Source organism: Lycorma delicatula, chromosome 6 (genome assembly GCF_047948215.1).
Source record: "Lycorma delicatula isolate Av1 chromosome 6, ASM4794821v1, whole genome shotgun sequence".
Lineage (NCBI taxonomy): Eukaryota > Metazoa > Arthropoda > Insecta > Hemiptera > Fulgoridae > Lycorma > Lycorma delicatula.
The window spans coordinates 131,451,143-131,519,776 of record NC_134460.1 but is presented as its reverse complement, the minus strand read 5'-3'; the positions used below and the strand labels follow the sequence as shown (position 1 = coordinate 131,519,776).

Genomic DNA, 68,634 nt, shown 5'->3' with positions numbered 1-68,634 from the left:
ATTCTAAATTAATAACAGAATCATTTTGTTAAAAACAGTTTTATATATATTACAAAAATTTTTGTTTTTGGAGCGGAAGAAATTATATCTGCGAGACTTTTACTGTATGGTTTACAATTTCATTGTAATTTTTTTTTTATCACTGCGTTTTGTTAGATTATTCTTTTATTTTTTTATGAATTACAGATTATCTTACGGATTTATGATTTATTATTAACATTTATTACCTTTCTAGCACAAACAAATATACATTTTTTGAATTTATCGGCCATTTCTTTTTGTTAATAGTCACATCATTCACTTCATACCATATTTTTCCTTTTATAATAAAATGTATAATGGACCTTCACAAATTGAAGATCCATGATGTAATATTGCACTTATTACTTTGTAAGTGTAACCCTCAATTTTTATCATACGTGGACAACACACTTCTTATAATATCATTAAATTAACTTTTTTTATTTCTCCATCAATTAGTTCAAATAGTTCTATTTGTAGAATAAAAATTTTACCAATCGAACTTATTTCCGTTTTATGTAACAAACCTTTGTTGCTACTTTTGCAACACTTATTGTTCATGTTTTTTTTGTTTTGTTACCAGCTGCTATCATTTCTTGTAAACTAATACTTTTATTTTTTTATAATCAAGTGCTGGGAATTAAAAAAATTGTTTCTTCTTTAGTACTTTCATTTACATAAGAGCATTTACTATTAAAACAAGCTGTAGTATATTTCTTTTAAATTTTATTTTTTTTAAGTACATTATAAAGTTTTTGTACGCTAACTAGTACTACTAAATACTATAACCTAGCAGTATGATTTGTAAACCACATTTACAAATCTGAGGAATAACTGACATATTCGAGTCCCACATTTCATGAAATGGAAGAAAAAAATGTTGTCTCAAAATCTGAGGTATTTTTTGAAAGAATTCTTTGATACAAATCTAATTGAACTGAAATATAATATTTTCATGCTGTTAAATTTTAACTGTAATTTTTCTAATTACAGTTTCTTCTCAATATTGCACCTGCATTATTACTATTATAGCTGTTATTTCATTTTATTCACTGAAATCATTTTTCTTGTAAGTAAATTATGAAAGTAACTAATATAAAATTTGATAAGTCGCAGTATATAATTTTCTCTTTGCTGTTTTCTTTGATTTACAGTAACAATGAAACATTGTTTTTAAACAGAATATCGCAATTAACTTCATTTTCCAAACTCAAATTAATAAAACATATGGCAAAATATTATGCCAAAATCACTCATGGTCACAGGTGCAAAAAGTTATTGTAACAGTTACTTATACTTTGTATTGTCTGTTTTAAGGGATCTAAGACTTTTACAGGTTTTTATTTTTAATTTCTGGTATTCTTTGAAGGAAAATAAGTTAACTTATAGTCTTTAAAAGGATTAAAAGAAATAATAATTTTGTTAAGCATGGCCTGTTGGTAAGTATATAATTACAGTTAGTATAAAAAAAAAAAAACGCTTAACAACAATTGAATTTGAAGTGTTCAAGCACTTTTGATATTAAATTCCATCTTCAGGAATTCTCATATTCGTAATAGTAATTAAAACTTCACATGTAAGTTATAAAAAAATTGTGATATTTGCTTAAAACATAACAGTTGGTCATAATATGTTATAAAATTATGTTAACGTAAATGTCCTGTCAATTTGGTGGTCTGAACTGTTGTGAACAACCACTGAGACCACCAAATTGATAATTATATAAATCACAAAATTAATTAAAAAGAAGTCCAAAATCATAACTTCACTTCAGAAGTTATTTTCTTTAGAATAATTTAAGAAAAATAATAAGAATCCAGTTTATGAATAAATAAGAATTAATATCTGCGATTAACAAATTACATTAAATTAAATGAAAGAGTTAATTACAATATAAACAAATTGTAATAAGTAATCATATAAATAGAGTTTATTTAGTCAGTGAGCTTTCTTGAAAATACATAAGTTTCTTAGCCATTCTCATGTTAATGACTTCCTTTTTCTAATTTGTAAAAAACAATAATAATATAATACTTGATTGAGCAAAACAATATTTAACACTGATTAAAATTATTAACAACAGCAATGATCTAACACATTAGAATCATGTACAATAAAAGATAAATAAACTGTCTTATTAAAATTGTTATTTTCCAAATGAAATCAAAAGGTTGTGCAGTTACAAGAGTCAGTGAAGTACAATAGAAAACAATCTTGGAAGTTGCTAAAATGTATATGAAATGTTATCAACCAACACATTCATGTTCATTAATGTCTGTGTCATACATAATTTTATAATTCTGAAGTAGTATTTAAATTACAAGTCGATTTGGTAATAACAATAGTTGGTATTGATAGCACAAGAATATGTTACACATGAAAAATAATAACATAACCTTTATCTAAGCCACCTTGCATGACTGTACTTGAATGAAGAAAAGGCTGTATAAGTCAATCTTGAATTTCAAATTCATAATGTACAATTAACTGAGTGTTTCACTAATTTTACTGATGACATAATTGCTTAATATAATAAATAATGAATAATTTGAACTTGCCTTAATCACACACAAATATTTGTAAAAAATGATCTTGTGAAATTGAAGTACACATAAATACATACAGTTTATCCTTGGCGTAGTCTACAATGGCAAATCAAAAATACAGAGGTAAAACTTTGTTTAGAAGTTGAATAATACAGAGCGTCTCAGATATGTAGCAACGAGTTTGGAGAGATTCTGCATCGATAAAATTGGCTGGTTTGTAGCAACTGAACCACTTTCAACAGAGACGTAATCTACTGAATTTGAAAATTAACTTAGCAAAGAAACGAGGCAAAACGAAACATAGAAAACGGTGAAATCACAAAACACTGACGAGTAGAACAAGAAGAATATTGCAACAGAGAACTACCAACGTTTATGAAGGCATGAAGACGATGAGAGTATTAACACATTATATGAGAGAGAAAAGATACGAGAAGGAAGACGCAGTCAACCATACATAGTGAAATTCTGAACCAAACTGCCTGAAGAAAATGGCGTGATGAAAAGAGGGGGAAACAAACTAGGCAGTGGACAGGAGAGAGTGTATGTAAAAGACAAGAGATGTGTGCATGTATTAGTAAGGGAACGAAACAGCAATAAATAATGCGAGATATGAACACGCTGACACTAAAGATGACACAGCAGCCAGCCAAACAGGCGCTGAGAGAGTCGAGAACGAACACAATAAACCAAAACAAATTATTATAAAAAATACACATAAGACAAGCCTATACGAGAGAACAATACATTTACCAAGCCTGTAACAACTACAAGATCCAACCCTAACTTTGAATTCATTGGAATAAACGCAACTTTACGCAATGGTGTAAACATAGATGATGAAATTGTTGGAAAGATAGAAGATTTATAGCCCACATAACAGAAATTCAATCAATTACCTAAATATGCCATTATTAATTTCAACAAAAAATGTTGAATAAAACTGATTAATCACAGTTTAAAACTTGAGAAAGACTACCAATTTTGTTCAACTTTTCTCTGTAGTATTTAGTTTTTCTAATGTAAAAGAGTCTACTATGAATTACCAAATTATTAATAAATTTACCAGTGCTTTATTGGATAAAAGAAAGAAGGTCACAATAGCGCCAATCAACAGAAGCCATCAATAAAAAGTCTATCCAATTATTCAAAAGCTACCTTAAAAAAACATTTAGTTATTTATTAATAATAGTAGTTCTTTAAAAAAAAATATCCAACATCAAGCCATAAACTTTTTTAATTTCCAATACAATGGAAATTTGACATTTTTATTCATCTCTTGAAACCCAGAAAATCTAATAAGAATTTTTAGTTCATTGTCACTTACTCCTTTGTTTAAAGTTTTCAAAAGATCAACAGAAGCCATCAATAAAAAGTCTATCCAATTATTCAAAAGCTACCTTAAAAAAACATTTAGTTATTTATTAATAATAGTAGTTCTTTAAAAAAAAATATCCAACATCAAGCCATAAACTTTTTTAATTTCCAATACAATGGAAATTTGACATTTTTATTCATCTCTTGAAACCCAGAAAATCAAATAAGATTTTTTTTAGTTCATTGTCACTTACTCCTTTGTTTAAAGTTTTCAAAAGATTGTTCCTGACATCAATCCAGCTGCTTCAAATGTTTTCATGTTCTAGAATTCAATTCTTTCATCCAGAAAGTATTTTTCTATCTTGTTGAATAACTGGAAAATGAGAGCAAATCTCTATACATGACATTCATCCTTCCAGGAGAAATTTGTGTACCAGTATATACCTGGACCTTGTTTTAACATAATTCATTCTTAAGTACTTAGGCCTCCTCTATGAATCATGAGACCTTGTCGTTGGTGAGGGGGCTTGAGTGCTCAGGGATACAAAGTAGCTGGACCGAAGGTGCAACCATATCGGAGAGGTACCTGTTGAGAGCCAGACTAAGGAATGATTCTTGAAAGAGGGCAGCAGCTCTATCAGTAGTGGTTAGGGGCGTGAGTCAGAATGACTTAAACAGCCATGTCAACACCACTCAGTCCTCTGAGTACTGCGCAGCTGAAAGCAATGGAAAACTACAGCTGCTTTTTTTCCAAGAAAATGTGGCTCTCTGCATTTTCTTGGTAAAATATTCCGGAGGTAAACTAGTCCCCCGTTCGGTTCTCCGGGTGGGGACTACTAAGGAAGGGGTCACCAGAAAATTAAAAAATAACATTCTACGAGTCGGAGCATGGAATGTTAGAAGTTTAAAAAAGGTTGGTAGGCTAGAAAATTTAAAAAGGGAAATGGTTGGATAAATGTGGATGTAGTAGGAATTAGTGAGGTTCGGTGGGAAGAGGAAGGCGACTTTTGGTCAGGTGATTTTAGAATAATTAACTCAGCTTCAAATAATGGGCAGGCAGGAGTAGGTTTCAAAATGAACAAGAAGATAGGGAAAAGAGTAGAGTATTTCAAAACGCACAGCGATAGAATCATTGTAATAAGGATAAAATCAAAACCTAAACCGACAACGATTGTTAACGTCTATATGGGCGTTAACGTCATGGGAGCTACAAGCTCCCATGATGATGATGAGGTAGTGTGTGTATACGAAGAGATTGATGAAGCAATCAAACACATAAAAGGAGATGAAAATTTAATAATAGTTGGAGATTAGAATGCAAGCATTGGAAAAGGCAAGGAAGGAAATATAGTGGGTGAATACGGGTTGGGCAAAAGGAATGAAAGAGGGGACCGACTTATAGAGTTTTGCACGAAGTATAATTTAGTAATTGCCAACACCCAATTTAAAATTCATAATAGAAGAATATACACTTGGAAAAAGTCAGGCGATACTGCAAGGTATCAGATAGATTATATCATGGTTAAGCAAAAATTTAGAATCAACTCGTTGACTGCAAAACATACCCTGGAGCAGACATTGATAGCGACCATAATTTGGTGATAATGAAATGTAGATTGGGGTTTAAAAACCGGAAGAAAAGGTGTCAGATGAATCGGTGGAATTTAGAGAAGCTTGAGGAAGAGGAGTAAAGAAGATTTTTGAGGAGGACATCGCAAGAGGTCTGAGTAAAAAAGATAAGGTAGAAAATGTAGAAGAAGAATGGGAGAATGTTAAAAAGGAAATTCTTAAATCAGCAGAAGTGAACTTAGATGGAACAAAGAGAACTGGTAGAAAACCTTGGGTTTCAGACGATATATTGCAGCTGATGGATGAACGTAGAAAATATAAGAATGCTAGTGATGAAGAAAGTAAAAGGAACTATTGGCAATTAAGAAATGCTATAAACAGGAAGTGCAAACTGGCGAAAGAAGAGTGGATTAAAGAAAAGTGTTCAGAAGTGGAAAGAGAATTGAACATTGGTAAAATAGACGGAGCATACAGGAAAGTTAAGGAAAATTTTGGGGTACATAAATTAAAATCTAATAATGTGTTAAACAGAGATGGTACACCAATATGTAATACGAAAGGTAAAGTCGTTAGAAGGGTGGAATATATTGAAGAGTTATACGGAGGAAATGAATTAGAAAATGGTGTTATAGAGGAAGAAGAGAAAGTTGAGGAGGATGAAATGGGAGAAACAATACTGAGATCTGAATTTAAGAGACCATTAAAAGATTTAAATGGCAGAAAGGCTCCTGGAATAGACGGAACACCTGTAGAATTAGTGCGCAGTGCAGGTGAGGAAGCGATTGATAGATTATACAAACTGGTGTGTAATATTTATGAAAAAGGGGAATTTCCATCAGACTTCAAAAAAAGCGTTATAGTTATGATACCAAAAAAAGCAGGGGCAGATAAATGCCCCTGTTCTGTAAGAATACAGAACACTTGGTTTAACTAGTCATGCATCAAAAATCTTAACTAGAATTCTATACAGAAGAATTGAGAGGAGAGTGGAAGAAGTGTTAGGAGAAGACCAATTTGGTTTCAGGAAAAGTATAGGGACAAGGGAAGCAATTTTAGGCCTCAGATTAATAGTAGAAGGAAGATTAAAGAAAAACAAACCAACATACTTGGCGTTTATAGACCTAGAAAAGGCATTCGACAACGTAGACTGGAATAAAATGTTCAGCATTTAAAAAAAATTAGGGTTCAAATACAGAGATAGAAGAACAATTGCTAAAGTTAAAAGAAGAGACAGACTTATAGGCCACATACTAAGGCATCCTGGAATAGTCGCTTTAATATTGGAAGGACAGGTAGAAGGAAAAAATTGTGTACGCAGGCCACGTTTGGTATATGTAAAACAAATTGTTAGGGATGTAGGATGTAGAGGGTATACTGAAATGAAATGACTAGCACTAGATAGGGAATCTTGGAGAGCTGCATCAAACCAGTCAAATGACTGAAGACAAAAAAAAAAGTACTTAGGTTTTATCTTATTTTTAACTCCAATTGGAATAAAGAACTCAATATCAAACATTTGTGTCAACAATACTGCCATACCTTTATTTAACTTAACGCCAAGAAAAAGAGCTTTAATAAAAGATGGCAGTGTAAATGTTCACAAATGTTATGATGGTAAGCTAGATTCATAAAATATCTGGAAGCGCCATTGAAATGAAAGGTAGAACAGTTGTGATGACCAGTGCTGACATGAACCCAATCAATTTATTGAAGAAAAAAACATGAACAATAGTGAAAGCAACTATGGATTAGAAAATGAATACTGGGCGTTATGATGTTAAAAATAAATATGAAAAAGCATAAAAAATATCAACACATCAAAATGAATCAGTTTGTACAAGAGAATGTTCCAAATCTGTTAAAAAATCTTACTGAAAAGCAGAGATCCTGAATCGGAAAACATAAAATATATGATTTGGAACTATAACCAAATAATAAAACTCATGAATCTAATTTTAAGTAGACTACAAAGAAAAAAAAGGATGACAACCACATATTTTTTTCTAAATAGTTACTACTAAGGTATAACATAAAATTGTTTTTAATGTTTATTTTAATAATATTATTTAAATATGTATGGAAATTATTAAATATATGTATATAATACATTATTAAAACCTTGGGAGATCCTTGTGATGCTTAATTTACTTGCAAAATTAGATTGATGTTTTTAGTATTTATCCTGTTAAATGTTTTCTGAAATTTTACATAAAAATTATGTTGTCAATAGTTTATCTGTAGTGAGATATTTTGTTGATCTGTTTTTTTGTAACAGTAACCAACCTGGTTGTTCTTCTGCCAAAAATATTCACCAGTGATTCAAGTGGTTTTCACATGATCAAAAATACTGAAATTCCAGTTTGACAATACTATTCTCAGTCTATTTCGATAACGCTTTTAGTACATACACAAATATATTAATGACAATATTTTATATTCATTTGTTTTAACTACACTGACTTCTAAAAATTATCATTTTACAACAAAAATTCAACTATGAATTAACATTTTTTGAATATATGTTTTTGTAAACTTTATTTGAGACATTAATTCTGTGAATAGTTTTAAAAAATAAGAAGACTAGAAAAGGAGCATATTTAAGTCCAGTTAGGTTACATATGAAACGCAAACACTGGATTAATGAATGCATTAAACAATGGGAACACTACTCACATGTGTATTCACTGAGACTATTTTTATTATTTAGTAAGGTACTGTAGGACATTACAAAAGTAAAATGACAACTTTTTTTTTAACGCAAGATGCTAATATGTGTGTCTTGATTGAAGAGAAGATATCAATTGTGCTGCAGTATCACACCACTGGTAGAAACCTTGAAGATTTCAAATTTTCACCAGTTGTTGGGCCAACATAATGTCAATTACACTGTTCTTAGCAGAGCAAGAATACGTAGTTCTTATTCTCAGTAAAAATAAGAATAGTTAGTCTTATGGGTAATTCATGAGACCTATTAAGTAATCATGTATATTTTACAAGATTACAAGAACATGCCAAAAAACTGTCCAAAATAATTGTTTAAATTTGATGTATTTGCTTGATATAATATTATCTGAAATATTTATTGCAGCATTTTTTACTTTTCAGAAAAAGTAGTGTGATAAAGAAAAATCTAAATTTTAATTACAATTTACAAGCCTTTATTGGAAGAAAAATTGTATTTATCACTGTACATACTTTGTACAGTAGGAATCAGATGGATTGATAATATTGTCCCCATATTCTATAGCATAGGGGGACATAGAGTTAGAGATGAACTGTTGATAATCTATATTCCAGAAGACATGCCTATACCATTTTTTAGCTCATTAATACATTATATATATATTACAAATATAACATGTAAATAATGTTAACTGGATATGAAAGAAATGTATTTTTCTGTACAAGTTAATGATAATTTTTTATAATTAAATTATATAAAATTAATATTGTTCTCATTGGATCATGTTACTGAATGAATACTCCACAAAAACTGAACATAAATAACATTATTATTAACTATGAAGAGATAAATTAGTTAAGAATAAGATACTGCAAAATATTTCAAAACATATCACTTACAATCTATAACTTCAGCTTGAATCCTAACTTAGTAAATCATAAATCCATATCCAACCAAACCCTGCAATACTGAAAACATACAGCATCTGAAGAGATCAACAAATAGTTCATGGTATTTAAAATCAAAGTATGAATTTTTTACAGCTACTAAACATATGTATCTGTCATAACATAATTTGTAACTGTACTAATGTTTTAAAAATTCAATGTATAATTAATGTTTCACGCATAGTAATGTATTCCAGTACTTAATAGTTTTTTCTTTTGAGGGTGAAAATATTATAGTTATATTCAGACATAACACACTATTTTTGTTATATGGTGGCTTTTTCTTGATTAAGTTTTTGTTTTATGAAAATTGCAATATCTGGTGCATATAAATCCATGACGTGAAGAATTTTCTGTAAAAAAAAAAAATACGCAAAAAATAATAAAATAATCAAGCAGAGTGAGTATAAATACACAATAGTAAGCAATTACATTCTAATTCAAATTTAAAAAGAACTTTTTATGTTTAAGATTTTAATCCCTAATATTATGCAGTGGTTGGCACCACACCTTCAGTTCAGATGCACTTTTTAAGTTAAATTTCTTTGCGGACAGGCCTTTTATAAATCATTCATTAAAAAAAGGCAAAAAAAAAATGAGTGGATTACAATATTTTTCTTGATTACATATAATTTCTTAAATTTTAAAATCAAGAAAAATATATAAATACATATATAATTTTTTGAATATTCAAATAATTCATCAACATAGTAACCACTGTGATAACAAAATATTATATGAAATATATTTATAATATATTATATATATATATATAATATTTAAAACATATTTTTCCCTTTGTTCTAATGTCACCATTGCCAACTGTTAGATTGTATTTTTATTATGTTTTTAATTAAATCATCATCTTCAATTGTAATCTGGTAGTTCCTCATTCTATAGTTTTGTTTATATTTATAAATGTAGTATTTCTTAGTACATTTTTTTATCATTGTTACAAATCTCCAATTATTTTTGTAATCTATTCTATTCTTTACATTCTAATAGATAGCTGCATTAGATACTTTTTTTTATACCGTGTAGTGCTCTGTAAATATTTTATTAACTGATCTATTTGTTTTACCCTTATAAATATTATAATAGTAAATTCAACAAATATTATTATATTTGTTGCATTTAATTTTGTATATTACTCTGAATTCCTCAATTAGTTTTATTATTCTTATATTTGAAATATTTTGTAATGATTATGTGCTTTTTTATATTTATTTTTATCATATAAGTTAATAATTTTTTCTATTATGAGGGTGAATCAGATATAACAGTAATTTTTTTATAAATTTATTGATTAATAATATACACAATCCATACCTTCATCGTTTCTCTTTATAGTCTGCTGCATGATCTACATGTTTTTGCCAATGACTTGGAAACTTGAATAAAAAGTTTGAGAATGAGTCGTCAACCAATTCTTTCAAGGGCGCAAACAAAAAATAATCACAGGGGGACAAATCTGAACTGTAGGGAGGGTTTCCCAGTGCATCTTTTTTAATTTATCCCTGGTCAAAATTACAGTGTACAGTCTGACATTGTCATGAAGAAGGATACATCTCTGATGGGCATACCCTGTCTTTTGTTGACTGTAGCAGCTGGCAATAGTAAGCTGCATTCACTGTTCATTGTGGAGAAAATCAATGACTAAAATTCGTCTTCAGAAAAAAAAAATTATTGCAAGAACTTTTCCGGCTGACAAACGGATTTTGGCCTTCATTGGGCAGCCCTCACCCTTTCTTTGCCACTCCTTACTTGTCATTTTTGACTGCAGAGTGTAATGATTCACCCATATCTCATCACATGTGACAATGCGCCTCAAAAAATTGTCCCCTTCTTTCCAAAATTGATTCAGAAGTCTCTCACAGATTTCCAACCTGACTTGTTTTTGATTTTCAGTCAACAATCTCAGAACCCATCAAGCATTAATTTTTCTAAAGCCAAGATGATCAGTGATAATGGATCGAGCACTTCCATAGCTGATACCATACTTCTGATGCAATTTCTTCAACAGTGAATCGACGATCATCTTTGATAAGCTCTCGAATGGCATGGATACTGTCTGCTATGAGACTTGACCTTGGGCGTCAATCATAACTTTTGTTTTCTACACTTTCTTGCCTTCCCTTAAATTGTCTGGCCTACAGATACACTTGGTTCTGGGACAGTGCAGCATTCCCAATCTGTACCTTTAAACAAGTTAACATTTCTGCGGGTTTAATGCCTTCATTAGTTAAAAATTTTATGATTATACATTGTGTAACAGACAATGACAGAACGTTTTACTCACTCATGACTGTACTGATGACAGAACAGAGCATAGAAGCTAACCAAGCTGGTTCCCCCTCTCTAACACACTGAACATTCACCCCGCACTCCGCTATCCAGCTCAGAACTGCTTACTGTATAGAATAGCAAAATTTAAATTTGATTCACCCTCATATTTATTTGTGCAATTGTATTATAGGTATAATTATATTAGTATTCTTTATTCTGTTTTTTATTATTTCATCATCGAAAGCATTAAATATTGTTGTTTTATTTCATATATTTCTTTCTTTTAGTTTTTACTGTTTTTTCTACACAGCAATTAATTGCTCTAAATATCATGTTTTTATACATGTTAACTTTTTTGACCATGGGTGGTTAGAATTTAAATGTATTCTAATACTATTTTTTGTGGGTTTCTACAAACTGATGTTTCTATTATAATGTTTATGCTTATTTCGATTTCAATATCTAAAAAATGTACTTTTCTGTTACTCTCTATTTTGTATGCAAATTCTTATCATAATTGTTAAGTTTATTTAAAATGATCAACTGTACTATCACTATTATAAGAATATTTGTCTTCAAAATTACTTTGAATATGAGAATAATTGTTATTTATAAACAGAAGGCTTACCAATGGGAACCTACATTTTTTGGGAACCAAAAAAAAAAACAAGGATGGTATGGTGGGAGTCTACGAAAACAATGGCCAGGTGTTTTCAAAAATTCATCCAAGTGATATTTATACAAGATTTTGAAAATAAAATAGTTCATGGCATATTAAATACACACCAAATATTATTGTGAATTAGATATGTAGGTGATATTTTAGTCATACATAACCCAACTATAAATAACGAACATTGTGATGTGAAAAGTTGGTAATGCAGAGGAGATACATCCCTAATGAAAAGTCAACAAATACATCACCATTAAAAGAAAATCTAGGGGATTGAAAAAAACAGTCAAGTTTATAAAATTATAAACTTGAATGTATTATTAATTTACATAACAATATCTCCAAGTAGTTTTCTTCTACTAACAAAATATATAATAAAACTTATATACCTCAGGTGTTATTATGTCTGTTAAGGACAGGTTTAAATCAGTCTGCAAGAGGTGAGAAATAAAATGTAAAAACATAATATGTTGAGTAACTGAAAATCCTGTGTCACATTTTATTATTTCATTAAGTTTCTTCATCTTAGATATATTAAATGAAATAAATATTACACCAGCTCCACGATTTGAAAAAGCCTGTAAAAAATTTAAAAATGATTAATAAGTGTTATTAAACTAAATCTTCTGATTTATAATAAAACAATGTTCTGTGTAAACTTGATACTTATATCTTCTTGAAAATATTACATTAAAAGTACAGTGTTTTTTCTTTGTCTTCTGAAAAGATCTAGAACATTCAAACAGACTTACTAATCTAACTTATTCATAGATGATATATCTATCTTCATCATAGTAGCAAACAACTGAAAGGATGTGAGAAAGTGCAAAGTGGTGAATAAGATTCATCAAGATACCATTGCAATACTATACACACACATTTTACTGAATTTATCTGCCAATATGTTAACAGAAATAAGTCGTTTCTGATAAATCATCACAGAATTGCTAAGTTCTAAAGGGTTTCCACTCATCTTCATTCATGAAATTAATATTCTTTGTAGTTAATTTTTCAACATTTGTGAAAAAAAATATTGTGTTATGACTCGCCACATGGCTTTTTACAGCTGACCATACCCATCTTGATCGGATTCAAATCAGGATGATAGGGTAGAAGTCTAAGAACACAATGCCCATGTTTTTTCAAACGTTCATCCAAGTGATATTTTTGTACTTTAGTTTTATGTAACGTTACTAATTCATATAACTGTGGTTCCAGCATTTCTGAACTCTACGGAATATAGGTTTTCTCCAGCCAATCAATCATATCTTTTCTTCTGGAGTTAGAATTTGGTGCTTTATCAAATACCTGTATTGTGATTGCGTTATAAACTACTACTGACATTGGTGGAAGATTTGGAATCAATTTTTCACAAGCCCATTTCACGAAATTGTCTGTATTCATGTTGTCATGGTAGTCACCACTTTTCAAATTGGCTTTCCAAGTTAGTAATGTGTTTGGAATAAAACTGATTTTTCCTCCAGCATGAATTACTATTAAACAGTTATCTTTATTAATCGGCCCATGAAGTCCTCAACAATATCATCAGACCATGAATTTATCGAACAATGCAAACTTAAAATGTACGTTTCATGCTAATAAACAATTGTATCATTGCTTTGCCTGTACTTAGCCATTGCCTGCAAATATTCAATTCTTGTCCACCTGATATCAGATTTCTAAATTAAAACTTTTATTATTTTCAGTTTTACACCATTTGAAACCTAACTCTTTCAAAATAATAGCTAAAGTTGATTCACTGCCTTTAAAATCAATAGATGACTGAAGTTCTTGCCATATTTTTTTTAAAGTAGATAATTCATTCATCTTCTCTCAACGAAATTCATTAACTATTCTTTTAACGATACCTAAATCAAAACTGTCCAGTCCCCTGACAGGTTTCGAACATCATTTATACTTTTTTGGTGTGCTGAAAGAGCATGACTGGGATGTGGATTTATGTCTTTTTTTTTCTCTTCTGAGTTTTTGAATCTGTGTTCTTGATATCCCACAAGCAACAGCAGTTCTTTCTTTGCATTTTTGAATGCCAATTATATGTCTGTCGTCAGTTAATTTACCTACTTTTAGAGCTTCTTTTTTTATAAAATCATAAACATCATTAATAATTTCATGTGCTTGATTTCTAAGTTTTTTCTTAACTACAGGTTTAAATTTTGCCATAACAAACCGCACTAATAACACACAAACCAAAATAAAACAAAAAATAATATATTACAAAAAATTTGCGAAAAACAATGAGTAATTATAAAATAATATGACCACAAAAAACACTATTGAATACCTTCACTAAACATGATATAAACTGAACTAAAGTTTATTTCTTTATACACACATTGTGTACTATGAATGATGGATCTAAATAATATCATGATGAAAGACATCATTTCTAACTGCATGTACACATTTTTATAGACCTGTACATAACACCAATCAAAGCATTAGTCATTGGTTTAGGAATTATTGTTTACAAGATTGAGTCATTAAGCATTTCTAAAACTTAAAAACATTGTAGAAGAGTTATAAAAAAAAAACAACATGGAATGCTATCTGGAGGGATTATGTTTTTGCATGACAATGCCTGATTACACGGTAAAACAGAGTGAGGCAAATGAAAAAAGGTAAACAGGATGTAATTTATTATTATTAAATACTTCTTCAGTGAAAGGTGTTTTATTATTATTTTAGATTCTTCTCTTGTGAACAAGGCATCAGGGTGTTCTAGTATTGCCAGTCTGAAAGCAATGCAATTGGTAGGATTGCCTTTCAAAGCAAAGCATTTTACCTAGGATCCAAATAATTTATGTTGATGGTTAAGATGGTATTATCATTACATTATTAAATACAACTAATAATTCATATTTTATGATCCTGTAATATACCTCATTATACCACAGACAGTTCATGATATCATAACAATAAGCATCAATTAGTTTCAAATCTTTTTCAAAGGTTTTCAGTCCATCATCAGCTACCAACTTATAAATAACCTCTGGATACCTAAAATAAGAAAACAAATTAAACAAAAAAAATGTTTAAATTAACATTTGGTTAATAATTATAAATTAATACTATCAACAATGACAGTAGACTTGCCATAGTACTTTGGTTTAATGATAATTGACTAACTGAAAGTTTCCTAAATTTATTAAATTTTTATTTATCTAACAGCGCAAAGCTTTTAGAAAGATTTTATCTTTCTCTTGTAGATTAGATAAGGGGTTTCAAAATCTAAACTTGCGGGAATGAAACATTTAGGATGATTTGAAATAGACAGCACATATGGCATTATGAATATTACTTTCCCTTAAAGTGTTTTCAAAAATTACAGATAGAAATTACACTCACTGTATCTTATTCTTTTTAATCTTCTTAGGATATATTATCAGTTCAGGTAGTTTTAGTTAGTGCCACATCTTTTTTTTTTTAGATTACAGAAAATAGCTGCATATGCGATAAATAATAAGAGTTTGAACATAGTGGAAGCAGTGCTTAAAAAGCAGTTCATAGTGTCAATTAAAAAAAAAAAAACCGAACATGCTTAATGTTTAAATTAACAATCCGTATTGTAAACTGTGATGCATTATTTTGACCCATTACTGTTAAAGTATTTCTTTTATTTTTATTTTTTTACAAGATGTTCTACTTCATACTCGACTACCAGGTGTGTAAATATGAAACCGGAATTTGCCCATAGATGGCCCTAGCTGTCAATGTAGTTACCATCAAACCGCATCATTGGTAGCTGACAAATATTTTCAACTCACAATACAAGTTTCATACAACAGCATAGTTTTTATCAGCGTTGAACATGTTGAGTTTTGTACCTACCATGATTTGCAGACAGCATGATTTTGTTAGCACTGATTTGCAGACAGCACTGAAAACTGCTGCATAATCGTATCGAAAGCTTGTTGAAGCTTATGGTGAGCGTACTCTTGGTAAATCACAGTGCTTTGAGTAGTTTAAATAATTCAAAAATGGTGATTTTGATGTGAGAAACGAAGAACATGGAAGACCACCGAAAAAGTATGAAGACAGCGAATTGCAAGCACTGTTGGGTAAGCATGACGCTCAAACACAACAACTCGTGGATAAATTAAATGTAACACGAGAAGCTATTTCCATATGTTTGAAAGCCATAGGAAAGATCCAGACGGAAAAATGGGTTCCACATGAACTGAATGAAAGACAGCAAGAAAACCTAATAAACCGCTTGCAAAGTACTGTTTGCCAGGTACAAAAGAAAGTCAATTCTCCATTGAATTGTGACAGATGATGAAAAGTGGATATATTTTGAGAATCCTAAGCGTAAAAGATCATGGGTAACTTCAGGCAAACCATTGACATCAATTTCAAGGCCAAATCGCTATGGAAGGAAAACAATGCTCTGTGTTTGCTGGGATCAAAAGGGTGTGCTATTATGAACTGCTAAAGCCTGGCAAAACCTTTAATACTGAACACTATCGACAAAAAGTGATAGATCTGAATCAAGCATTGCGTGAAAAACAACCAGAATATAAAAAAAGGCAACTAAATTGATTTTGCTTCATGATAATACACCATCACAAACTGCAAAGCCGGTCAAGGAAATGATTGAGGTTTCATTTGGGAAATACTTTTTTATTGTTGCATGCGGCTTAATCACCAGATTTGGCTCTGTCCGACTACTATTTATTTGCATTGATGGGACATGCACTTGCTGAGCAGTGCTTCACTTCTTACGAAAATGGCTCAGTGACTGGTTTGCCTCAAAAGAGCAACAGTCTTTTTGGCGTGACATTCATAAATTGTCAGAGAGATAGGAAAAATGTATAGCTAGCAATGGACAATATTTCAAATAAAATATTTTTTTATCATTTTCATACAATAAATGTGTATTTTCTATATAAAAATTCGGGTTTCATATTTACGTATATTCTCCATCTAATGTAAAATATATAACCTGTTACAAAACTTCATTTAAAAAAGCTGGTCTTGACTTTGTTGACCTTATATAATATTTTTGAAATGGCTACTTTTGTTAAACAAAATTTAAATTCACTCTAAAATAATTTTCCCTTGTATCAGTATAATATTTGTACTATTGATCTGCTTTACATCATCATCGTAGGACAATAGTCCTAGAGAAATGTCTATTTTATTTGGGAATTAAAATTTTCATTTCCTTCCTGGAAAATTAAAATAGGGAATATTAAAAAAAATTTTAAAGAACGGATAAATATTAAATTGTTTTCCCAGATACTGCTGATAAATGTTTTGTTTCATAACCAAATTTATAAATTTAAAAAATGCAGGGAAACAGTGATTGTACATTGATGTATATTTTTTATTGATATACATTGTAAAGTTTAACTTATATAAATTTAACTCTGTGGTGGAATGGTAGTGTATCTGCCTTTCATTTGGAAGTCCTGGATTTGAGTCCTGATCCGACATCATATTTTTCATGCTACAAAATTCATTATCACCCATTGTTAACAGTAATTGGGCATTGGCCTGTTGTTCCTGTGTAAATAAATAATAATAATAATTACAAGAATGAGGTAAAAGAGTGTAAGTAACTGTGAATTTTATTTTCTGAATGTTTTCAAAATTCAGAAAAAACCTCTAATTAAAAACACAAAAAACAAGAAATTCAATAAAAAAAAATTAAACAAGATTCAAGAATTGCAAATATTAATACCTCTATAGTGTGTATGTACACATAAAATGACATTCAAATCAATGTATCCATCTCAAACATAAAAATATAAGATGAGCAATTTAAAACCGAACTGAGCCAGCTCGAAATGTAGTTATTTAAGTGTTACCTTTAACTGCTACTGCTAGTGCCTCATTTTTGTTGTGTATGTATAGCAACTATTAGTTGTGTATGTTACTACTCTCATTTATTGTCATTGGTGTAAACTGATTATGCTTTAGTGCAATATAGTTTCGTTCTCTGCAATTGTGTTTTTCTAAAATATTTTATTCATCAAGGAAAGGGCTGCTTTAATGGATCTTGTATCTGTTCTGGATCCTTCCATGAAATGTGTCAAATATTTATAAAAAAGTTTCCGAATGCCAGTATCCCACCAAAGAGGAGAATGATTTGGTTAAAAAAATGATGCACAACGGGATCAGTTTCAAATGCAAAACAAAATAGGCAACCTTCTGTTAAGACTTCAGAAACCATAGCCAATATTAAAAGAATTTCTGCCAGTCTGAAAATGCCTATATAAAAATTATCACAACAATATGGTATAAAATATATAACTTGCCATAAAATTCTTCATGATTTAAATTTGAAACTTTATCATACAACAACTTAGCAGAATAAACAAATTGAAACATTTTAATTACTGCAACTGGCTTCTTAAAAACATTGTCGGTGGACAGATAGATCCAAAGCTGTATTTCATGTCAGATGGGTACAGTTTCATTTATCTGGGCACGTTTGCATAAAATAAGGTAATAGATGACTGAGACTCCTCACCAAATGTTTGAGCATCCAATTAACAGTGAGAAAATCAGTGTTTGGTGTGCTGTATCTGGTAACTGTAATATGGGGCCAGTATTTTTTAATTGGACTATCATTATAGAAGAGTACTATAGTTTTCAAAGAATTCTATATTCTGTTAACAGAACATGAAAAAGAGTATGACTTCTTCCAACAAGGAATGCCATACATCAAATGATTCACTAGCATGCGTTCATGTGGCTTTTACAGAAGAATGAACTGTCACGAGAAGGTGATGGTCTTCATATCTCAGATTAATCAGTTGTGACTATTTGAAGGAAAGATTTATGAATCAAATCCCCACACTACTGATGAACTGAAGGTGAACATTTAACAAGAAACTGAGGGCATTGACAACATTTTTGTGTCAGAAGACTCAATATAATAATTTGGCACAAAAATGCTTTGCTGCTCAGGGCTTCACTTTGAACATCTTTTGTAAAAATATGGTAAATGTGTAAATTTTTGCTATTGAAAATAGAGAATTTAATTTAACTTACATTTAGGTACTTCCATTATAGAACTATTTTTTTAATTAACGTATAACATTAATTAAAAAATTATAATTGTAATTAAAAAAACAGCCAACTTCTTTATCAATATTTTTCATATAACAATATTTTTCAGAATCTACCATAAATAATGTTACACTGGATCCAGTATAATCTTCACTGTCTCTTTTCTATTTGTGTAAAGATACCTCAGCCTATGAATTCATGAACTTGTACTCAGTTTTAAAATTATAAGTATAATACTACTGTATCTGTTATATTAAGTATGGACAATGATTATTATAATGGACACAATGTATACACTATTCTAAATGCTTACGGAACTAATATTATTTAGTTTGATTCAGTTAACCTTTAATTAATGTTAATTTAATTAAATTAATGTAACAAAATATTGTTTAGTTACATTAAAGACACTGATACATAAAAATGTATATTTTAAATTATTAAAAATAAATAACAAACATGTAATTTTTAGAAAATCAATTACAAACAGCAAAATGGATTATCAAAGAAAATATTTTCTTCACAAACTGAAAATTAATAAAGCAAGAATATCTTTTTCATATTTTACCGTTTAAAATGGATTCACACATTTGAATTTTATTAAATAAAAAAGCAGTAATATATCTTCACACATATATATATATATATATATATATATAAGGATGTTTAAACAGATATTCTTTTATACACATACTGATAAATATATGTATATGTGAATAAATTAAGTGTAGTAGCTCATCAAGATTCAAAATTAAGATTAAGTTCTGTTAAAATATAACATAATTTACTTACGCCAGTATTAATTTACACACACGAGAAAATGCAGTAGTAGTTAAAGAAAAAAAACTGTGATAAACAATATTATATGGAACAACAGTCATTACAGCACGATTACTTCTCGTTTCCAAACAAAATAGCTGTTACAAAAACAAAAAAATAAATAATTGAGGCAGGATCAATATACATGCACACACACACACACACACACCCACATTAATTTATTATATTTAATAGATCAACCCAAGTACAGAATAATTGAAATAGGATGACTTACCTTATTTCATTATATAAGCAGAAGTGCTTTTGCAAACTTAACTTGCATTATCAGCTGCATTATATTTATATATAGTAAAGTAAATTCGGTGAAATGGCTAGCATATAATTTTACTTTAAAAGTTTTAATTTTTATCTTTATTTTAATTTATTTGTTTATATTGTTCACATATGTAAAAATTTTTACATTTTAATTTTTTAACTTAATTTTAATTAATTTATCTTTATAATTTGTAAACAATTTTTTTTATATTTTACATCTTCTTTTGATTATAACTTTTAATAAAATTTAATTAGTTTTAAAATCATTTAACATAAAATATAAATTAATAAGTTTGTTATATGATATGTATTGTGAGTTTATGATGTTTTTTGAAATGTATATATATAAATATAATGAAACTGATAATGCGAATTAAGTTCGCAAAAGCACTTCTGTTTATGTAATGAAATAAGGTAAGTCATCCTATTTCAATTATTCTGTACTTGGGTTGATCTATATATATATATATATATATTTATTTTTATCTTATTAGATCAATCAAAGTACAGAATAAATAAAATAGGATAACTTACCTTATTCCACTATATATGCAGGAGCACTTTGCAATTTACTTGCATCATCAGCTGCATTATACATTCATCTCAAATATAATAACATAATGTGCATTTATTTATTTTATTTAAAACCTTTAATTTTTCATTTAAATTTTTTTTCAGTTGAATTAAAAATATAAAAAAATAATTAAAATTAATATTAAAAATAAAATAAAAAAAACAAAAAAAAACTTTAAGTAAAGCAATGATGCATATTGATGCATTTAACTGAACTTACTTTACTGTACTGATTGAAATATATTAAAATATACATCACTATCAAAATAGCTAGCTGGTGGTGCCATCTACTGCAGCTTTCAAAATAGTCATCTTCATATTCTGTATGAAGTATTAAATTTATTTTTATCTTTATATATGTAGTATCTTTCTAAAATGTCAAATCCCTTACTATTTGTATTCATGTATTTTTTAATTTCCAGTATTTTTAAATTTGTCCTAATATCAGATATTGTATGTTTATTCTTATTTAGATGAACATATTTTTAGAGAAACCCACTTCACCTTTTTTATAATTTCTAAAATGTTCCAAGAATCTAACCTTAAATGGTCTAGTGGTCTTTCATATATAAATATGGTCACAATCACTACATTCAATTTTATAAATACCACTCAAATTATATAAATCGGATAAATTATTATGTTTATTAGCTATTAGGTGTTTTATTATGTAGTTATCTGTCTGGTACATGGGTTTAAATTTATTATTATCATCGTAAACCTTTGTAATATGTTCAACTATTTTATCAGTATATACATATTTTAAATATACACTGTTAACTTTTTGTGTTTTGTTTAATGTTATTAAATGTGTATTATTTTTAATTTTTGACATTTGTTTATTATATATGTTATCTACTAAAGAATTATCATAACCATTATATAAGGCAATTTGTTTTATAATACCTATTTCTTTGTTTAATTTACTTTTATTTTCATTATATTTTGTATAATTAATTGCTCTATTTACAATGTTTGCGTAAGTACTAATTTCGTGTGACTACAGGTCATTTGAAGATCTACGTGTAGTGGTTTTGTTACAAGTGAGTTTCCTATATACTGAAGTTAACATTGAATATTTTCATTATTAATTTCAATATTACATCTAAATAATTTATTTTGTTATTATTGTTAATTTTAAATGTAAATTTCAATCCACTATATTAGGAATTTAATTTGTTCAAAATGATTAAATGCTCGTTACATATAACTGGATTATAAACTAGAAAAATATTGTCAACATATAGTCCATAATAAAATATCACGTATGAGTTATCCCATAAACTTTACTTTTAAACTCCTGTAAATAAACATCAGATAAAATAGATGACAAAGGAAAACCTATCAGTAGAGTGTTTCCTGAATCTAATATTTGTCATCAAATTTAAAATAATTCTGTTTGCATATTAATTCGTTAATATTTTTAAACGAGTTAATCATTTAATTTCTTCTCTTTCCTGCAGATTGGAATGTTTACTTTTCAATCTATGTATATAACAAATATCTAAAAAAAAAAAAAAATGTCAATGATAATAATATTTTCAATAAATGAGGGATTTTCATGATTTTATATTATGTTAATGGTTTTTTTTTCTACGAGTATACTAGGATAACATTATAAATATCATAGCTAACCATCTTAGTTTTATCACTAATTTTTAAATCTTTTAATTTATTTACTTATTTGTATCCATTTTTTACATTATATTTGTAACCGAAGTTTATTTTGTTTCTAAGTATTTTTATCAATTATTTTAGACAATGTAAGGAGCGGTTTTGAAGTTAATTAAAGGCTGCATAGGTATACCAGGTGATATTTTTTTTGGACTAGCTACGTTGACGATATTTTTGTAGTCTATAAGCCAGTTATATGTAATGAGCATTTAATCATTTTGAACAAATAAAATTCCTGATGATTACTTTCCATCTTGCTAGTGACCAGCAAATAGTTCCTGATCACACAACTGTATTTCCCAAGTGCACATTTATGTCAAAGTATTGCAATATTATAGTTAATATTTTTAAACGAGTTAATCATTTAATTTCTTCTCTTTCCTGCAGATTGGAATGTTTACTTTTTAATCTATGTAACAAATATCTAAAAAAAAACTCAATTGACTGCTACTTATATATTTGATATTATTAATTATATTACTTAATTTTAACTTCAGAATCTTAACTCTTCAGCTAATTATTATCAATTACAAACATGTTTGGCAAGCAGCACAGAAGAGCCAACAAAAATTAGAATAAAGGTGGAGATACTCATAATGACAGGATGTTAGGTCAACACATTTTTATATTTATGACAACCACTGTTATATTTCATATACTTTACATAAACAACTTACTTTATATGACAACAAAGTTTTAGTTTTAATAAGAGTATAATACACATTTTTTAAGTTCCTGATGATGGAATTCTATTCCAAAAGCCCTTGAATGCATAAAAAAATTAGATTACGGCTTCTCTAATCTCCACCATATAGGGTTTCATCATTTTAGCAGATCATGCTGACATATGTAGATAGACTCAACATATCCACAACAGCAGGTAATAAGCAAATTTTACATGGTCATGTAAACATTTGATTACTATTTTTGCTAAACCAATTTTTAAAGGATATTACTATACTTAATAACTTTTTTCCAGTTTTCATGTTAACTGGTGGTAAATATTATAAAAACTGTCTTAAACAAAAAGTTTTTTCCTGCCGAACAAATGGATGAAATATCTAAAATACTGTCCTGATTTAAACTTATCCTTTCTAACGGAAAGTAAACAAAGCTGTGCTTTGCACATTAAACAAATAATCAGTGTATTGCAATCGGCAACAAATAACACAAAATCATAACATAGTAAATTATATACACAGTATTTGTCATATTTTATTTATCCAATTTTTTTGTTTTCAATGCTAATTATGACTGGTTGTAAAATAAATTATAAAAAGGAAAATCTACTGATCTCAAATCCTTCCTATGAGCTGTTACTGGCTATATGTGATAATTCCCATCGGTTGAATTTTAATATTACTGATAAACACCCATTACGGTAGAGTAATATTGTGATGTAGGACTGTAATTCAAATCTACAGGGAACATTCTTCAACTAAATCTGAATACTTTTGTTAATAAACTATAATCACTGGAATTTAGGTACTATTTCACGAATGGTCAATTTGATGCTTAAAAACAAGGGAAATTGGGATTGATTGTATAATTGTAGATAAAGTAAAACAGTTTTATAAATGATAAAAATTTCAATTCAATTTAAGGTAATATTTAGATTTATGAAAGTATTTTATTCAATATAAGTTTTAAGTAGAAATAAAAGCTAAATTAACATAATAGATATAGAATTATAATATTCTCAATGAAGCTAACAAGGACTAAAACATACAAAGAAATAACATATAAAGAAATTTAATTTAATAAAAATATAAAGAAATTTATTTCTTTAATACATCATCATAACTTTCATAAATTTCAGAACATAATGTCACTTAAGTCAACACAATTAAAACATAATCAAATCACTCTCATCACAAATGATACAAATTATCTTTTAATAGCAGTATTAAGAATGATAAAAAAAGAAAGAAAAACAGATTGTAATAAATCACTAAAAAATATGAGATGAATATTTTGAAAAATTCCATGACCTTATGTGAAATGCATTAATTAGAAGTTGAGATGTAATTACTTCCATTTGTAAACATAGGATCTTCTTTCAAGATATAAGCACAGGTTGTGTGAGGTTGTACAATGAAGAAACTGTTTATTCAGTGCTCATTACCATAATCAACCTCAGAAAATACAAGACTTTGTCAGTTATGCAGCTAAATGAATATAGGGATATAATTACATACACAACCCATTTAACAAGCACATAGATAGGTATATCAAGAAATTAAGTTTAGACAATAAATGAACAGAAACAACTTCTGTTCAGTGAAATAAACAATAAGTTGTAAAAAGTGTAGTATGATATTCTTGTCATTCTCAAGAATAAAATATATGTAATGCCACGTTTATTAAGGAAAAATAAGTTAAGTTGCCTAAATTTAAGTAAATATGGAACACACATTAGTATGCCAACTATACTGAAATGTAAGGATCTATTAAAAATAAAAATGGTATCTTCACTCTTCAAAGAGATAGGCTGTGTGGTGAACATAAAATTTAATCATATACTGCCAGGAAAACCAATTTTGACCTATGTCTCTTGTACTGGATGAGCTCAAGCTATCTACGTAAAAGTAATGTGGTAATAACTGCTAGGGTTATTGAGCTCATTCCAATGCTGTACTTGAGATATTTTATGTGCATCACAGCCACATAAGGAAAACTGAGAGATAATATATAATTTATTACCTTTCACAGCAAATACCAGATATACATACATATTGTATCACTACTCAGTAGGTTATGAAGCACAATAAAGATTTTAGCCAGCCTAAAAAAAAGTTAATGGAACTTTAAATAGGGAAAAAATTCCAGTAATTATGGAACCTAAGTAATAAAAAGAATAAAGGTTGCAGTAAAGAAATTACACAAGATACATAGTTAAAAATTATATAAGACTGCTAAAAAAAAAATAAAAATAAATAAATAAAAAATGATAGTAAGACATGGTCTTGCCATAGCCAAGACCAGTTGCAAACTGAAAGAGATAAAAGTTTTAATAATAATTATTAGAATCCAAATGAATAAGAAATAAATAACGATCATACCAGCTCATAGAAACTAATTGCCTTATGAAGTACTTGTAGGGAATTAGGCTTCATAAGCAGTGCAAAAGTAATAAAATGTTTGATAGCCTTAATAGTTGAACCCAAAGACTTAGAAATGTCCTCTGAAATCCAGCCTGCAGGTCCTCCTAAAAACAACGGCTTTATACCATGATCAAAACGAAAGAGATCAACCTGAAACTATTAAGAAAAAGTACTTTAATAAATAAAACAAAACACAATAAAAAGAAGGCAAATTTGTACAGAAATTAATATACAGAATCAATCCACATACACTTTCAATTCCACAATCAACTACTGCAATGTATACCAAGCATTTCTCTATGAAGCAGGATGGACAATCCATTTAGATTTTTGAAATTTGTAACAGTTTATTATCTTCAGGAATATTTGTACACCACAAGTTACAATGACACATAATAGAAATTTCCACTATATTTTATATTTCTGCTAGGATTATCATAATTGGAGTGTTATTCTCTGCCTTTCCTTCAACATTTGTAGTTGAGCACAACAAATGCATTTCGGAGTACCTCCATTCTCAGAACTACTTTTAGCATTCTACTCTGAAACACGTCAACTATGAATGTTAGCGTGACACAGCTAGGCAGAACAGATAATAACAATTGAATCAACACATAATAGATATCAAACATTTAAAAATATAATACCTGAAGTAAATAAATATTAATACATCTACGTCAATTAAAATTATAACTGCTTAAATTATAGTTATGATAAAAAAAGAAAATCATCAACCATAACTGATAATTTTTAGCTGCTGGAGCTGTATTAACATAATTAACAGCTGGTATTTTATTATTATTTGTTTAACTTACTGTACAATATTTGGAAAATTATTACTAACTTTCATCTATCATTTTTATATTAATGTAAATCATGAAAAAGTTTTTGTGTATGAATTTCAATAAACAATTTGTACATATTTAGATGTTAGTGACCAACAGATGATACTGTGGTTAAAATTAAACTTTTATAAAATTGTTGCTTACAATTAAACTTACAGAAATTTTCATAATCTAGTGGTAATAAAAACTTTATCTCAAGTTAAATTATCTGGAGATTGTCATTTTTACTCTTTTCATCTAGCATATATAAAAAAAAGACAATGTAGCCATTTTGAAAACTAAATCAAAAATTTATAATGTGTTTTTGTGTAAGAATAAATCCAGTGAAATACATGAACTGAAATATATTGAATAGAAATATGTCTTTTTGAAAAACATCTTTAGATTTAAAAACATCAAAAAACTGAAGGACTGAAATTAAAAGTTAACAAACATGCTTACAAATTACTTTCTCCATGCGACAGCAAGAAAACATTCCCAAATTATAGCCGATTACACTATTACAGCTTGTTTGTATTAGCATATAATTTTTTTTTACAAGTTTGGCTAATATCCTATTTGTGTAAATTGCTATGTCTAGTTTAAATAAATTCATGCTTAACGAATTGTTGTAGATCCACTTGCAGTATATCCTTCTTGTATGTTGCTTCTGCAGTATAACAAATGCATTAACAAAAAAAATCTAAATTATTGGCACAGATTTAAATAGTTAAAACCTCATAAATTATATTACTAAAAATTAGGATACTAACAATCACTATTTTCAAACTGACATAATTTGAATGAAAATAAATTGAAAGTTTGTGCCTTTGTAACAGTGAATAGCTGAGTGTAAACAAAATGAATTATGACTCAACCACAATAAATGATCCTAACTCTCACTAACTGAAGCTGATAAAAAAAAACCATACACATTAACAAATGAAAAAAATTAAATTTTGTTGTCAATATATTATTTAGTGTGGTATTAACCATATGGTAGAAATTTATCCACAACATAAGAACTGAAAATACTGAACCTTTCTTTACGAAATATTCACCCCCTCTTTATGATAAAACTATTATGATGAAATTCATCTATCAAGCCGTGGGTTGAATTTTTACTTTATCAACATGACACTGTTCTTGTCATTTAACAGTATATGAAGATAACAGAAAGGAACATAATTATTATATTGAACACTGATGTTTACTGAAGAAAAAGTTTTGGGGTTTGGAACCATTTTGATAGCAAAACTTCTTGATATTTTTTATATGCAGCTAGTGGTTGATGTTTGAATTACATTCTGAAAAATCTATGCTGTTAGAAACGTCTGATTTAAAATGATTATTCATTTAGTATGATGTTTTTATGTGCTTGTATAATTAAAGTCGTGCAAGTGAGTCTAGTTCTCGTTGTTTATTTAATTTATTTTTCCTCTAGAAAGAAAGATTCCTCTAGAAAGATTCCCAATTACAGTTTCAAGGTGATAAATAATTTTTTTAAAACAGAAAAATGCCAAGCTTGATCTGAATTAGAAAAAAAATCTTCTAGATGAAAGGTAGATATCTTTTTCATTAATCTTATGTGTATTAAGTGAGTATAATAAAGATTTCCATGTTGTTTTACAAATCAATGCATGTGCGACTTATTTTAATGAGGTGATTTAGTAAGATATATTTAGTGGTGAGATAGTGCTATGTTTATTTTGTATATACTGTGAAAAACTGCATCCTGTTTTCCTACATAGAACTTATTTTAGCTAAAGGAGTCAAGTCTTTAAATCCAGAGTAAATCAAACTTTTCTTTCTTTCTTTTCCTGTTTAGCCTCCGGTAACTATCGTTCAGATAATACTTTAGAGGATGAATGAGGATGATATGTATGAGTGTAAATGAAGTGTAGTCTTGTACATTCTCAGTTCGACTATTCCTGAGATGTGTGGTTAATTGAAACCCAACCACCAAAGAACACTGGTATCCACGATCTAGTATTCAAATCCGTATAAAAATAGCTGGCTTTACTAGGACTTGAACGCTGCAACTCTCGACTACCAAATCAGCTGATTTGGGAAGATGCGTTCACCACTAGACCAACCCGGTGGGTTTACAGTAAATCAAACTGGAAAACATGTTTTTTTTTAAACATGGTTGTGAATGTAAAAGAGTTATAAATTTGTTATTCTTTTTGTCTTTTACTGATCTTTGTTCTAAAATTTGTGTAGGTGTTTCTCTATTATTCTTCTGTAGTACCCATTTCAGCTAAACACTTTATTGGGTTTAATTAACTCCTGCAGTCTATTTAATTTTGCCACTACCACACAAAAATGAGCACAGATACACATCCAAAATCTACTGAAAACTTACTGCAACTAACACACCTACACAAATCTAACCAACTTGCAAAACATGAGCCTGCATGAAAATCTAACAATATCCCACGAAAATAAATGAAATAACTAAATGTAGAATAAAAGCTATTTCAGACTTAGTAAAATTTTTATAAATTTTATCTTAAATGAAAAAAAAATTGTTGTCTTTAAATACTATTTTATATATTCATATAAAACTTACATACCATATTAGTAAGAAGACCTGACAAAGATGAAATAATATCACAAATCATTTCTACATCACTAGTAAGAAAAATATCAAACAAAGGTTTTAAGACTTTCTCATTCAACTCTGAAACATTAAACATAAAAAAAAAATGTTTGTTAAATAATATAAAGTAGTAATCATGAATAAAGTGGACAGTTCTTTCATTCTGCACTGATGCATTGATTTATAAAAAGAACTGAGGAGTGTGATCTGTCTGACATTTAAAAAATACTTAACTCTTTTTATAATTTTTTTATTGAAAAAAAAAAAAATCTTTACAGCACACCAATTGAAATTTATTTTATTTGTAGCTGTTTTAACTAAATTTTTAATAACTCTAAGATGTACATTAAAATACAAAAAAAATTATGCTGTTTAAATCCACACAATCTATTTAGAGTATAATTGTGTTTTTATTTCATTATTTTCTATCAATAGAAAAGAATTTAAGGTTGACAAATTTTACATAATTCTAGAAGACAAGGGTTGTTTGTAAAGAAACCTCCTTATTTAAAAAATTGACATAATGTTCCATCTCTGGCATAATCCAGACACTTTCTAATAACCAACATGACAAGTGCTTCTTCATCAGTGGTTAGCAAATTGATGACTGTCTTTCCTAACCAGGCCACTAGTGACTGAGATGCCTATCAGATAAAATAACCCTACTAGTCTTAAACTTCAACAATTCTATCCTCCATAATTTCCAGTAATGTGAAAATGATAGATTAAGAAAAGTTTCCTGAAATTTTTAAACATGTAACATTATCGAAGCAATAGATTAAAAAAAAAATATTCCAATAGTTTCTTTATTATTAATAACTAATTAGATCAATAATATAAGAACACCCAATACTGATCACTGTTAACTTTTTCAGCAGTAATGAAAATATGAAACATAAATAAAATACAACAATGTAATAACAGTTTTCCCGTGATATCATACCTCAGTACATCAGTAAGTTTCCATACTATATCACTCATAAATCTATAATCTATCTCTTTCTTTACTAGGAACTGTCCACAATAACAAAATTCCTTCACGAAGATAATAAATATATATTCATACTAACATTTAAGCTCTGAGATAAGTAAGATAAACGCAGAAATAACAATGGTAGAAAGATATTATTTTGGTGGATTTAATATGATCAATTACACATAAAAGTACAGATCAAGGTAATGCCTCAGAAAAGATTATTTTCTTAAGTTTGATTTTTTCATAAGCTAATTTTTGCCTGTAAATAATGAACGAATGACAAAAAATGTCAAATTCAAGTCAGGAATTGAATTAAATCTCTTACAGACCATTGTTCTATCAACTAACTAGGTATTCATTTTTACATTTGCTTCTAATTGTAAGTTATAAATAAAAAATTTCAATAAAATTTATAAATGCGATTCACAATGCAGACAAATAGTAATTTTCCAACAGTACTCATGCAGTGACCTTTCACAAGGAATAGAATATTTGTTAGGTTTTGTTGCATTAGTTCAATCTGGACCAAGTTTAGTTGCCTTGAAATTTATTTATTATAGCATCCTACCCTTTTAAATTTATGAAAAAATAGATCACATGAAATATGAAGTTGAGGGTAAGATCTAGTGTTTAAATTCAAAAAAGATTTGTTTAATAGAAATTTGGAAGCAAACACTGGTATATGGTGATGAAATTATGAATAAATCAAATTTTAGAAAATCATATGTAGAGTTCAATGAAGGAGGATGAAATGCTCACAATGAAAACTGTATTGAAACACTTTCTCTTGGTTGAAGAATTGAAGCAAAGGACTAACAATAAGTCAGTAAGGGCAGGCGATTTACTACTGATGAATTGCTGAATTGCACAGTTCCACTTCCTCATATTTCAAGATCTCTGGTTCACAAAATTGTTAGTAAACATCTTGAGACAAATAAATTTGAGTTAGAAGGGTTCTTTACCTGTTACCTAATTAAAACAAAAAGTGAGCTAAAATAGCCTTGACAACTCTCAATGGGTACAAATAAAAAGAGGACAAATATCATAATCATATAGCTATTGTAATGAAAAATAGGTGTGCCAAAAAACTACTAGAAAGTATGAATCAAATGGGGTGGCATCTTTCAGCAATTCCTTAAAAACAAAAAAGCTGAGCACATAGAAATTGTATTTTCTGGGTCAACAGAAAGGCTACTTACACATAATTCAAGAAAGGTAAAACAATACATTTATAGAGAATTATTATAAACACTTAAACTCACATTTTCCATACTAAATAAATAATGTGGCCCAGTCAAGTGGTACCATTTTGTTTCAACGTAATGCTCATCTGCAACTGGCTCCAGCAATTCAAAGTGTATTTAAAAGATCTGGCTGGCAAATATTCAGGTACCCATCATACAGTCTGATCCAGCTCTCAGTGATTTTCATTAATTTTTTAAACTAACAGAATTGTTAGGTAAAAGTTATTTAAAAAATTAAGAGATCTAACAGCTGTCACTGAATTCCTGATGAAATTGCAGTGGATTGTATGATGATGGATTAGAAAATCAAGTGATACAATTTGATGAGTTTAAATTTAAATACTGACTATGTAGAAAAATACAGAAAGTTTTATTGTTGTACCGGATAAATAACATTTTTACATTCTCATCTGTTTTAAATTTACAACAGGCAAACATTCTTTAATTTCTGGATGATTATAAAATTATTAATTTAAACTTTTAGAAAAGTAAATACACAGATTCTACACTCATTTGTAATGAAATTATAAATTACATTATATCTTTTAATTACATAATTTTTAGGTCTTTTTGGCATTGAAATCTTTTCTTCAAGCAAATTTTTATATAGGGCAAAGAGTACATCGTCACACAAAACATTTTAATGACAAGCTGAATCATGACAAAATCAAAAAATATTTCAAACCTATAAGATAATAATATAAAACTATAATTTCATTAATGAAGTAAAGATATGTGGTAAGCAAAGCTAGTCTAACTATTTACTTTTTATGCAAATTGCATCAGTACCGATTCAATTTAGCTCAAGTATGAAAATCATTTTTTTCCCTTGCTGGTACTCGCATAAGCTAAGACTTGAAGTGGAATAATGGAAACTATGGAAATGCCAGATCTTTAGGAATTGAATCCACAACCTTTTGAACTTCAATTAAATAGAAAAGTAGGTATTCCCCAAATATATTATAGTTTATATTAACAATATACAAGGGCGGTCCAGAAAGTAACTTACATTTGTGCATAGCATGGATATGCGTGAGGATAGAGCTGCCAGCTTGGTGTCAAAACGTTTCTACACTCACCATGCATCAAGCTGTTGTAGCATATGGACTGTGATTTTTCTACTTTGTTTGTTGTGAATTATTAAAATGTGAGCTTCAATAGAAAATCCTGTGAACTGTGAGGAGCATTCAGTGATTAGGTCTTTAGTGACAAAAAATCTCAAACCAACTGAAATTCATCAGCAACTTTGTGAGGTGTACGGAGATGGAATAATGAGTGAAGACTGAGTGAGGCAGTGGTGAATTCAGTTTAAAAATAGCCACACCAATGTTCATGATCAGGACTGCGGTGGTCAGCCTAGCCTTGCGACTGATGATTTGATGATTAAAATCAACGATAAAATTTGTGAAAATCGCTGCATTAAGATTACAGAACTCTTGCTTCAATTCCCCCAAATTTCACGAAGTTTACTGTATGAAATTGTATCAGGGAAGCTTGGTTGTCACAAGTTTTGTGCAAGATGGGTGCCAAAAATGTAAGGCGGCAGATTTCTACAGAGAAGGAATTGAAAAGCTTGTGCATAAGTGCCTCAATTTAAATGGCAACTATGTAGAAAAATAGTTTAAGATTGTCCCTTTCAAATGTATATAATAAAATTTCTTTTTTTTATTTGGTTGGTTTTTTATTTCAAAACGTAAGATACTTTCTGGAAAGCCCTCGTAAAATACAGAGTAGTTGCTCATTAAACCAATAAATTTTATTATGTTAAGAAAAAAGCAATAAGTACCTGAAAATGTTGTAAATGTTATCCACTTAACTAAATTCAAAATATGTTTACGATAATCAACTGAATTCCATACTGGTAAATAATCAAACAAAAATTTTGATACCACACACAATCCTTGTTTCATATACTCTTCTAACTCATACAGTCTTTCAAGTAGTAATTCTTTCTCAAAATTGCTTACATTCAGCATACGTCTTATAAAAACTGAAAAAGTACAATTAATTACAAAACATACAAATTCACATAATGCATTTTTGAAAAAAGAAAGTTATACCTGTTGAACACAAGCTGTACTCTGTATATTTGTAAATACAGTGACTGAAATTAAGAATTTATAGCAGAAATTAAAAGGAAATTTAAAATAAAACTAAAGAGGTGCATATGGCTCACTATAAATATAACTGACAGAGAAATCAGTTTTTACCTAGCATTGCTTGAAAACTGATGGAAAGATTAGCTTATTAGAAAACATGAGTTTAAAAAAAAATTTAATAAACAGGAGTTTGTCATTAATAACAATGCAAAAAGCTTGGTTAAGTAATAATAGGGGATCAATAGCTAACTGCTTCAGAATTTTTAATTTATTAAAAATCGTTTTACGTTTTCTGTCATAAGGAGATTAAATTATCATTACCTAATATAAATTTTGTTCATAGGAGACTCCTAATTGATTGGTTTAAAGTTTATAGTAAATTTTATTTTTTTAGGTCTTTTTTTATCTTATCCAGACCTAAATAAAGTGAAATGATTGGGTTGTGGTAGGAAATCTGAGTCTAAGGTTTCAACAATTTAGATGTTAACGTCAGGCTTTTAATTGAAACTTCCTACCGTTTTACTTTTATTCTACAAGCACTGAAAGAAATATTTGTGTTAGTGTTTTATAAGTATTTATTTTTAATTTTTTTTTTTTCAGTAGTGTAAAACATTTTCACATTATCATCACCTGGAAAATAAAAATTTTAAATATAAAAAATAACAAAACAAAATTAAAACTTATATATAAGTTGTTTTTATATTAAAAACATACAACTACTACCAAACCTAATTAAAAAATTAATTATATATCACAAAAAAAATCTTAAAAATATATATATTAAACTAAAATAAATTTTAAAAAATCTGACAGTGGTGTTAGGCTTCTTGAATAACAGAAAGAAAAAAGATTCAACATGAAATTCATAACAATTATAATAACACATTAAATGCTGTGTAAAATACGTCGAAGAACTAAAAACCCCCAGTTTAAAACTTTTTTCTCATTACCCAGGAATCAGCGAATGTTCCTTGGCAATTTAAATTTATAATGCAAGGCTCTGCATAACATGTGCAATCTACAAAGATGTGGCACACAGTCAAGCGGCAGTTGCATTATACGCATATAGGTGCATTTACTGCAACATCAGATACCCGTGAGTAGCTCTCGTATGTCCTATTCGCAATCGACAGAGGACTACTTCCTCTTGGTGAATTTTTCTGTGGGAGGAGTCCATGGTAACACAGTATCTTTGATATGTTGAAGTTTGTTATCTAGTGTAGCTATGCAGTAATCTTGCCACTCAGCATGAAGAGTGAGTTTTATACAGTTAATAAAGTTGGATGTAGTAACACGAGTAGTGAAAGATGGTCAACTACATGCATCTTTAGCAGCAGAATGTGCACGCTCATTATCCAGAATTCTCACGTTGCTAGGGATCCAATAGAAACTCATTTGTGTGTTGCGAAGGTTCAACTCAACAACTGTGTTGTAGATTTCAGTAACAATAGAATGTCTGGAATAAAAGTTTTCTAAGGCTTGGAGAGCACTACATGAGTCATAACAAATTAGGATATGACTGTACTTAGGATTAATGATATTCAAACCCTTATTTATAGTGTATAGTTCAGCAGTAAAGATACTTGTCATACCAGGTAAACCAAACATATAGGTTCTGTCATTAACTACAAATGAGCATCCAATGGTATCATTGTTTTGATCCATCTGTGTATACTACAACATCTGGGTTTACCTTGTTGAGGATATGGTATAACATTTTCTGAAAGACAATAGGTGGTGTTGATTCTTTATTGTATATTGTAAGGTCAAAATAAATTTATTTGATTGATTCTCCATGGAGGATATGAACACATATACGTTGGAGAAATAGAAGGCGTATCAACATTTATAAGGTGCAGTAAATGTGGGTACCAGCACTTGCAGGTGCAGTACAATGTGGATGGTCCTCTTACCTTTGTAAATTAGGATTTCCAAAGACTGCGTCAAAAGCCGGGTGATTTGGTTGTCCTTTAATATGGGCAAAACAAGATGCTAAAAGCTGGTCCTGTCTATCCCAAAGTGATGGTTGACCGCAATCAACAAGTATGCTTACGGACAGGCTTGAACTAAAGGTATCTATAGCAAGCTGAAGGAAAGCATGATGTACAGCATCTAGCATTTTAAGCAGAATGATGTGTTGAAGAGTAGGTGGCACAACCATAATCTGAACAGGAATGAACTAATGAATAATAAAAACAAAACATACATCATTGATCGGCTCCCCAATTGGTGTTGCAAAGGACTCGCAGCATATCTAAAAGTTTGGAACATTTAAAAAAAAATTAATTTGTCTGACCATGTAATGCGGCTATCAAAAAATAAACCTAAAAACTTAACATCAGGAGAGATAGCAATTAGCTCTCCATTGGGAAAAACTTGTGGAATAAAAGGGTCCCATAGGAGAGAAAAGACTACACATTTTGTTTCCTCAGGTGAAAAGGTGAAGCCAGTATCCTTGGACCAAGCTTCAAGGTGAGATATAGTGTCTTGCAGTAGTCTCTCTGCTGTGGTTGTTGAACAGGATGTAATACATATAGCAAGATCATCAACAAATAAAGAACATGAGACAGGTGGCCGCACATATTTAGTTTGATGAAAAATTCATGTTGATGGCTGTAGAAAATAAGGTGGCACCTAATATACTTCCTTGAGGCACTCCATTTTCCAAGTTGACGCTACCTGATAAAGTATCTCCAACACAAACACAGCAAGTTCGTCATTTAAGAAACCCATAATAAAAACAAGCATATTGCCCCTGACTCCCCATTCTTTGAGTGTGTTTAAATACCACATCACCAGGCCATGTTGTACCCCTTTCTAATATCAAAGAAGATAGTGACGAGGTGCTGGTGGAGTAGAAAAGCATTTTGAATAGCTGCTTCCAATGACACTAAATGGTCAATGGAAGATCGTCCTTGTCAGAAACCACACTGTTCTGGAGATAAAAGGCCATGTCTCTCTTAGTACCATGTAAGCCGTGGTTCACCATTATCACCATTACTTTGCATAGGATGTTTTCAAGGAGATAGCTTGTGAAGGTAGCTTGAGGGGACATGCTTTGTCTTTACCAGGTTTAAGTACTGGTATGACAATGGCTTCTGACCAGACAGGTGGGAAGATTTGTGCGGAGAATAAAACATTATAAATCTTCAATAGGTGTTGTAGTGCCAAATTAGGAAGGTGTGACGTGTGACAGCATACCGAGATGAATGTTATCAGGTCTAGGTAGGGGGGGGGGCATCACGTGAGTTTTTTTAGTGCATGTAAGAATTCAATGAATGCAAATGGTGCATGTAATTCATTGACCGAATCACCAATGTTTAACAATAATACTTTCATCTGAACCTTGCACCTCTGAAATTCATAAGTCTAAAGTGAGAGACAACAAATGGCAACAATCTGCCAAGATACTTGACACTGCAGAAGGTGATAAAAGGAGTGCTTTATGAATAAGCCCAAGAATAGATTGTTTTGGTGATATACAAATTGCATAGATCTTTTTCTACACAGTAGATGTGGGAGTAGTGCGTGAGATACTGTCCACATATTTCGACCATGACTTCATCTTAGTGTCTAAGAATAGCTGACAACATACCGCTCTAGCCTTAAGATACAAATTCAGATGTTCAGTTGTAGGCCTGCAGTTAAATTTGTGCAGAGCCTGCTGTCATTTCCTAATAGCATTTTGGCAATCATCAATCTACGAGGGTTATTTTTTTTCAAGGTCCGATTAGTCGCAAAATAAAAACCCGTGCAAAAATCGGATGAACCTTTGCGCATATGTGTTGTGCAGCATCTCTAGTATGGCCTTCAATCACGCCAATTCACTTCGTTTAGTTCTGAACAAGTAGCTAGCACGTAAACATGTTTACAACAATAGCATCTCCCGCCAAATGTGAAGTGCGTGTGGTAATTCAATTTCTTCAGGCTGAGGGGTGTAATGCAGCTAAAATTCATAGACGAATAAGTAATGTGTACGATGAAACTTCAATGAGTGACAGCAAAGTGCGACAATGGTGCAGGAAATTTACAGCAGGACGTACAGATGTTCATGATGCAGGCGGTCAGGCCGCACACTGCAGCTGTAACAAAGAAGCTCCTGCAGCGTTTTCGTTGGAAAGTGTTTGATCACCCACCGTACAGCCCAGACTTGGCTCCATCTGATTTTCACCTCTTTGCTCACATGAAATGCTGACTAGGAGGACAACATTTTGGCACGGACATCGAGCTGCAAACCAGCGTAGAAACATGACTGAAAACACAGGCGGCTCCATTCTATGATGAGTGTATTGGAAAGTTGGTACCATGCTATGACAAATGTCTAAATCAGAGTGGCGACTATGTAGAGAAATAGCGTAACTATGTAAGTACTGTTACAATAAAAAATTTTATTTTTACTGTGGTTTTAATTTTGTGACCGATCGGACCTTGAAAAAAAAATAACCCTCATAACAAGGAAAGGAAGGACATCTAGGGTTTCCCAATGTTTGTGGGATATATCTATTAGCATTTTCAAGTTATCAGAGATAAAGAGGTAAGTTGATCAAGGGTGTGTGCACAATCATCATACTGTGCGGGGAAGGCTTTATGGTAAGCGTTCCAATCTGCCTTTTCAGCAATTTATCTTCGTGGCCTTTTGTTCAACTTGCGGTCAACAACAAAACCAATAATTGGCTTGTGGTCACTACTGTGAAAGTCATCACAAACAGACCAATTAAGATGAGGGAGTAAACTCGGTAAACATAAAGAGAAGTTGATGTGACCCATCATTCAGTAGACAAAGGTCCACTTATTTTTAATTAATAATAAATATTTTTGAATTTTTTTTCACATATTTATTTATTTAAGGTGCATGAGTATCAGATTATACAATTCATCTTTGTTTTTAAAATATTGAAAATTATACTGAAGTGTAAGAAATGTGACAGAAAGGTGAATTTTTATATAGAACAAGCTTTTGGATTCAAGATCAATGTTACTTGTGATTGTGATACTTTTGAACCTTACACACATTTTTCTTGAAACCACTTTTTCTGAACTGGTGAATCCTCAGCTCCTACCAAATTATTAGACTGGCATTGTTCTGGGCTTAAAATGTTCAAAACATCAAGCCCATATTATACACTAGAATAATAAAAGAATTTAACAATTTTGAGAAAAAAATGTTAAGTAACTGTAAATAAGCCAAAAATTAATTTTCTAATTTCACTCTAATGTAAGAGGGTTGTCTGAAAAGAATTCAGTCTCAACATGAACCCACTCATCAACAAAAGTTAGAAAATGTATTCGCCCATGCGTTGAAAATACTCACTAAAATTTGAGCCATTTTGGACACTCAATTGTTGTTTGATAAACTCATTTGAGAAAGGCATTATGAATGTTTTTGTGAAAATGGAAAAAATCAAATATGGTGCTTTTGCAATATCGAATATTTGCATTTGAAAGGCAATATGCCTAAGCAAATAAAAACAGAGTTGGACACTGTTTACAGAGAATCTGTTTTATCATTTGCCACCATGAAAAGATGGACAGCTGAATTTAAACATGGTCATACCAGCTTGGTTGATGATGAGAGTTTGAGACTACTCTGAAAAAGGCAAAGTCAGTTCCATCAGCTGGGAAGGTGATGGTGACTGTTTTTTGGTATAGTAATGTAATTTTGTTTATCGATTATCTTCAAAAAGACAAAACAATAACAGGACATTATTAGGCATCTTTACTTGAAAAGCTGAAGGCAGAAATTGCAAAAAACAACCACATTTGAAGAAGAAGAAAGTGCTTTAACATCAGGACAATGCGTCTGCTCACACTTCAACGGTACAATACATACAATACACCCTCGTACAATAAATGTAATAATTAACAAGTATCTTTCACTTTTACACTGCATAGTTTATTAGCATAATAATTCATATGTAAATCTAATTATAAAAAAAAAAACCAAACTACAGATAAATTAACCCAGCACTATGTTATAACAAGAACATTACCTTTATTAAACGTATCATTCAATTTAAACAAAAATCTAAACTGTAGAGATTCATCACCAAAGGTTAAAAGATGTAATCCACTTTCTGAGCCAAGAAGAGATAATACATTTGAAGGTAACTGTACATTATACATACATTCTTCAATCTCAATAATGCTGTAAGAAAGGCAAAAGATATACTAACGATATTACAATGAGTACAATAAAAAACTAACTTAATTATTTTTTATTTAAAAAAATTTAAACTAATTTAAATTTTTGCAATCACTTAATTAAATTTCTATACATTTTGATTTAGTATCAAATAATGTATGTATGAACTGCATCAGTATAATGAAATGTCATAAAAAAAATAACTCCTTACAAACCTTTAAGACTTCCATAAAATTATACTTATGGTTTGAATTGTGCTGTAATCTACATCACATACAGAATTTAATACGATGAATGAATTTTTAAAGGCCATTAGTTTAATAATAATCTCTACAAGAAATAATATTATTTGCAAACTGGTAGGTTCAACATAAGAAGCACAATCAGAAGTCCTTCAGGCCACAACAATGGTTCCGAGTTTTGCATGGCAGGAGGTACACAGCCCCAGTACAGAAAGCATATGCACATGCTAGGAATTTCGATGTAGCTCTGAATGATATAGTGTGCATTGTAACTGGTTGTCTTAAACAAACACCAATTCACACAATTTACACTTCAACTGATATAGCACCTTCTAGCATAAGATGAAAAATGGCAGGAGAAATGGAAAGGAAAAAAATAGGGAACAGACACTAAACACTCTTTGTATAACCATGGGGCTATCAATCTTCAGTTTAAATCTAGAAATAGCTTCATCCAGCACCTCTGGAGGTTCCACCTGAGTTCCAGCCCTAACAATTGTAGAAGAAGACATTACCAGATGAAACAGATCTAGTACCAAAAGAGGAGCTCCCAAGAGGATGAAGCAATATAGTGAGATGGGGATTGTGCGGAGAGCGATAGGTGTGATATCGGGGAGATCAACAATGGAATATCTGCTCCTGTGTCTAAATATGGGAGAAGCTTGCACACATGATGAACTACTGTGATAAGTGACAAGGGTATCAGAACTGCTGAGTTCTGGAGGTGGAGAATACGATGGTGCTTTTTTTATTCTGGACAAAGAAAAGTAAGTTTAATAATTTTTTCTGAACAAATGGAAAGTAAATATATTAATTATTAAGCACTGAATAATAGCCTAATCTCTTGCAACTTATAAAAGAAAGAACAATTCTCAATATAGAACAAGTAGATCCAAAACCTTAGAAAATTATAGCATTTTTACTTGAAAGGTGTCATCTGTACGAAGTATTTAAAGAAGCAATCTCATCCATCCTTAGAATTATGTGGCACATGCAATTATTCAACTGAATTATATAAACCATTCTGCCAGACTCCCACTAGAGATTGTACTTGTCAGAATTGTTAATGAGTGGATATTTTACACTTACACAGAAAATGGTTTAAGTAATTGTATTTATAAAAGTTCCTCAATAAGAGGAAAATCTCAAGTATTATTAACAGAGAAAAAAAAACAACTGTTAAAAATTTAACAGTTGTGATCCAGTGTATGATACAGTCTTAGAAAGTCATTTAGAAAAGACTTGTAGATATATGCAATTTAATAACCTTGTATTGTTTAAATAATTATAAGTTATTAAAACCAAACACCATTTCTTGTATAGCCTAGAGGATAACTCTGCAGTAAGAATACTGAGAATATACTTTTTAATTTAAGCAAGCTAGAATTACTTAAACTTGAAGCTTCAATGACCTTTCATGATATAATTTAACAACATCTGTTTTTCAACTGGCTTGGTATGATGAAGTGCAGCAATACATTGGGTTCAGTGAAAAAGATACAAAGGAAATTGATTTGCACTCACTATCACAAATATGCCTCACATATGATGGTAGTTATTCTAGAATACGGTTATAATATTTTACAGACTGAATGGTGTTTCACGTTGGATTGCATACAACTATTGTATACCCAAAATTCAAAATCACATTTCATTCTTTTCTTGTTAACTAGATTAAAAAACAAACAATAATGATGAATCCATTTCTCATGACAGGTCATAATACTGTGAAAAAAGGCAACACCTTCCTGTTGATACCATTATTTCAGCTCTACACAACATACAGAACACTTGTATACTTATAGTCAAATCTTTTTTTTTAACTTTTATGTTATTACAGAAATTACTGGTTTTTTTGAAAGAACCTACTTATAAATAGAAAGTTTATGAAACTTTAGCACTATAACAATTCAGTGAAGAAATATGGAGAGATTTTATCTTATAAGAGGCAGAACTAATTTAACTCCAAAGAATTCATAATTCAAAAGGCTGCCAGCATATATGTATAGTTACCACACATATGCCTAATTTAATATTGACGGGTGAACACAATAGCAACGATATGAGCTGATGCACAGCATATGGATGAGCTGATACAAGCATCACTCCCACCCCACAGATGACTGCGCAGTTCTCCCAACATAGCGGCGCTGCAGCTCCACTACTCTCAGGCTCCAATAAAAGGGCGTGCACGATTCATTGTCGACCACAACCTGGAGGAGGAGGAGAAGTTCCTTGGCTGGCTCAACGTGGGCCCCCCCAGTGAATGCCAACATCCCCACCGAAGCAGCAGGCCTGGCTGGCCCGTCATGGGAGCCGCTGGATGTGGACACTAACTTCCCACTCCAGCTCCAGCTCGCCGGGCTTCAATCGCTCTGGCCAATAGACTACGCAGCAGGAGCCAGCCCAGCGTGGGATCGCTCGTGGAGAACCTCCTCGGCTGCTCTGGTGAAGGACGACCGACACTGCAGGGCTCTTGGGGCCACCACTGCCACGCTGTAGTAGGGACCCGACTGCCGCTGAGGTCGGACTTCAATGGACGAACCACAACTCCCCAACTTCACCGGAGTCCATCTTCTGGACCTAACAGCTCTTCTCAGAGTTAATGCCAAAAAATGGTCTTTTTAAGGGCAACCACAAGGTTATGAATTATGTGCCATCGAAGCCATTTGGCAACAATATATATATATATATATATACACACACACACACACACACATATGATAATAATTAAAGACACTTGTGCTGAGATCTAGGGCATTTTTTTTTTTAATATTGCTGGCTTCACTTTGTTGATAAGTATGAAAAAGCAGTACGTGCTGTTTATTGTTTGCTGATTTTCTAGAAAATAAAAAACCGGGCCTTTTACATCCCAAAAGATTATCATGAATTTTTCTGCTAATGGTTGGGTTCGGAATTTTTTCTTAACAGATGAAATCATGTGATTCTACTCCACAGTCTGTCTTTTTGATTCCAGTTCATAATGCCACGTCTCATCATAGATCAGAATACTGTGAAAAAAAGCAATATCCTTCTGCTGATACCATTGTTTCAGCTGTATGCACATGAGAAGTCTTGTCTCCTTATGGAGATCTTTCAACTCTTTTTGAACCCATCTTATGCTTGGTGGTGATAATGTTATGTTAAGTGTTACCAACACTTGTAATTTTTCAGCTATAATCTCAACTATTATTTGTTGGTCTTCCTGGATGAGAAATCTATGAGTTTCAAGTGTTGGAGTTGAAACTTCAATTGGACGTCCAAAATTATGGTTGTCAGTCACTGAAGTTCGGTCATCTTTAAATTTTTCTACCCACTTGTAAAAATTTCTGCAGTTCATACAACTGTCTGTGTAAGCCAAAGTTATAAATGAGAATAAATGTTAATCACTTTTTCACCTTCAGAAAGTAAAAAACAAATTACTGCACAATGTTCAACAAATTCACAAACTTCACAAGGACTCACCTCGTAAAATGAAATTTTGATGTTACAAACAAAATAACTTTTTTAAAGAGCTAATCAAAAGGCATCACATGGTTACCAACTTACTATGCTGAAAGTATCGTAACCCCTCTTGCCAATTTTTTGGCTCTGCCACTATTTGTGTCTAATTAGTGAATGATCCTCATATATATTGGAAGACTATATTTATATGCTCTGATTTTCTTCAAATCCTTTTTTTTATAATTTAATTTAATCATGTCAATATAGACTTTGAGAAACAGTTTTGAGTACAGCAGGGGATTTTATAAATGCCCTTTTTTATTTTTAAAACCATCATAATGTGTTGTGTTGGAAAATATAAATAGATATTTTTTTAAATAAAATTTGAGAGGATACAAATATCAAAATTTACATTATGGGAATTTTTTTAATCACCCAGCTAAATAATTTTAATTTCTCAATATATTCTGTAAAATAAAATGAGGTGACTTTAATCAGCTTTCCTCTTAGCAGAGGTAAAAAGCAATAACAAACAGCTGGTATTCTTTATTTCTGCCAAACATAAGCAATTCTATTCCAGTTGCAGCTATATTAACATGAATTTTCTTTGTTTAGCTTAGACTTATAAGAGTCAAGAAGATACAATTAATTTTTCCAAGAAAAGTTTTTAAATTTTTTAGAAATTCTTTATCAGAAATATGGTCACCTGAGACATTATGATTTTAAACTTCAAAAGATACAGGCAGGCAGGCTTGTTCCAACAGTGTCATGAATACTAACAAATTTTTTTTACCAGATTGAAATTGCCATTCAGAAAAATATAATTATAACTAGTTGAAAAAATTAACAACTATAGAATTTTGTGAATACAGATTAGATATTTATCACAACACTACAGTAGACGGGTCTAATTACATGTGAGAGGTGTGCGCCAACTTCAAAATTTAATCAAAACTTGTGGTCCAGGAATAACAATTGAATTTGATAAATTTATTTTTGCAAAGGAACAAGTAGGGTGAATTATATCTAAAAAGAAGGTATTCACAGTAGTACGCCAAGAACCTCATGACAGTTTTTTGGTTTTACTGTTGAACTCTAATCATTACTAAACAATTACAAAAATATGTTATGAGTACAACTAACCTAAAGTTTTTACTCGCAATAAATATATTACAAAAAAATTAAGAATAATAAATGTTTAAAACAATCTGACTATGTTTTATATGAATTTATGATTGTATTATTAATCAGTTTTTTAATTAATTTTATAAAATAAAACCAAATAATACAATACTTTTTTATATCAGTAGCTCTTCTTTTATTATCAGTGTCATTTTTATAAACTGGTTGTGGTAAAATACTCTTAGAATAGTTTGGTTTCATCTGTAACAAACATCAATAAACATTAATTGAATTCTAGTAGCTAATCTGTTTCTAATGTACTGAAATGTTTTTAAGAAAAGAAGTTTGTTTTGACTTCTTAGTTTTTTAAGATTTGAAGCTATTCAAAGAAATTACATAATTACGACAACAATAGAATTTATGAAGTAAAATAGAATTACTTTTAAACACAAAATGTAAATCACATTAATATCACCAGTATAAAATAAATATATTTAAAAACATCTCAATAATCTTTCTACAATACATGGAATACCAATCTCCAAGTTATTAATATCATTTTTAATGAAACAAGTAAATCAATGACAATACTGCAGTTGTTTTTCATTCTTTGATTCTTGTAAAAAAGACAACATGAATTCTTTACAGATTGAGCTGTAACAGATTGTTGCTACCTGAATGCTTCTTTAGAATCCAGAATCCATATATCTCTATTGTATATATAGAATTTGTGCAGTCTAAAATGTCTGCATAGTGACTTTCTAGCGGAAAGTATCAATGAATCCCAGTTCTTCAACAAAGTTTCACCAATCAAAACACTTGTACACCTAAAATGAATATATTCATTTTAACTTATGCCTCCCAGAAATGAAATATGATAGACAATTGTTTCTTTTTGACATTTTAGTTTCTACAAGAACTGAGCAATGGAGTAGCATTTGGCTGAAGGGACGCTGACACTGGATCTACTGCACATGCACAATCACATGTCATCAGGTTTGCTGTCAGTAATGCTTTGTCCTTATAAGTATGAACATTTTTGTCAGAAAAAGAGGTTTTTTTTGGAAGAGAAAAAAGTCACAGGAAATGGGATCTTCCAAATAGGGTGGCTGTTAAAACCTGTGAATTTGATGATACACAATAAACTGCTTTATAAGATGTGAGCATGAAAAATTATGACACACTTGCTACTCATCCCTGTGATGTAATGCTGACCATACGGGTCAAATTGTATTGCCAAACACTGCAAAATTTTAGATTTATTTATAATTTGATTTGGAAGAGCTTAAAATAATGTAAAATTTCCTTACAAAAAAAAAACCAACACTAGCACTGTCTTTATATTACTACAGCTCTGTTGCATTTTTCTGGGACTGGGATAGTTTGGAGTCTTGCAATGTGAAAAATGGGTTTTTGTTTGAAGATTATTCTTGTAAAACCATAATTCATCACCAATAACAACCGTTTTTAGAAAATTTTAATCATTTATAAGGAATTCAAGCAGGTCACTAGCAACTGGAAGATGAAACCTGTTCAGCTGACAGCTGGCATGAAGATCAGTTGACAGTAGCCAAACTTGATTCTTAGGAGTTTCATGCCTAAAAATGTTCATAAGAATTGATTGAACTGAAATAATAATTGTCCTCATATAACTAGTGAATAATAATTCACTGATTCTTTAGTACAACAGCATGAACAAGAGTATGTGGTTTTAAGTTTAGTTGGTTCAAGGTCTACCAGACTATTCACTAATCTTAACACTTTCAGGGCTATCTTTAAAATGTTTATCCCACTCATAAACTTTAGTAAAACTCATTCAATCCTCATAAACTGTCAGTAATTTAAGTTTTTCACAAAGTTTTGACAAAATTAATTGAGCTTTTTTCCCAACATTATGACTGCAATGAACACATTCACACATATAAAAACAAAGAGCAACTGAAAGCAAACCACATGACAAGGAACACGTAACATATGAAAAACATGCACTAAGTTCTAACCGCAGACCTCTGCACAGCCATACCCAACTGCATTGTTTGGTTTTGTGTTTGTACGGATACTTTTAGTTCAATAACGTATATTGTTCTTTTTAAACATTTAAAATTTTCAAATATTAATTTCCATTTATTTCTACTGTTTGTGTATAGAGTCTTCCAAGGCAGAATCTTCTTCATAAGCTACTTTGTAACTTGTGCAATGTAACTTTCAAATGATCATATTAAAGAAAAAACTAATTATTTTATAATTTTTAATAGGAAAAAATAACAGAGATTGGTAGGTTTTTATTTGAATGGTTGTTTTTCAATCATTTTAAAAAACTTACTTTCTGCTGTTACAATAATTCTGTATGTGTAATTAGTTATATAACCCACAAATATAATTGAAATCTTTTATTGAAGTTGTCATTACGACTTTTATAACAGGATCCTTTTTTATTTGATATCCAGTTCTATGAATTTTAATCAATTTTGGTTTTTCAGTTTAGATATTATCATATTGGTTTTCTCATACACCGAAACTGTTATTGTCATGTCAAATTGACATATATTCATTACCCTTCAGACAACTGAAACAGATCATTTGATATTTATTTCATGAAAATTGGTACGGTCATTCCAGAATTAGGAAAAAAAGCATATTTCCCAAACTTATTAATTTTTCAAAACTTCTGGTATACTTCCATGAATTGGGATTGGTTACAAAAGGCATTAATCAACTATTTTCTTTTTGAAAACATCAAAAAGAAAACTAAATATGTTTTTGTAAAAAATATGATGTTTCTTTTGACTTACTTTGCCAGCCTCAAACAATTTTATGTGTGGCGTTCTATTTTTAAAAGATACTGCATTGTTACTGCCTTCTATATTCCTTTTATGCGAATTCAATAATGCAGTTTCCATTATTTTACTTGGTAAGTACTGTGGAATATCAAATACTTTCATAACTGGCACAGATTCTGGTACACATTCTGGTTGATAGCACTTAAACAAACTACAACAAAAATAAATACATAGATTATTAACTGATAAAATGAAATAGTTTTAATATACTTTATTATTATGTCATTATTAAAAGAAGGTTGTAGAATAGAATTTTCAAACTTATTTCATATATTAATTCTGTTATTTTCTTTGCCAAACAATTTAATAAATACATTTAAAAATCACAACACATACCTGAATAAATAAGTAAATTAGAAGAACTGAAATATTTTTATCTACTAATTCAATGTTTCACATTATAGAATTTATTTGATTACTATTAAGTAATAAAAATTATATTTTTGGTGTTTAAAAGAAAAAGAACCAACAAAAAAATTATTTTTTTTCTTTTAAAAATTTAACTTGATTCAATTTGAAGTGGTTGGCCAATGATGCAGTACAAAAATATATATTTAAAAAAAAGTAAAATATTTCAAGACATACTGTTAAATTACTTTTCTGCTGTAAAGCATTACTGGAAATTTGCATTTCCTACAATTACATTTTATAAATGAACACTTGCACACATACATTATGTCCATAGTGCTCCATAAATACTCAATAACCAAAGGGTGAAATCTGAAAATGATGGAAAAATGTTAATTACAAAAATGATCTAGATCTATTTCATCAAATAATAATTTAAGGAAAGCTTGTACATTTTTCTCTTGATCAAAGCAAAGTAATCTTTATATCAGCTACAGTAACTAATGGAAAACAATTACGCAGTCAGGTGCTTTGTATTTCTCAGATTTTAAATAATTAAATAAGTACACAGTTTCTATAGTCATTAGGTAAGAAAAATGCTTACCAAATCTTTTTTACCAGTTTACATAGTGACACTACTAAAGTAGACCATAATCTAAACAGAAGAGGAATAATATAAGTGCACTAATAAAGAACTGACTCCAATTTTTCTTACTTTATCTTCAACACATTTAAATTTGTACAACTTCAGTACAGTATATGCTGTAGTGCTGTTAGCTATGATCGAAGTCAATTACAATCTAGTGTTAAATTCAAGTAATTTTTATGTAAATTCATAGTTCGTTTTTAATTTCGGTTCACTTCAAAGATTAAATTATACGAACTAATCCATAATTCAACTTATAATTTTAAACATTAAAAAAGAAAGTTAAAATTCCTAAAGGGTCCTAAGGAAAAGTAAACAAAAAGTACTTTAATTATGTCTAAGAAAAAAAGGAAACAAATCACCCTGAAAAATACATTTTTAACTTTTTGAGAAGGTTAAAAGCTGATATTTAGCATAATTGTACTCCAGATTAGTCATAGTTCCTTCGGGCATAAGCATTACACTGAACATTCACGTTGGAAAACTTGCAATCTGGTGATAATGTCAAAGTACAAAATAACCAATGTTATGTATAAGTGACCCTTCCAGTAGTTTGTCATACTCTTTTAAAAATACTATATTAAGTGATTTGATTTGTATGGTAATAAAATAACTGCATACTTAATGTACAAGGGTCATTCAATAATTAAACTGAAGTAAAGAAACATTTTTAGTATAGAAAACATTTAATGTAGGCAATTAAAACTTTTGTAACTGTTAGCTGGTAACATTGTGAAGAGTGTTAGTCAGCTGTTCGATTAATATTTACATAAACCTCTACAGACTTAATTATGATGGCATGTCCACTTGAAGAAAGTACTTTGGAATAACAGAGTTCTGTGATCCGATTTTTACTTTTGGAAAGTGTACAACAGTCAGAAATATTCTCTCAGATAAACAAACAATACGACAGTAGTTGCATGAAACGTGTAAGTTTTTAAGCATGGAAGGAAAGTTAAAAAGTGGCCGCCAAAGACGTGACTGATGAGCACTGATCCGATTGTCTGGTATCTAACTCCGAGGAGTTGACCTCGGAGTTAGATTCTCGTATTCATCCACTTATCCAAGAAGACCAATGACTTACAGTTGAACAAATTACTGAAAAATGTCGAGTAAATGTTGGCGAAACTCATTCATTCCATCATTCAAAACAAACTGAACTACTGTAAGACTTGAGCGAGGTGGGTTTCCAGACAGCTTACCATTCATCACAAAGTCGAGAGATTTTGCACTTGCACTGATCTCCAAAATTGTTTCAATTTTCGAAGGAATGACTTGGAATACATCATTTTGAGCTGGAGTCCAAGCGTCAAAGCGTGCAGTGGAAACACCCTGAATCGCCTTCTGTAAGAAATTCAAAACAACCATTGGCTGGTAAGGTCATGAGGAGTGACCAATTTTCAGTGATTATTTGGAGGAGCAACGCACTAACAAGAGTCTGTACTACTCAGCCATGAACAGTCAAGCCCGTGTTGAAAAGGAAATGTCCGGGATGGCAGAGGATAGGCATGCTTCTTCTTCTTCAAGACTACACTTGACCTCATACAGCACAACTGAGCTGGAAACTATTGGCAAAGTGGGTTGGGAGCTCCTAACTCACCCTACTTACTAAAAGGTGAAACAATAACTAAACCTTTGCATTATAATACTTCAGTTTGTCTCTAAGTTTTTTTTTTTAAATTAATGAATTCTGCAGTGTTTGGCTGTCTCGGTTATTATTTATTTCATTTTAAAATGGTTTCCTATAATCTATTATCATTATCGAAGTATAACCAACTGATATTTGAAAAAGATTCATTTATGATATTGATTTCGTAAATGAAAACTGAACTCACGTGAAGGACAAAACTTTAACATGTAACCATTTGTATTGGTTCATAAACTTGATTGACTGAATAAATTGGACCTTATTTTATATACAAAAATTGTTTCCTTTAGATCAATTAAAAAAGAACTTATAAGAGAGAACTAAAAGTTCAATATTTAACCACTCAATGAATAGGTATTTTAGCTACTAAATAAATGCATGCTTTATTTATATTATATAAATTTTACAAGGTGTGCATTTAAGCTCCACATGTGTGAAATTTTATTCAATTCATGCACATTTCATAGTATTTGTGTTAATTTATTTTTAAGATACTTTGTATGTTTGAAAATTACTCATTTTTTGTAATTCAAAAAATGAAATAAGCTTGGCATTGAGGAATTCCTCAATGCCAAGCTTTGAATTTGAATATGAACACAAAGATTAATTAATATTTGAGTTCATATTCAAAATCTAATTATGAAATTTGCGAGTGAAGCCGCGATGAGAAGTATTAATTAATTAATATAAAATGACAAGTGAATCTTTTACCTTAAAAGAGCCTGAGTATACTTTTTCTTTCCATATTTAAACTCGCACTGAGAAATAAGCATTACTTTTTCTTCAGTAACATCTTCAGGTTTTGTTAACATAAATAAAATCCTTGTAACATATTTATGAATTTCCTGGAAAAGTCATTTAGTGATACATATTTTTTTAACGTAAATTTGAAATCTTTAATCAAGAGGTTAAATCTGAAAGAATACAGTGAGAATGCAAGCTTTCAGTGTATTCATTCATTTCAAAGGTGTACAAAAATTAAATTATCAAATAGTGTCAACCAAGTCTGGATTCAACTACGTTCCAATGTTACATGATACCAAGTTTAAAGTCATTCTCGGTTTATTATTATTGCTGTGTATATGTCGTGACTAAAAATTATTTACCAATAGATCATTCTAAAATAGATTTTCAAAACATTTTAGTAGAAATAAATAAAAAAGAAGAAAAAAACATTGCAATACAAAAGATAAAATCAGCATTAACTAATGAATGGTTTACTTTACATTTGTAAACTCAAATTCATTAAAATGCCATTTTAGAGAATTTCACTTAACTACATTATTCATTACAAAAGACTAGTGTGTTTGTTAAAAAGCTTGTACGAGGATGAACAAAAGAAAAATACAAAAGGTGATACAGAAAATAAAATCATTAATCTCCTAAAGACAAACAACTTTCAATTTCAATAACTTACAACTTTCAATTTTTCCATAAAATAATAAATATTCAACAATAACCAAAAGTAATCAGTTTCAATGTATTTTTCTTTAGATCATTAAAAAATCAATTTTTATTAAAAATTTCTTTCAAAATGTTTTAAAGTTTTATGATATTTTGCTTGTTCAATACTAAAACAAAAAATATTTTAACAATCATTATCTTGAAATTAATAAACATTTATTACATTTTTAGAATAACTTGGCTTATTTATTTACAGAATTCTTGATTTTTGGATCCTACAATCCAGCTAACAATTTTTCATTAATCTGGCTTGAATTACCATGCTTGGTTTGGTGTATATTAAATACACCAACTATTACAATTAATGCTTGGACAAGCTTATAATGCTAGGACATAAACCTACAATTTATCCCCAGGATTACTGAGCTATTACTTTTCCTTCATTACTTAATTAATAACTTCATTTTTTTTTTTAATTATCACACTTCAGGTCCTATATATTTTGATACATGGATCACATGCTGAAGCTTTTCAGTTTTACCAATTTTCATATGGTTTACATTTTCAGTAAATTTCAAGAAGTTCTTACTATTATTACCACTGCCTAAATGCTGCTGCTAATAAACATTCTGAGTAATTAGAAATGCAAAGTAACAACTTCCACCATAAACGAGTTATAACTACTTTAATATTTTCTAATTTGCAGAAAAAATGCATGAGCAAATAGAAAAGAACTAGGTATGTTTTGAGAGACAACTCTTTCAAGTACAAAGAAATTTCAGGAAACAATTCTGTAACTTGTTCCAGTCTGCTTAAATGTAGGGGGTTTATGATTTTCTGGCTTTGTTGGGAAGATTTCTTTGTCTTTTATTTTTTAAACCCATTTTAATTCGTTGAGTTCTGTAGGACAATACAGATAAGAAGTATAGCTCTGGATGTCCACATTTCTTAGTAATGTTCAGATGTCAGTAAGACACCTTCTTTTTTTAAGCAATCACTATTTTATTTCTTCAGTTTGAAGAACTGAATGAAAAACTGTGACAAACATTACCATTTTTAACTGTGTGATAAAGCTACAACTGGTTTATTACACATGAAAGCCATTCAATAAATAAACAGACAAATGCAAGCAGAGGGGAAACTAGTTCAACTAGTGATCAACAATATTTGTATGAACCTACGCTACGTAGTGAACAGTTGACTACAATTGTTGGATATTTTTTTTGTTTTCAATATCCATGTAAGAATGGAGTATGGACAGCCCATTGTCATATTACATCTTAGAAGAGCATTATGGAATAATTTGGTTATTGCTATCTTAAAGCATAAAATCTGCTGTTATTCACTGAATAACTGCTCAATATGATATAAATTACAATAACAAGGCAAGTTTTTATTTTATGAGTAGAAATATTTATAAGTGGTTAAAAAAATGTTTATAAGCACATTCTATAGGCAGCCAGTAAACAGAAATTTAAAAAAAATATTGTTAACTAATAATACTCAATGATTATTGAGTCACTGAGGAAAAATAGCACAGAAACACAGCAACTATGTTGATAGAGCACAAGATTATCCATGATGACTTACCATTTGTTAAGAAATCTGCTTGTTGGGTACCAAAAATGTTAATACAAGCATACCCAATATCAAGATTACATACCTATACACAATTGAAATCTTGATTTGATCAGGAGAGTAAAGCATTTTTTAGTCAAAACTGAGTAACCTAGATGAAATGTGGAAGTGCCATTACAAACTAAAATTGAAACAACAAAGTATAGAGTGGTAAACACCTGATCTCCAATGATGAAGTAGTTCAAAAAGCAATCTTCTGCCAGTAAGGTGATACTTATTGAGACGTGAAAGTTTCAATTCTTTGTCATTATTTAGAAGATTAATGAACTACCACTAAAAAATTCCACTTTTATTTGGAATTTCTGGAGAAACCAGCTGCTCACACCAAATGACGTGGACTCTTGCAAAAAGGATGATTCCTTATAATTACAATGATCACCAAACAAGAAAGACAGAATCACTAAATTAGGTCAGGAAGTCTTACCACATCCATGTACAATACTGATTTAGTGCCACTGGACCTACCTACCAGATTTCCATTAAAATCTGCTTTATGTCAGGCAATTTCAAAATAATAAAGGAGTGAAAACTGCCGTACAAACATGATTCTGAGGTCAACTCAAAGAATGTTATGCTGATGGAATTCAAGAACTGTCAGGAAGATGGGAAACACATACATTGTGTTTCCACATTACATTGAAAGATAATATAAATATTAAGACCTGTACGTACTTAGTAGTAAATCTATAAACTCTATTTACTTACTGAATGACCCTTGTATTTAAACTATTCTGCATAATTTTATTGTTCATACATGTTAGAAATGAAATAAATATCATATATTTAATAAACACTTAAACAAGATTATTATTATCCTAAAAACAAAGTGTACTTCAAAGGTAGTTGTTGCTGTTACTTTTTTAAAAAAAAACATGGTAATAATTAATTAAATTAAAGATTTAAAACAACAAAATATTATACTTACTAAATTTTCATGACCCAACATGTAAAAAAATAACCTATAAAAGTCATCTACTGCAGTGATTTCACAAAGTTCATATTCCAAAATACCTGTTCAAAAAAATGTTATTAATTAATGCCTTCATGTAACGATTTTTTAAGCATAGCAAACCAAAAAAATACATTGTCATGTTAGAAGATAAGAGTAATGAAAAATTGGTCTGTATTGAAGACAAACATTTTCAATCTTTTAAAAGTAAACAACAAAATTAATTTTTAAGTGTTCTACACATTTGAATAATCAAATTGTTCACAGTATTATGCCAGTGATATTAATAACTATAAGTTAAATTAATTTGTATTTTACAAATACATTGTACATTTTAAGCATTCCTTACAAGAAGTACAGACTATTCAAAACAAACAAAAATTTTCTTTAAACTTAGTACAAATTTCCATATGTCACTTAAAATTAAACTGAATATCTTTGCTAAAGAAATATTTTTGACAGAGAAAACAGTTACTTTTAGGAATCTACACCTACTCTATAAAAAAATTCAAATAATGGTAAAACTTCTCATAAATATCCACTAAACCAAATTTCTATTTAAGCATCAACTATTAATTATCTAGAAATATTGATGAAAAACTTACCTATTAACCATTTCAACAAAAGCACAGTGATGGCTGGTCGAATATTTTGATAAGAAGATAAGACATATAAGACAATTTTGGTGATAATTTTTTCTGATACAACATGTTTTGGAACCATACACTGAATAAGTAAGTTAATTGTTCCAATTTCTGTAAAATAATTGAGTAAAAAATTAATACCTATGAAAGAAATAAACAAAAAAAAAGCTATGCTTTATTGTACAAGTGTAGAATTTTACAAATGAAACACTGATTTCATGTTAATGCTGCACAAATATTTGTTACATAATCAGATTAATATTTTGACATGACAATGAATATTAATCATGCCAAAATGGTAACAGACTGTGAACAAATATGTTAAGTAAATAGCATAACAAATATGCTATGTTCAGCACTATTAATGACAACAGTGCTGAAACTTATCTTACTGCCATTTAACTTAAGGTATCCAGTCAAACAAACTCTAATTCTAAAATATTCAGTATATTTAAATAAAGGGTACTTTTTCAACATCATAGTAACACCAACATTTCATACATTTCAGTTTTCCCATTAATATTAAGTATAAATATTAAAAATATTTTCCATTATATTAAGTATTTTAAAATTAATATTAAAAAACATTTAACTTCTGTTGTCAATTACTAATGTATAGGAAGGGGAGCAGGTTCTTTTTGACTAAATATTACAAACATATCCAATACCAGTTTAGTTTACCCGGTCTGGGTGTTAACCAGTAATGGGAAGAATCAAGAATCGGTTTGCAGGAGAAACCGATTCTTAACAATGAATTGGATAGGCGACAGGAAACCAAATCTTTCTCAGTTACGATACGATTCGATTCATAGTAATCTTTCTTGTGCAGAGCTTGTAGTGGGGGATCCTCCTACCACACCAAATTCTAGCTTGCGTTTGTTTTCTTGACACATGACGCATAAGTTATTACACCACCATCACAATGTTTATTGAACATTTGGCAAATTTATTACTTCTGATTATAAAATATTTTCATTAACTGTGCTATTTAACTGAGTTAATCTTAAACAAATAAATTTTATCTCTAAGTCCCGTAAAACATTTTTAGGTTATCATCAACTACAGCGAAATGAGACAAATATTTTTTTTTTAATTCATTAAAAGTATTTATGTATTTTTTCTTGTTAACCTTTGGAAGCACCGTCAGGAATTACTTCAGAAGGTGAATAAGGGTGATATGTATGAGTGTAAATGAAGTGTAGACTGTACATGACCAGTCTCAGGTCGACCAGTTCTGAAACGTGGTTAATTGAAACTCAACCACCAAAGATCACTGGTATTCACAATCTAATGTTCAAATCCGTATAAAAGTAACCTTTATCCTAGTAAGTAGCCTTTACTAGGACTTGAACCTTAGAACTCTTGACTTCGAAATCAGCTGATTTGCGTAAACGCGTTCACCACTAGACCAACCCGGTGGGTTAAAGTATTTATAATTAGAAAATTTATCTTAAACTAATTTCTCTAAAGCTATAAATGACAAAATGGATAATTTAAAATAATATAGCTTGTACCGTACCTTATTTTTGAACGAGCCATTGATTCCGTCTTTGTTTTTTTTTTTAATCACATCAATGTTATGATTTTATATTTACTTTTATGTTTTTACTAATAAGCGCACAGTTACTTACACAGACATACACAAACATTTTGTTTTTAAAAATGTTTGGTTCTATTATCACAAAAAAATAATAATAAAAATTAATCAAAATAAATAATTAGTTAATATCTTTCAAATAAACTTTATAGTATTTTACATATTTTCATGTAGAAATATAATTTTTTCGAAATTCTTTGCTGCAAGTCTATTTCGTCTTTCTGTTATTAACTGTCCCGCTTTTGAAAAAAATCGATCACAAGTAACAGAGGTTGCAAGAATGCAAAGTCTAGTTTGCATTTTTTTGAATAATCTTGAATAAATTAACCACCTTTCTTTCCACCTAAAGAGGATTTTGTGTTCTTGGGATGAGCGGTTCATTTATATATTTATATAACTCTAAAATTAGTCAAAATTGACGTTACTTTTTTATCAAAATCTTCCCATGCAGTTGAAATGGAGGGTTCAATAATTTCTTGTTCGGTTTCAAACCTATCGCCTTGTTTGATCTGAATACTTCAAACTTTCTGTGAAAGTTTTGTGTAAACATTTTGGTAAGATGCCTCATCTTTAAAGCGAGTATTTATTAGCATGCTTTCAAGTAAAATATTATTATTTTCAACATTCTGATGTTGCAGTTGGTCTAACTTCTTGTTACATACGATTTCAGAATTTTGAGTAGAAGATTTAATCTTAAGTACATGTCTTGTCATCGCTCGCACCAATAAAAAGATTTTTGAAATAGTGACCATTTTTTGAGAACTTATTTCAATAGTTATCTCTTCAAACATTTACAATAATTTGTACATTTTAGCTACAACTGTCTACTCATCAAATGTAATATTATTAAGAATAGAATTCACCAAAGCAATAATCGAAATTAGTGGTTCTTTTGTTCCTAATAATCTATTAAACATGTGCAGGAGTGAGTTCCATCGTGGAAGTACTTCCTGGTTTAATTTTAATTTTTTAAATTCATTTGTCGCTGCATGTTTTGCAGTTTGGAACTTCGTTTAAAAAATTCATCAATTGCCTTCGATTTTACCACAATTGTTTTACTTCAGACACTGCTGCTTGAACAATTAAATTAATTGTATGCGCTAAGCAAGAAATATGGCATAGCTGACAATTGCGAATAGCAGCTTTTAAATTTGCTGCATTGTCACTAACAACTGCTCCTATTTTCCAATAATAGCCCATTCATTGAATTTACCATGTAATTCAATGTCAATCTTTTCAGCCGTATGTTGACTGGAGATTTCCATACAAGTAAGCAATTGGGTTTTTAAATTACATTCATGGTCAATGAAATGGATATTTATGGCCGTATAATTATTATTTGAAACTGTTGTCCAACTGTCATTGGTTATTGCGCATGCTTCTATATTATATGACTTACGAATCTCACAAGAAATTCTATCATATAATTGTGGAATTAAAATAGTTGTAGTTGTTTTCCGACAAGGAAGCGAATACCCAGGGTTTAACATGTGAACAAACTTCTTGAATTCTTCACCTCAACAAGTGAAATAGGATGATATTCTTTAGTTATTAACCTAATTAACTGAATATCTAACGCTCGGCTTTTACTTTGAGGGACAGGTTTTGTAACAAAGGAAGTAAGGGACAACTGTTGTTTTTTTTTCCGGACAAAGATGTTATTGGATGCACAGAAGAAGGATGAGACAATTCAACAAGGTTTGTTAATTTAAGGGCTAATTGCTGCGATTCATTTGGTTCAGTTGCAATAGACATAGTAGGATTTAAATTATAATGCATTTCTGAAACATAATCAGAAAGTCTAATTGTAAAATATATCTAGAGCATGACGGTATGCGCAAAAGAACGACAGTAATTAATATTGTACAACATAGCTTCCCGCCCGAATGAAATTAAAACAAAAATGATGTCATATAGAATGTGTGCGTAACAGTTTAAATTTTCCCTTCTCTGTTTAGCGATGACGTTTGTTGATATAAGCTTGTTTTTGTAAAGGATCGAGTAAGAGATGAAATAAGTAGAATTGTGGTAGATGAAGGGAATAGAGCATGCGTATTAAAAGTGATAGGTTACTAAAAATCGTTTCAACCAAAAAAAAATCAGATGTTTACTTAAGAGTCGAATAAGAGTTGAAAAGAGAAGAATCAAATAAGAGTTGAAAAGAGAAGAATCAAATAAGAGTTGAAAAGAAAAGAATCAAAGACATTTAGTATGCATGCATCAGTTGAGTCAAACAGCAGTATGAAGAGAACTGCTAAACTTGGCTGAAGAAGAGAAAGAGAGCATGCGCATTAGAGTTTACAGCTCTGGTAATGGTGGGAAGGAAAAGAATCATTGAATCGGATGAACGATTCTTTTTTACGAATCCTTTCTGAGAATCGAATCGAAAGTATCGATTCCTAAAAAAGAATCGTTTTCCCACCACTATGTTAACTAAGCCTCATTAGCCCTCTCTTTACTACCTCTTCTCTCCACATCACTCCTCACCATGTCTTTCTATCTTTCATGAGGTATTCATCTTGGAAGTTTTCCTGTACAATTCATCTCTTCCACTTGTCTCGGGATTCTGTCTCCAGCCATTCTTTTGAGACACTCAAACCATATACTTTCTTTTTACCTTCCAATTCTCTCTCTTACACTAGTTACTCCAATTTCTTCCTTTTCTCCTACATCCCTTGTTCTTTCTCTTCTTGTTATTCTCATTATCCCTCTTAAAAATTTTATTTCCTTTAATAAAATTTCATTTTATTTTATCTGTAGACTACTCCAATTATTTTTTGGCATTATCTACATTTCAGCTCCATACATAATTATAAGAACATAATAAAATTTATACATCATTAACTGTGCCTTTTGTGGTACATTTCCATCCCAAACCAAAGATTAATTAGTTTGGTAGAAGTTTCCTCCTTTGTGCAATTATCTGGTTACTTCCCTTTCCATCCTCCTATCTTTTTAAATACTTAAACCTGTCAGTGACATTCAGCAGTATTCCCTCCAACATAACAGTCCTCTCTAGTTCTCTTTTCCTTGCCACTAGCAGAATCTCTTTTCTCTTTACTAATTTTAACTCTCTGCTCCATTCTTCCAAACCTTACTGAACTTATTCCTTATCAGTTCCCCATATCATCCACATAAACCAACGTTCTAACGCCGTTATCCAATCTCTGTTTAACTTTTTTTATAATTTTTTCCATTGCCATATTAAACAGTATGGGAAAGAGCATCCTTCCTTGTTTTAAACCATTTTTCACACTAAAACAGTCAGTATTCTCTAATAGTTCTTACTCTAATTATGGAATAAGAATTACTACTGTATCATTAACAATTTATTTGTTTTTGTCTCATGAACTGGGTAAAGTAAGTCCTAAAATGCTGCTGAGTCATACAACTTTGTGTTTAATTGCACCAATTTTCAGATTCTCATCACCTTTATGTATCCAAACCTTTGGAAGTCTAGTATCCAAACCTTTGGAAGTCTACAAACTGTAATTGCGGTTCAATTAGAAATTTCTGAAATCTGCTCGTTCATCTCATTGCAACATAGGCATACAACAAGTAAGAATATATTATCATCCCTTTTTCAATATTGTCTGTAACAGTACTGATATCTTAAAAAATATCATTAAAATATCACTGATATCATAAAATATCATTTTTTAATTAAGTTAATAGTCACATCAATTGTAGCAAAGTTTAAGATTTTCATTTTGTATAGCTACATGTAATATAGTATGTAGTCACATCTGACATGAAAGAAGAGTTTAATTTAATCAGAATAGAAACAAGGAAATTATATAGAGCCTATCTTTGTAGTGGGTAAATGTTCTGAGATAACAAAGTAAATATTAATTACATAACATTGCCAACGTAGGATGTACAGCTATAATACACAGTTACGCAAATATACAAAAAATATTAATCATATTACAAACTGCAAAGTTTATACACAGCAAATAAATAGCAAGATCTCAAGTCACTTGAAAAAATAGTAATTTACATAATATACGAAATAAATAGTTCTAAGATAACAGAAACATTTGCTAAATTTATTATATCATTATTCATGAAATTACTGGTAGCAGCATTACATTGAAAAAATGCCAAATAAATCATGCTAATTTTTATTTCACCATTAGGAACACATGGTGGTGGGGGGGTTATAATAAAATAGTAGTATGAAATGTTTTGGCTGAAAAAAATTAGTTTTGTAAATAAGAAAGCAAAAGCAGTAATATAGATGCCATTAAATGTAAACACAATGCAATATAATATTCTCATAACACACACACCCAATTTAATAAATTACATAAATGACAGTACAGGATGAAAAATAAAATTGTCTTAACTTACTTAAATTCTCAGAAAAGATGAATGAAGTCAATAATTCCAACTGCTCATCATTTAATCCATTTTTTGCATGATGTACAGCAATAATACTCAGTGTTTTTTTAAAATTATTTATAGCTTTAATTTCCGCAGCATCTAAAATTCATAATTACCGTTATACACAAAACCAAGAAAGGAAGTCAATTTAAAAATATACTCATTTTTCCTCCTTCAACAGTCAAAAATTGTAGCTTGTATGACTAGATTTTAATGATATATTAATTTTTACCATCTTTTTTATAATAAATTAATTTTTAACATGAGCAAGAAATGCAAAGCCTGAATGGGATTTGAAGCCAGTACCTTCCTGATGACAGGTAAAAAAGCTCCACTCTGCAATAATTATATATATATAAAAAAAAAAAAAAAAAAAAAAAAACCTTAAAGCATCACAAGTATTGACATTTGATATTATGTTAATATTTGGTTGTAAAACACCATTAGAAATGTATAGCCTTAATAGTTATAAAAAATCTGTTTCTCTTTAGTATTTAGTTATAAATGAAATACATACTACAAATGTATCTGTAAATATTTTGGCTAAACGAATTTCAACTAAAATTGTTCAAACACTAAAATTATTTTAAAATACATGGAATTATAAATTCAGATAATTTTGAAAGTAACTGCATAGCTAACATGTCTTTTTATTCTGGTGAAATTTAACGATAGTGCCACCAGTAAAAGATCTTTTTTTGGAAGAGAGCACTAATCCATATTTTGGAAGTGAGTGGGCTAAGAAAAGAGCTATTGAGAAGTCAATCTTGGGTACCTATCTCTAATACAAAATAGTCTCTAATACTAAGTTTATTTTAAGTGGGGCAAAAATACTGTGACATTAATCTCTTTACGAATTGTAATGTTTACGCAAAACACATAAATACCAAGACCTCAACTCAATTGAAAAATTTACAAGGATATTTACAAGGAATTTTACAAGCATATTGAAATTGAAAAAAAAAATTAAACAAGCACAACACAGATTGAATACTAACTACACACTGTAGCTGCCCTACCCTTTTTTAAAACAGTATCATTAACAATGCCACTGTAACAATTAATGAAGATTCTAATTAACTGTGAAAGATCCTTTGGAAGAAAGGTATTCATTTAATTTGAAATTCATTTAAACATTTTTAAACATTACCATGTTCATCTTTGTGGGTGGCTAAATATAATTTATGTTGCAATCTCAAAATTGTTTAAGACTTTATGAGCAATAGAATGAAATTACATATGAAAACAAACTAGTCAATAAATTTAATGTACCTTAATTTTAAAAATAATTTCACAACCCACTGAACAAACCAACAATGAAAATTAATACTGGTATTTAAGCAAAAAAATGAAATCTAATTTAAAAAAAAAAAACATATCAGAAAGAAATTTTCTGAATCAAACTACAAATAAAAAGTATGCTTCTAAATCCAATGGTCTTCAATTCAATATCAGACACGTTTTGGATTTTTTCACCTCACTTCATTCTTTAACATATCACTTCAACACTAACCCCCTGAATAAGGAGATTTATATCATTATAAAATAAACAATTCCATAGACTAAAGGTCAGTCGTCAAAATGACTGCATTCAGAGATGAATATTTCACTACTGCATCATGAGCAAACATATATCGAAAAACAACTGACTAACAAGAAACAATATATAATTAAAAATCTGGTTACAAAAAATTATTTTATGAAATATAAGCTGTTATGTGTAACACAATTACTTAACTACAAAGCAAACTTATTAAAAAGAAATATTCGATTAAGTAGGTTATTTGTATAGAAAATTTACCAAAAACAAACGTTCAGGTTACAAATATTGTGCAACTTAAAATATTATTTTGTAACATTGTAATCTTGAATTCAGATTTTGCTAAAATAATAAATATAATATACTGGCAATACATATCCGACGATATACGTCAAATACAATACAAACTCTGCTTTACAAATAATAGTGACTTAGAAAATAAAAATAAAAGGACACATTAGCACGTAAAAAAAATAAAAATATATGCAAATATAATTACTTCTGTAAGCCCTTAAAATGTATAAACAATCTTCAAGAGGTTTATGTTCAATGTCTTCGTGATCACTATCCATTACAAAATAATCCTGTATTATCCTCTTTATTTACACAAACTACTGAAATCAACAAAATAAACTAATTCTAACGAATTAAATACTACTTTGTTCATACAACGACCATAACCAAATACAAAAAGGCGGGAACAGTAGAATGCCATGCTTCATAGATTGCGTATCTAGTTAAAATATTTCATCCTCTGTGATAATATTATATTACATTATATAATATAATGTTTAATACTTTTATATGAGATGTCTGTCTAGTAAAATTGTGAAGAAAATCCTACTTTAAGTATAAAAAAAATCGTAGCTTTTAATAAATTTCTTCAAATAGTTTTTTTTTAACCTCCGGGTCAACCGTTAAGTATTGCTTCAGATGAAATGAATGATTTGTAGCGTGGGTAAATATGCCATGCCTGACCAGGATTTGAATCCGGGAAGAATAATTTTTATTTGTGTATAATATACCCAATATAAAAGTAGCCTCTATGAGGTGGAAACAGCGCACAAAAAATTCAGATCAACCTGTGAACAGCATTCTTGCAGTACTATCCTTACCATTTTTACTTTGTTTTAGTTCTTTCCCACGATTACCAGTGCACTCCAGATTGAAGAGATACCTACGATAAAGGATTAAAATTTTAACTTCATTTTTCTCACAACTCTATTAATTCGTAATGTCAAACCAAACATTTATTTTAAAATAGTGATGTCAATTTATATAAACAGGTGTTTTTTTTTAAATTCGAATTACCTAATTGAAGATAGTATGGAAGAAAATGTAGAATTGAGTTTTATATGTGTTAATATATATTTTTTGAGTTAGTTAGAATAAAAAACTGTTAAGATTTCATTTTTATCCTGAACGTATAGCGAATATTTGTTAACGTAGGATATTTATATTTTTTTTGTGAGCTGTTTGATGTTTTGGATTTTTTATATTTGTTAAATTTTTATAAAATTGTAAGTTTTACAGCAAAAATATACATTATGTTATTTAGTATACTGCACATTCAGTGTATATAGTATATTGTTTCGAGATTTCAAAATATTTAATATATTTTGTTTTCCTGTTTGGAAACTAGGGATTCTGATCAATTGCGAGCAGGTATTTTTAAGTCAAAACGCATATAAAAATAAATTTTAAGGCATCCGTTACGAGGGATCAGAATCGAATCAATATCAGGAAAAGCAAAAATTAAAAATACTCTAATGTAGATGTTGAAAAGCAAGAACAGTAGTGTACTGCACTCTCACAAATGTTCATGCATCTCACTGGGATAGAAAATTTAATTTGAAAGAGAAAGGTTCGGTATCATTTTAGTTATGTACACCTTAATAGTTTTATTAATCAGTTCAAACTAGAGGATCTTAAATCGTCTTGAGATTATATTATTTTGAACAGTAAACTTTGGAATTCGATTTGTAAAAAAAATGTTGAGGTGAATATGGTGGTTGATGCATGTGTATGTGATAAACTGCAAGGCGATTGTTTACAGACAGCATACAATATTTCTACTGTAAATAAGTTTACATTTAATTCGATATCTTCATTCAAGTAATTTAAAAAACGAGATATATTTGTAAGCGAATGTTACAAAATTCTTTGAACGTTAATCGATTCATTAATGACTGAGGTAATATTGATAGTGTTAACTTTGAGGTTAAGGATTGTAAGTTGTGCGAAAGTGTATCAGAAGTTATGTCTGTGACGTTAAGTCATACCTGCCTAAGAGCATTACAATATACGCGTAGTAATTTTGTGCAGTATAGAGGATTTAAAAGATGGTTAGCACCTACGTTAAAACTATTGAAGCATAAAAAGGACAAAATGGGCCCCGAACCACCCATTCATAGGTCAGCTTTGGTGGAATGGAATTACAATGCAGAATTATTTGCCTTTAGTAGTAGGTTAAGTGAAGATTTCGATTCTAGTTTATTACAGCAAGCGTTTACCACACGTGAATATGTTATTAATGAAATTGAGAAACAAAGGTCGGTTGGTATTGAGGATCCACAACTGAAGTTGATTGATAATAGAGAAATGATTACATCCGGTGAAAAAATTATAAATGCTTATCTTCCGAGGTATCTTCGTTTAGTTTTTCCAAAGTTACCAGAAGAAGGTATATATGCCATTCAACTGCATTTAACTTCAGAAGAGATTCTATCTTACATTGGGTCTAATATTGGTATAGGCGATTTGATTTTAACTCCTGAAATACCTCCAACGCAGTCGACGTTAGCAAAAGTCTTCAAAGCTGTAATTGCATCACTAGCAGAAAGTTCTGGCTTGGACAGAGCTAATTTGTTTGTCCGTGATTTTATCATGACCCAGTTAATTGGTAAAAATATTAACGATCTGTGGGAAATTGATGATCCTTTAAAACTATTGTCTGATATTTTGGAACGGGATGGAAGAAAATCTTTTGAACCACGATTAATTGGAGAAGCAGGTCGAAATACTATTTTAGCTGCTTATCAAGTTGGTTTATACGTAGATAAAAAACTTATTGGGATTGGGTTTGGTGAAAGTATTGCAGCTGCAAAGGAGATGGCAGCAAGAGATGTTTTACAGCGGCTATTTGAAACAACAGAAACAATGAGACCTATTCCCTTTGATTTACAGATTTGCTCAGATTCATCAGAACCATTTGCCAATTTAAGTGTACATGACTGGTGTGAAAAAAACATTAAAAAACTTGTCAAGGATATATAAATTTTGAAAAGTAATTAATATGTTTATGTTGTGTTGGTAAATAAAATTATTTACTGTGCGATAGTTTGTTTATTAAAAAGAATGTAGTGCAAGTTGAATGGTATTTTCTGTTTCTATTTTCAGAATTAAATTGTGCTACAATAAATAACTAATCAGTAATTTTTTATTCTGAAATAAATGTTTTGCTTGTAATATTTAGCATGTGCTATTCATTAACCTCCTGAAAAGAATACTAGTTTACTGTTATTCTGATCCTGGAACAGGAATGTGTAGAATTGCTTTTTGGTTAGGAATTAAGTTAATCATTTTATAAACTAGCCTTCTTTTCTTCGGAAAGCATGCGTTGTATTTCTACTATAGTTAAACAATTTTTTTTCTATTCTTTCTGCTCCAGTACTGGTATTGCATACCAATAATTATTGGAACTAAATTCACAAATTTAGTACAGTGCAAAAAGAATTTGTTAAATATGAATAAAAGGTTTACCGACAGTAAAACTAAAAGTAGTTTGAAAATATTAACAGAATTCAACAATGATTTTAAACAACAAATTATGGTTACTAATAGTATATGACACACTTACTAAAACAGCAGTTCTATGTTATTTATATATTATAACCTTTTAAATTAATATAAACTTAGTATTACCTAGAGAATAAACATAAATTTGATAATTTCTGTGATTTTTTTAATCTCAAGATAGTAAGCTTGAAATTTGTTTTGTTTGAGAATAAGATGTTTTATAAATAATTCCTGGAATATTTTCTTCCAAAGACTTCGTAGCTAATTATGCAATTTTTGTTAGTGACTAAATCAGAAAATGATTAAGAAACCTATTCAGCATTTAATTAAATTTATGAGATTCAACCAGTGATATTTGATGGTTTAAAGTGCAGTTTTATACGAAAGCTAGTCCATGTGAATTATTATTTTATTTATACATATTGTCATACATATTTATGCGATCTGATTTTGTTATTAGTTCTTGTTTGTATGTAGATATGCATATCTACAATAATAATTTTTTTACATGCCTTTTCACTATACCAGATTTTTCTTGTGTAGAGTTGTTCAGTGTAGTTGTAAGAAAAAATCAGTACATTTGAATATGAAACTTTGCTAACAGTGTATTTATTAAAATCAATGCGTTAAATGAAAAAAACAAAAGATAGATCAAATGTATTTGAAATTGTACTTAGATTCCTGATTTTTTCAAGGTGAGTTAATTTTAAGAACATTACCAACAAAAACTTCACATCTTGTCATATAAGACTGGCTTATTGTAAAATAATTTAAAATCAAAATCATTATTATCTTCTTCAGTACTGTCCGATTTCTAATCGCTGCTTTCAAAACATACATTCACAGGCGGCTCTGGAACCGGAATAATTTCAGTGCGAGGTACAGGTCTGATTGCAGATGGCAATGAAGCATATTCTACAGTATGTTTAGATTTTTTAGAAATTCCAGACACACTTGTTAAACAAAAGTAACAATCTGTTATATGATCCTTTGGTTCACATCAAACCATAGATACATATGTAATAATATGTGAGTATGATATGATTTAATTCTTTGTGTAGTGTTGTTTATTTATAGCATACATGTTAACAAAGTTAAACAATAAAAAATGAGCTAACAAAATACAATACAGGAGCTTAAAATGGTAACTATACGTTGTAAAACAAAAAAAAAATCCTTTAATTAAAATTAAAAAAAAGATTTTTAAAAATGGTGGGTTATAGAAAGATTCTGAGTTCATATTGGTTTTCAGCATCAAAAAACAGATTAAAATCATGTATTCCATGTTAGGAAACAAAACTTATGTTATCAGCGATATTGGTAATGACAGGATGTCTAGATAACAAATCCTCTAAAGCTTGTAGAGCATTACATGAATCGCTGCAGATAAGGATGTGATGATATTTTGATTTAATGATATTCAAATCCATTTTTCAATATTCTGTTTCATGTTTAAAGTTATTTTATTTTTATTTTACTTTTTTGATAATATTTAATTGTATCTGATAGTAAAGCTCATAATTTTTTTTTATAAAAATGCATTTCTATTATTTTTTGTGGTGTCTTCCAGTATAATGCACGAAAAGAACCTTACAAGTCTAGGACTTCTCATGTTGTTCCTCAGTAAAGTTTGAGATTAGACCATAATTTATTTTTTTCCAAATATCAATGAAACAATGTACATTTCTGCACTAATATATTTAAAAAAAAAAAACATTTAAAACTTTATTATTATTTAATCAAAAATAAATATTATCTGTTTAGTTTTATTAGAAAATCTAACCTTAAAAATGCTCTGAAAATTAGCAAAATGTGGCTTATAAGGTTTTCCCCTGTAGTCTTTTTTTAAATCGTATTTAATAATAAAATTATACTAATGGGAAACAGACAAAAAATAGAATCTTGTTGAATAACATTAATTCCTACCGATTTACTTTAAATAAATTTAATTCACACTATTCATGCAAGTAATAATAGATCATTTTTTTATTAATGGGTTCATAATATATATGCATGTTTTTATACGATAAAAACTATAATTTAATAATAAAAATTAGATTATCCAAAAAATCTAAATTAAAGAAATTCAGTAAAAAAAAAACTAAAATTTAACTATAGTATTAAAGAATTAAACGGTACAGATCTAAAAAAAAAATTAATTTATTTTAAAATTTTAAGTATCTTAAATATTATTTTAAGTACCAACAAAAATATGAAAAATAATAATTTTGAGGTTTTTCAGAAGGTAAAGATTATGTTTGTTATAATGTTGGATAGTAATCAAACATGAACTATTTGGTCTTTCAATATAATATCAAATGTTTCACCTGGATTGTATTTCATTTCAGGTGTTCAGAAATGACGAACAGGTACTTATTTTTTATTTTAAAACTGATAAAACATCTTTACCAACCAGTCACTGAAAAAATTAAAAAGTTATTATCCATTAGTATAAAACTAAAACTACCATTATTATTTTTATATCACCTATTCTAAAACTATCAGATTCGGGTGGGCCATTTAATTTTTTCTCTTTTTCTCATTTATTTTCTCTTTCCCACTCCGACAGTGTTATTGATTTGAAAACAGTGATTGAATATGAAAACAGTTTTTACCCTGGAGTCTAAAACATTTTCAGTAAAAAGTCGCAGAAATGATATTGTCTCGTTTGTCTCCTTTTTTGCTTTAGATTCATTTTACATATAGATTACTGATCTTTCCCTTTTGCTGAATAAAAACCCACAATTGTCGGTTATAAAATATTTTTACAGCCGGTAGTACAGGCAAACAAAGATTCTGTATATGGAAAGTTTTAGTGTGAAACCTTCGATTTTAGAGGATGACGTGGGGGTTGTACTTTTACAAATCAGTTAATTTGATAGTTGTGGGTTGTAAGTTACGGTAGCTGGTTGTGGCTGGAAGAGGACATATTAAGGCGATAGTATATTGTGTAAATACACTGATGGAAATACCTG

The 68,634-nt window shown here is 29.8% G+C and overlaps 2 protein-coding genes across 4 annotated transcripts; one reads left to right on the top strand and one right to left on the bottom strand.

Moving 5' to 3' along the window:
* Positions 1–8,944: 8,944 nt before the first annotated feature.
* On the bottom strand, positions 8,945–62,551 carry LOC142326233 (centromere protein I-like). 3 transcript variants are annotated; one of them, XM_075368535.1, is made up of 15 exons: positions 62,361–62,551; positions 60,289–60,420; positions 54,300–54,449; positions 53,671–53,756; positions 50,415–50,548; positions 47,014–47,212; positions 44,394–44,482; positions 39,262–39,416; positions 32,959–33,162; positions 28,927–29,033; positions 25,485–25,682; positions 19,873–19,997; positions 14,943–15,060; positions 12,432–12,620; positions 8,945–9,436 (listed from the first exon to the last, which is right to left on the bottom strand). In XM_075368535.1, the coding sequence occupies exons 1-15, from the start codon at positions 62,431–62,433 to the stop codon at positions 9,350–9,352; spliced, it is 2,046 nt and encodes a 681-aa protein (XP_075224650.1). In that variant the 5' UTR covers positions 62,434–62,551; the 3' UTR covers positions 8,945–9,349. The 3 variants fall into 3 exon arrangements, with proteins under 3 accessions (XP_075224650.1, XP_075224652.1, XP_075224651.1); XM_075368537.1 differs by lacking the exon at positions 62,361–62,551 and adding an exon at positions 61,798–61,947; XM_075368536.1 differs by lacking the exon at positions 32,959–33,162.
* A 1,149-nt stretch (positions 62,552–63,700) lies between these two features.
* On the top strand, positions 63,701–65,335 carry mRpL44 (mitochondrial ribosomal protein L44). The gene has a single exon (XM_075368538.1). The coding sequence runs from the start codon at positions 64,121–64,123 to the stop codon at positions 65,135–65,137; it is 1,017 nt and encodes a 338-aa protein (XP_075224653.1). The 5' UTR covers positions 63,701–64,120; the 3' UTR covers positions 65,138–65,335.
* The last annotated feature ends 3,299 nt before the right edge of the window (positions 65,336–68,634 follow it).

Coding starts and splice junctions, on each gene's coding strand:
- LOC142326233 (XM_075368535.1), bottom strand. CDS start 62,433: ATGGATAGTGATCACGAAGACATTGAACATAAACCTCTTGAAGATTGT. Junction 25,683..28,926: donor CAGGTCTTCTTACTAATATG/GTATGTAAGTTT, acceptor TTTTCTTAATAG/TTTCAGGTTGATCTCTTTCG. Junction 19,998..25,484: donor CAATTAGTTTCTATGAGCTG/GTATGATCGTTA, acceptor TTTTTGTAACAG/CTATTTTGTTTGGAAACGAG.
- mRpL44 (XM_075368538.1), top strand. CDS start 64,121: ATGTCTGTGACGTTAAGTCATACCTGCCTAAGAGCATTACAATATACG.